The sequence below is a fragment of the Humulus lupulus genome, chromosome 9, assembly GCF_963169125.1.
Source record: "Humulus lupulus chromosome 9, drHumLupu1.1, whole genome shotgun sequence".
Lineage (NCBI taxonomy): Eukaryota > Viridiplantae > Streptophyta > Magnoliopsida > Rosales > Cannabaceae > Humulus > Humulus lupulus.
The window spans coordinates 74,763,839-74,835,927 of record NC_084801.1 but is presented as its reverse complement, the minus strand read 5'-3'; positions in this window follow the sequence as shown (position 1 = coordinate 74,835,927).

Below are 72,089 nucleotides of genomic sequence, written 5' to 3'. Positions count from 1 at the left end.
CCATGCGCCTCGCGCCCGCGCGCATCAGGGGCCTCGCGCCCGCGCGCCCATGCGCCTCGCGCCCGCGCGCCCATGCGCCTCGCGCCCGCGCGCCCATGCGCCTCGCGCCCCGCGCGCACCTGGGGCCTCGCGCCCCGCGCACACCAAGGGCCTCGCGCCCGCGCGCCCATGCGCCTCGCGCCCGCGCGCCCATGCGCCTCGCGCCCGCGCATGCGCCTCGCGCCCCGCGCGCACCAGGGGCCTCGCGCCCCGCGCGCCCATGCGCCTCGCGCCCCACGCGCACCAGGGGCCTCGCGCCCCGCGCGCCCATGCACCTCGCGCCACGCGCGCACCAGGGGCCTCGCGCCCCGCGCGCACCAGGGGCTCGCAATGAGGTATGGCCTTGCCCATGGCCTCTCCCATGGCCTCGCCCGTGGCCTCTCCCATGGCCTCGCCCATGGCCTCGCCCATGGCCTCGCCCATGGCCTCGCCCATGGCCTCGCCCATGGCCTTGGAGGTGAGAATACTCACAAAGGGCAAGGTACATGCATGAATATGGAATGTGCCTACAAACCTAAAGAAGTCAGAGTACGGATATAGTACCCCTTACCAGACAAGTAGTGGGAATGCCAGGAGTGGATATGCAAGAATAGGAGTTATGGTCCGTACGTCTATGGCCATGGGTCAGACCCGACACCACTACCTCCTGCGCCACTACGCCTGCCACCACGCATTAGACATGGGTACCGACAAGTAGTGGAGACATCCTCCTGACACCTGCTTCTGTACGGGGTGTACGACCACAACCTCTGAAGCCACTCCCCTGACACAGTACGTATGTACCACTTGGTCCCCTGGACCACTATGTATCTAAGGCCATTAGAGCCTACTATAAAAGGAACCCTAAGACCACCTGAAAGGTTGTTGGAAAATTCATTGTAAGGAGAGGCTATTGAGAAATATACCAGGATTTGCTCCATCATTTATCTGTGTCTACTTTTTCTTAAAGTTTATTCTTAGTTCTTACAAAAACCTCACTCGACTTACCTTTGAGTTTTCCGATCTAATTTCGTTGACGAGATTTCACCGTCAACAACTCCAATGTTAGTTAGAGTCGACCAAACCGAAAAAATCGAACAGCCATAACCCATTCCTCAAAACTACCCCAGTCGTGGCGGCCAAGTAGGCCAAACATGTACACGCTGCTCCATGCCCTCCAACTCATGCTTGGCCGGACTTTCCTTTGCCCTTACCTGCACCATAGAGCAGTCCTGAGCCAAGGCCCAAGAAGAAAACTCAATACACATAGCATATAAAACCTCATTCTAGTAAATGCATAACTAAAATAGATACAACATGCTATTCACATAGCAGCCTTAGCCTATCCAGGTGCATTACCAGACACCAGGTTCATAGTCTTCACCGACCGAGTGAGTATAACACCCTAGATGGCCATGCTATGACGGCCTACATTCAACATGCTTATTGTCGTTCGGCCTCCTAATTGCTCGAGTATTCCTATAAATCCCCAACTAATCCCGGCATACCCAAATATCCGCTAAATAACTACCTGTTACTTGGTAACCCCAAACACGTACAACGTTTCCAAAATACCCCTACGCTCACCCCGAGTAGGGTATTTGACCCCGTTGTGACTATTCTGCCAATCTGCCCCCCTAGCACCGCCTCAGACCACACATCTCAAATATATCTCCACAATATTGTGGTCTCAGTCATATCACAAACATAACACACATATATACATGTACCTTCAACGGGTCAAAAATTACAAATATGTCCATATTAACACGAACGGGAACACATGCATAATTCACCTAAACATGCATATCTAGTCATAAAATAATATAATTTGAGTAATCACGTATTGATACACATATATCACAATTAATCACGTAATAATACAATTAAACCAATTACTGCCCTTCCAGAACGCTAATCAAGGCACCAGGCCTTATTAGTAAATTTGGGACGTTACAACTATCCCCTCCTTATAGAAAGTTCGCCCTCGAAATTTACTTGAATAGTTTGGGATGTCGATCCTACATATCAGACTCAAGCTCCCAAGTTGCATCCTCCACTTTGTTGTTCCTCCACAACACCTTTACTAAGGCAATGGTCTTGTTCCGTAAGATTTTGTCCTTTGGTCTAGGATCTGAACCAGTTTCTCCTCATAGGACAAATCTTGATCCAACTCCAAATTTTTATAACTCAGCACATGTGTAGAATTTGATACATACTTCTAAAGCATAGACACATGAAATACGTTGTGGACCCTTGCTAAGGCTAGAGGCATGGCTAATCTGTATGCCACCTCTCCAACTCGTTCTAGAATCTCAAAGGGGCCAACAAATTTAGGACTTAACTTGCCTTTCACTCTGAATCGTTTCCCTCCTCTTAAAGGAGAAACTCAGAGAAACACATGATCATCGAATTGAAACTCTACACTCCCAGATTTCAAGTCTGAGTAACTCTTCTGTCTATTGTGGGAGGCAAGAAACCGAGCTCTAATCTTCTGAATTGACTCGTTAGTCCTCTAAATGGCCTCAAGACCTAAGTACTTCCTCTCACTCGTCTCATCCCAATGAATGGGTGATCTGCACTTCCTCCCATATAACATTTCATATGGAGCCACTCTGATAGTCCTCTAATAATTGTTATTATAAGAAAACTCGATCAAAGGGAGATATTTACTCCAAGAGTCCCAAAAATCCAGCACGCAGGCCCACAATATATCCTCTGGTATATGAATCGTCCTCTCAAACTGTCCATTCGTCTGAGGATGATAAGCTGTACCAAATCTCAACTGTTGGCCCATAGCCTTCTGCAAGCCCTCCATAAACCTAGAGGTGAAGGTGGGGTCCCTGTAGGACACTATCGACCTCGTATCCCCATGGAGTCGTACAATCTCCTCTACATACAACTCAACATACTGCTCCACCATATAAGTTGTTCTTACAGGCAAAAACAATCATCTTGCATGCATGGCACAATCCCTAGACTGTGTCTTGCGTGTTGCACTATTTCCTTCACAGAATATTTCATTTTTCTTATTTTCTTTTATTTATTTAAATAAATCTTTCCCACAAATTATGGTATTATCTTTTTAAGGAAAAGATCACAAACATATTTCAAAAATAAATTTTTTAATTCAAAATTCAAATTGATGATCATCATTATCATCATCTTTCAAAAATCAATAATTCAAAACTATTTTGACATACCATTTTTTATTTTCTCCCACTCAAATAAAATAATTCTTTTCAAATTTTAATTAATTAATTAATATATATATATTTAGAAATTCTATATTTAAATAAAAAAAAATATTTTCAAAAATTTAATAATTATTTCCAAATTAAATGTTCAACCTCAATTATTATATAATTGTATATTTGACCCGAAGAATAAAATTCTTCTCAAATTTTCAAATTATAGTTTTACTCTAGTACCAACTCTTACATTGATATGGTGTTGATAGAGCCACCCTGGTGACCTATGGACCTATTATATCAAGCTCCAATAAATATTAGATTATTAATCAAAGTTCTTTGATTAAATAATCATATTTATTAATCTCATAATTTCTCCACTATAAATATAGACATATATTTACATAGTACTCTATTAAATAATAAAGTTTCCATTGATGTAATCATTACATACAACGTTAATCCTCTATTAATGGTTCACAATTATAAGGGAATAAAATTATCGTTTTACCATTTTAACTACATCTAGTTCCTATTGTACCATTAACTTTATTAGTAAAGGATGTGTCACAACAAGTTCGCAACGTGAGCGCTCATAACCTTTTCAGTTCTAAAAGTCAACCCAATAGAGAACCATTATTCAATCTATAAGAAGGTATAGATTCCATATCTTTTAAAATGTGTCCCCAACCATACATATCATTGAATCCCTAAAATAATTATTCTTAGCCTAATCATTCTAACAAACCTTAAAGCATAAATCAAGATCATCGTTTGATGAGTTTTATTAATTCTACAAAATAATGTTTAAATAAGTATTAACAAGTCACACCTAGTCCAGTTCAATATATTACTATATATAAAGTACATTCACTAAAGTGTCCTTCTACACTAGTGACCTAGATCTAGGTCACTGGTATTCATAATACTAGTGAACCGTGCTAGCAGTAATTAATCTAAAGATTCCATAACTTTATTTTACTGCGAAATGTTTTAAATTCATTATCTCAATCTCGATCCTCTCATACCAATATGAGATAAGGACCACATAGATGAACTTTGGAATTTTCTAATATTTACTTAATATTATCAACATAATATCGGACATAGTCAATATATTCACAATAATTTAATTCAATTATATATTTCATTTAAAACATTTGTCAACTACAATTGCTTTAAGTGCATTATTCCAAACACTTTTATGGTTGGTGTATATTTCGCACTTCTCTCCATATAGGTAGTGCCTTTATACCTTCAGTGCCAATACCACTGCTACCATTTTCAGATCATGGGTGGGATACATCTGTTCATACTCCTTCAACTGCCTAGATGCATAGGCTATCACCTTCTCAGCTTGCATCAATACACAACCCAAACCCTACATCGAAGCATAGCAATAGACTATAAAATTTTTCTTGTCTGATGGAAGACTCAGTATTGAAGCGGTGATCAGCCACCACTTCAACTCCTTGAAACTGTTCTCACATCTATTTGTCCAGGCATACTTAGTATTCTTATGCGTCAACTTAGTCAACGGTGTGACTATTCTAGACAATCCCTCAACAAACCACCGGTAGTACCCTGCTAACCCAGGAAGATTCTAACCTCTGGTACACTACTCTGTTGGAAAAACAATCAGAGTGCGGAGAGAAATGGCATGGTGGGCCCAATTTATAAACAACAAAAGTTTTTCCTCCTCACATATAAACAGTTTATATGTTCAAGAATACATATAGGAAATATTAATATGTGTACACCCTAAATATCTGCGCACTATTGGCGAGCTGGAAAAGGGCCTAATTCAATCCGCCACGTGTAAATCATCCACCCGGAGCTGTTGTTACGGGCTTCCGTCTGTCCAGCCCGAGCTGATTAGAGAGTTAGCAGTTTACTCGAAGGCAATGGGTCAGCGGTATAGATATCATTAGCTAGCGCTACATCAAGCTCATGATGCGGTAGAGATCTGGCACCCGAATCCTTGTGAAGACAACCACGCAATATAAATTTGCATATATAAGACATCGCGTGTCTATTCCATTCCTGAATTCTCGAACACGCAGTATAAATGTGCGTATTCAGACATCCCACGCCTGGTTTGGGCCATGCGGCCCATTATCCCTCCTTACCTATTGATTAGACCACACTTCACTGTCAGGTTTTAGGAATTAATCATCAGTGTCATAGAGATGACGTGGAGGGTAAAGAGATCACGGGATGGCCTCATTGCCAACCCAGGTATCCTCTTCATATAAATGCCAAGGCCCTGGGCATTACAAGGGGTTGGCATATTTTTTGTAAAGAAGTACTCTGTAAGGATTAACCAAGAGATATCAATAATATCGACTAGTGGACTAGAGGGATTTTTATCCTTCTAACCACCTAAAAGGAAAGGAGTGATCACCTTCCCATGTTATTAATTTCTCAAGTCTAGAATTAAGCTATTTTCATATTACGGTTCACTAATCAGCACTAATCCATCCTATTTATTCGTATAATTATCTGTCGGCGAAGAATCGCGTCAACAGTTTGGTGCTTTCATTGAGAGGATTTAGATTGGTGCTATCGCAAAATCCCGATCATGGTAGTTCGAGACATGGTAACGAGGTGGATCAACATGATGGGCAGGAAGCCCACCATGTTGCCATATCCGATGAGCAAAACCCCGAGATCTAGCAGCAACAGGGAAAGCAGCTGATGGGCTAGGACGACACCGGGTGTTCGGCGCCTCGACCGCCAAATCCGAACCCGGATTTCCTGACGGCAGTAGAGATGGAAAACATACAGTTGAGGAGTCAGCTATCCAGAGAAAGCAAGCAAATCGAAGAAGTCTTGGCCCGGTTACCCCCTTTTACAACCCACGCTAACGTCGGAAAAAGGCGAAGTGTGACTCACAAGTCCTACCAGGATAACCGGTCCAGGCCCACCTGATCAGTCAAAACCTCCACTCTGAGTTCTACACCCACGTCACATCACCCTGAAATTGTGTTTGAGGAGTTTCCTAGGGCCAATCAGCAATTCAACCGATCAGTTCGAACCTCGACTCCTAGCTCGATTCCACCATCGAGCGTTCCCAGAAGGGCTCGTGGCAGCTCGCGTAATAGATACAGGGAAGGCTTGCGAAGACAGCTTGCTCCAGCCAGCCCTCCCGTGCCACGATCAGACCACCGAGCACAGGATGACGGAGATGGCAGGGTAGAACGGTCGCGAGCTAGCTTGATCCACAAGGACGGGACTAGGATCGTGTCACCAGTTAGGCGTCCCCCATCGCCGATAAGATACCCATCTCCTCCCCATCCAATTCGAGACATTCCGACACACGGGAGCAACAGAAGAAATCCTCCTCACACCGGTCCTTCCCATCGCAACCGAGCGCGCGGTGAGGTCCCGGATCCTCACCCCCAGCAGCAGGCTCCAAGCTTTTCTAATGAGAGTTACTGGACTGGGAGCCACTGAAGTGGCAGATCCGGTGGAGACCTGCGTAATCGCTTGAGTTCGACGCAAAGCCCTCGGGCCACCTCGAGGGCCGAACTTCGAGATCGCCTCAACTCGCAGAGGGGGGATCTGGCTAGAAATGGAAGTCATGCTCACCAAGGGGATGGTCTTTCCGAAGTACGTGACAGTGGGAATGTCCCACCTAACCAAGCTCAAGCTTGGAGGGACAATAACCCACCTAACGCGTACAATGGAACAAGAGTTGTTGAACAACCCTAGAACAACTAAGGGATTATGGACCAAACCCTAGAGCGTTTAGCTCAGATGGAGAAGCTGATGAAGAATCTCTTATCAGAAAAGGAGAAAGACAAGTATGACTCGGGGGATGAACTCGAGCTTTTCACCCCCAACATAGCAGCCACAACCTACCCGTCGGGTTTCCGGATGCCCCACCTGTCAAAGTTTGTTGGAGACGGAGACCCGTCAGATCATTTGGGTATGTTCAACACCCTGATGATGGCCCATAGCATCGGCCTTGAGCTAAGTTGTTTGATATTCCCTTCCATCTTGACTGGACCAACTAGGCAATGGTTCAAGAAGTGTAAAAAACAGTCTATCAGCTCGTGGAAGAATTTTTTGCTGACTTCAAGAGGGCATTCCGAGCTTCTCAGGCTGCCCGCATCAAAGCTGACACCCTGACGAACGTGAAGCAACATCTCGGGGAACCTTTGAAAGCTTACCTGAGCAGGTTCGCAAATGTCGCTGCTCGAGCCAGGGACGTAGACGATAGTTTGAAGGTTATGGCCTTGAGGACTGGAATCCTCGTTGGAGGCGGGCTATGGAAAGAGATACAGAGAAAAGGTGTTGGCATTGTGGATGAATTTCTAAACAAGGCCCAGGAATGGATAAACTTTGAAGAGGCACGAGCGTCGGTCACTGGAACCAGCCAAGCCCTTGACCAGCCCATTGGAGTGGAAACGGATGTCGTAAAAACGACTCAAATCGTTGCATAGAATAACCAAGGGGCGGAGGCAAGAGAAAGGGGATCAGCGAGGGTGGCCAGCGCGGTCCAAAGAAGAACAAGCCCATGGAAAAATTTAAGCCAGTCTAAGCGGCTTATACCAAGCTCACAAACAATAGGGAACACATTTTCCTAGCAAACTCTACCCGCCTCCCCTGGAAAAAGTCAGAGCCTTTGAACCACCAGAAGGCCAAGAGGGACCCTTCCAAGTTCTGTCGATTCCACAATGACATTGGCCACAACACTGATGATTGTAGGCATTTGAAGGATGAGATCGAGACACTCATCAGAGCCGGACCTTTGGCTCAATATGCGCGGAATAGAGTTCCTACTAGTCAGCCAGCCCCGGAAGCTCCGGTAAATCAACCCGGGCCCCGGATAAATCAGGATATACCTCCTCCTGTGATAAGGGGAGAGATATCCACAATCTCCGGAGGCCCCCACTTGGCCGGCACGAGCAGAGGTGCCCAGAAGAGATATGTCAATGAGTTGAAGGCTCATAACATAGTGGAATTCGTCCCGGAGCAGCATCTACCCAAACAGCAACGACTGGAGAGGAAACTAATCATTTTTACCGAGGAGGATGCTAGTCACGTCCAGTTCCCCCATAACGATCCTCTGGTCATAACTGCCCAAATCGCTAACTGGAGAGTTAGGAGGATACTGATCGATAATGGGAGTTCGGTGAACATATTGTTCCAGTCTACGCTGGAGAAGATGGGGTTATCTGTCACCGAGTTGAAGGTTGCCTCCATGATGCAGTATGGATTTTTCGGAGAAGGGTCGGCAGCGATAGGGACAATCAAGCTAGTAATTACTTAGGAGAGGGGCCCGGGACTGCCTCTAAACTCCTCGAATTCGTGGTCATCGATTGTCCTGCTGCCTATAACGCTATTCTGGGCCGACCTATGTTGATAGCATTTGAGGCCACAACCTCCATCCGCCATCTCGCAATCAAATTTCCCTCCTCCACGGGGATATGCACAGTCCGAGGTGATCAGCTCGCTATCAGGGAATGCTATAGCATTTCCATGAAGGGAAAGTCATGACCATTCAGGGCGGGAATGAGGAATCTCAGGAAGTAGGACCTATTCCTGAGATAGAAAAACCTCAGGACGCCAATGGGGAGGGAATCACCTTGAATGATGACATCGACCCCAGGATAGGTGAAGATAGATCCGAGCTCCAAGCCATCGAAGAGCTCGAGGAGGTGAACATCGACCCACAAGACCCCTCGAAGGTGGTGAAGCTCAGAAAAAACCTGTGCAGTAAAAGGATGGCGGAGTTGCTGAGATTTGTACAAGAGAATCTAGATGTGTTTGCTTGGTCTCATGAGTACATGATAGGGATCAGCCCAAGTGTCATCATGCACACCCTCAACTTGGACAAGAACGTGCCTGCGAAGTCCCAGAAACAAAGGCAACTGGGCAAAACCCGAGCTGAGGCCCTAGAGGAGGAAGTAGCTCGGCTCTTAAAGTGTGGCTTCATTCGCGAGGCAAAGTATCCAATCTGGGTCGCCAATCCTGTTTTGGTCCCGAAGCCCAACGGGAAGTGGTGGACCTGCATCAAATTTTTTGATCTGAATAAAGCCTGCCAAAAAGACTACTTCCCCTTGCCAAGGATTGATTAATTGGTAGACGCCACGACGGGGCATGAGCTCACGTCCTTTATGGATGCATACGAGAGCTATAACCAGATTGCCATGAACCCGCCGGACCAGGAACACACTAGCTTCATGACCCCAACTAACGTTTATTGTTACAAGGTCATGGCCTTCGGGCTAAAAAATGCAGGAGATACATACCAGAGTTTGGTCAACAGGATGTTTGCTAATCAGATTGGGAAAAACATGGAAGTGTATGTTGACGACATGTTGGTCAAGTCAAAAACTGCCGATGACCATGTACCTGATCTGAAGGAATGTTTTAAGATTTTAAGGCAGTACGGCATGAGGCTAAATCCTCGAAAGTGTACCTTCGGGGTTGCGTCAGGAAAATTCCTGGGTTCCATAGTCAACACCAGAGGAATAGAGGCAAACCCCGATAAAATCAGGTTGCTACTCGAGATGCCATCACCCCGGTCGCGAAAAGACATCTAAAGTCTAACAGGAAGGGTGGCAGCCCTTAATCGGTTCATTTCCAAATCAAACGATAAGTGTTTGCCATTCTATAACCTTCTTTGGGGAAATAAAGAATTTGAGTGGACCGAAGAATGCAAGCGTGCCTTCCTCGACCTAAAAGCACATTTAGCCGAGTCGCCCGTGTTGTCTAAGCCAACAGCGCGAGAGCCTCTTTTTCTTTACCTGGCTGTCACAGAAGATGCGGCTAGCGCTGTACTGGTCCGGGAAGATGACCGGTCTCAAAAGCCAGTCTATTACATTAGCAAGAGGCTTCTCGAAGCTGAATCTCGATACCCGTTGATGGAAAAAATGGCGTTCTTCCTTATTACGGCCTCCAGAAAGCTCAGGCCATATTTCCAATCCCATTCAATCCACGTCATAACCGATCAACCTTTAAGACAGGTTTTGCAGAAACCTAAGGCATCGGGGCGTCTTTTGAAATGGGCTATCGAGCTCAGCCAGTTTGAGATACTGTACGTGCCGCGAACTACAATCAAAAGCCAAGCTTTGGCTAATTTTGTGCAGAGTGCACGGGATTCCGAGAAGAACCAGTGGAAGAACCGGTGCGAGCCTCATGGAAAGTCTTTGTAGACGGCTCGTCTAACGAGAATGGATCCGGAGCTGGAATCGTCTTGATATCCCCAGAGGGACATCGTTTCCACTCCGCGTTGCGATTCAGATTCCAAACATCCAACAACGAAGCCGAATATGAAGCTTTATTGGCTGGGCTAAGGGTGGCCTAGGAGCTGAAGGCCAGCTCCATCCAGTGCTACAGCGATTCCCAGCTCATGGAAAACCAGGTATCACGAGAATACCAAGTGCGAGGAATCAAGAAGGCTGCCTACCTGGCCAAGGTAAAGGAGTTGTCCGTATTGGAGAACAACCTAGTTGAACTGATACCTCGGAAGCAGAATGCCAATCCTGACGCCCTAGCAAAGCTCGCCACCTCCAGGGAGGCCGAAACTTTGGACCTGGTACTGGTAGAATTCTTGGAAAGGCCAAGCATAGAGGAAGTCGGGAAGGAGGTCGAAATGATCGACACCAGGCTGACCTGGATGACTCCCATAATCGAGTACCTCACAACAGGAAAGTTACCTGGAGAGCGAAACGATGCAAGGTGGGTACTTTACCAAGCTCCGAGGTACACAATGATAGACGGAATGTTGTACCGGCATGGTTTCTCTTTACCTCTTCTGCGGTGTGTTCTGCCAGGCGAAGCACAAACCATTCTACAGGAGGTGCATGAGGGATTTTGTGGAGATCACGTTGGGGGGCAAAACCTGGCCTTGAAGGTATTGAGGCAAGGATATTATTGGCCCACTCTATCGAAGGACTCGATCTCTTATGTCAAAAAGTGCGACAGGTGCCAATGATTCGCCACAGTCGCCCGAGCCCCTCCAGTCGAGCTAAAGATGATCTCGTCCCCGTGGCCATTCGTGGTCTGGGGGATTGATTTAGTTGGTGCCCTTCCCACGGGAAAAGGAGGATTTTTCTATGCGGTGGCGGCTATTGACTACTTCACAAAATGGGTAGAAGCAGAGCCCCTGGCGACGATTACATCAAAGAGGGTCCTCGACTTTGTGATCAAGAATATTGTCTGCCGATTTGGGCTACCAAAGAAGATCGTGTCGGATAACAGAACCCAGTTCGATAGCGATCTCTTCACCGAATTTTGCGAGAGGCACGACATTGTTAAAAGCTTTTCCTCCGTGGTCTACCCCTAGGCTAATGGACAGGTCGAGGCTGTGAACAAGACACTAAAAGCGATCCTTAAGAAGAGGTTGGATGAAGCCAAGGGAGTTTGGCCTGAACAGCTCCCCCAGGTGCTGTGGGCATATCGGACCTCACACTGAACTTCAACGGGTCACACTTCTTTATCCATGGCTTGTGGGAGCGAGGTCGTCCTTCCTATCGAAACAAAGATAGCCTCGCATAGAGTCCAGGCATTTGACCAAGACCAGAACAAATTGCTCTGCGGGTCCCTCGACCTAATTGATGAAAAATGAGAAGCTTCACTGCTGCAGCTCGCACATTATCAACAAAAGATCACTCGTTATTTCAACTCAAAGGTCAATAGACGCATCTTTAACTTAGGTGACCTGGTGCTCCGAAGAGTCTTCTTAGCTGGTAAGGATCCCAAGGACGGAGTGTTGGGGCCAAACTAGGAAGGACCCTACCAAATAATAGAGGTTATTAAGGAAGGGACCTTTCAACTAGCTCAGCCTAATGGAGAAGCAGTCCCACGGACTTGGAACGCTATACACCTAAAGAAATATTATTAGTAATACTTTTGTAAGGCTTAGTTATGAAAGCCGCCTTGTTTTATTAAAATATGAGAACTACTTTTGTATATCGTTGTATGTTATTGTGTGCTGATAGTGTTAGAAGAGCGTTTTCCAAGTAACCAAGAAAGATCTCTCTCTGTTTACTTAGGGGGCATATGTCCTAGATACCAACCTGGATGTCCTGGACACCAACCAGGTCCTAAAAACTTAGAAGTTGGTTTAAATTGACTAACTGGTTGTAACGCCCTGGATAGCCAAGACCGCTACACTGTGTGTTTATAAAGTGCTGGACTTGCTAATCAAGTCTCAAAAGTTATGTTCTCACTACTAAACATTGTTTATGTACATGGGATCCCGAAAATGACAGTGTAAAAGCCATTTACAAAAGTTACAAAGTTTAAGTACATTAACTGGCCATACTAAGGCAAAGACGAGCAGTTAGGTAATCTCCGTCCTGACACACTCCTCGACCATGGTGAACGAACGGCTGGCTATGTACATTTCACCTCGGAGCTCTCCACCTCAGGCCTGGTCCAGCTTGCTCTTGCCTTTACCTGCACCACATAGCACCCGTGAGCCAAGGCCCAGCAAGAAAACACAACAACAATAGAGCATGCACATCTAGCTGTCAAGTCAATTACACATATGGCATCTCATAAACTCAAGCATATCAATAGTCAAGTATTTCATATACTAAGCATCTCAGCTCATAATACACAATGCACAGACGATAACCAGGGCTAGCGCTCACAGGCTGCTCCCTCTGTTATCCTATTGTTTCTGGCTCCCAGTGGCCAATTCGCGCCCCGTGCGCTAAATTCATGAACGGTACTCTTAGACCGCTTATACGTGTCCCTTAGCATAATACCAACGATGAAACAATACAACTCTCGGGAGCACTTAGTCCCATTCACAACCATACATTCGGGTGCAGTTTTCTTACCTTTAGCTTTTATATGAGTTAGTTGCGGGCGATACTCCGTGAGCGCGATCCGATCCTCGAGCCCTAGCTTAGCACCTAGTAACAACCATGAAGAAAGATACCATCAACAACCTTAAATGAGCTTCCAAGCCAAGTTCTAGTACTCGGAACATTGAACTTCACCAAATATGGTAAAAGACTCAACCCCGAGCACCCTAGGTTAAATTCCCAAGCCTAAAATCTCAAAATCCCAGAATCCCTTAAGCGCCGCGGCATAGGCCACCCATGCCGCGGCATGGCCCCCAAACAGAGCCAACCAAGACACAAAAACAGGTAAGGGCCGCGGCATTGCTTGGACCATGCCGCGGCCCGCCCTTCTTCCTCAGCATGCAACACCCCTTGAAGGGCCGCGGCTCTCCAAGAACCATGCCGCGGCCCGACCCTTCGAACCCAGAAAAAAACTCCATTTTCAACCTCCAAACCTCACCTAAAGCTATCCCAAAGCACCCAAACCAAAACCAATTAACTCCCAACCTTTTTAACATGATCTAAGCAACATAATTCCCCAGAAAACACAGCCCAACACACTTCAATCTCTTCCTTCCAACTTCTGAAATCCAAACCCAAAGAACTTAAAACCAGCTATGTTAACCCCCAAATTCAACCATCAAACTATAATTTAGACCTTACCTCAGTTGTAGAATCGATTCTCCAAGAGTCCCCTGACCTATCTTCAATGTCCCTAGCCTCAATTTCCACCTTGAATGTCAAAACCATAACCATTTAAAACTCAGTCATTTCTTTAAGTTCCTAACCCCAAAAACGAAAATTCAAAACTTACCTTAACTCTATCTCAGACCTTGATCAGTTCCTGAGCTAATCCTCCAGATTACTTCCTTCAATTCCCAAAGACACAGCTCAATCCCAGCAGTTCCCTCTCAAACTCAGTAGTTTTTCCTTTGTTTTTCTGTGTTTTTCCTTCCTTTGGTTCCCTTTGAGCGTGTAAGTGAGCTGAGAGAGGTATACTTAGTCGGTTTGTGTTTTCTTCTAAAGACTTCCTTAAGTCTAACTTATCCATTAAGTTAATCCCAAGGCTCGGGGTACCGGAACCGTCCCCGAGGCCAAAATGGTAAAATCCCCCAATATTCCCGCCTAGACATCCTAAACTCAAATATATCTCGAATTATTTATTTTCATCACCCAATAGTCTAAATCACTATCTGACACCTAAAATACCCCTGACTTGCCCAAAATCAATTATAATACCCCGTTGTGCCTTTTCCCGCTATCTAGCCCTAGGATCGCCTCGAGTCGCCGGCTGCAGATTTATCCACATCATAATGTGGTTCTCGCATATATCTCAAACATTTATATCACATCATCATATAATATAATCAATTATCATGTAAGCTTCATTAAACATATAATTACTCAATAAATCACCATTATTCCAGTAATGCCCTCCTGGCACACTAATCAAGGCCCTTAAGCCTTATTAGTGAATTTGGGTCGTTACACTGGTGTTTTTCTTAAAAAGTGTGAGGTGTCAATAAAACCAACACGAACTAAGTTTTTAAAATCAATGTCCTGGATACAACCAGTTCCTAAAAACTTAGAAGTTAGTTAAATTGACTAACCAGTGTTTTTCCTAAAGAGCACGAGGTGTCAATAAAAAATTAACGTAAACTAAGTTTTTAAAATCAATGTCCTGGATACAACCAGGTCCTAAAAACATAGAAGTTAGTTAAATTGACTAACCAGTGTTTTTCATAAAGAGCACGAGGTGTCAATAAAAAATTAACACGAACTAAGTTTTTAAAATCAATGTCATGGATACAAGCAGGTCCTAAAAACATAGAAGTTAGTTAAATTGACTAACCAGTGTTTTTCCTAAAGAGCACGAGGTGTCAATAAAAAATTAACACGAACTAAGTTTTTAAAATCATTGTCCTAGATACAACCAGGTCCTAAAACTTAGAAGTTTATTCAAATTGGTTAATCGATGTTTTTTTTTTAAAAGCACGAGATATCAATAAAAAATTAACGCGAACAAAGTTTTTCAAATCAATGTCCTGGATACAAACAGGTCCCGAAACTTAGAAGTTAGTTAAAATTGACTGGCAGTGCTTTGTGGTTTCGAAGAAATAGTCAATAAACTAACACAAACTAAGTTTTTACCAAACACGCTGAAAATAAATAACAACAATAATAATAAAAATTGATTAAAATGAAATTTAGAGAAACCAATTGTCTCGAGGAGGAAAAACCTCATGATAAAAGATTACAAGTAAATAAAAAGAACAAAAGTCCTAGGCACCCTCAGGTCGCTCCGATGAAGTCACCCCTTCGGTCTCTTGCTTGCTAGCAATGGAAGTCTCCCCAGTCTCAGAAGGCGGCTCCTGTTGAAGGCAGGCCTTGAACTTCTCGAGAAATGGCTCCCACACCTCAGGCGCCAGGAAGGAGAAGTCGCCATCCTGGTTGAAGGCCCAGCAGTGATAGAGCATGGCCTCCATGGAGGAGCTGGAAGACGCCCTCTCTACCATAGTGGTGGCCTCGGCCTCCAACTGCTTAGCCTTGGCCTCGTCGAGCTTGGCCTTTGCAGCAGCCAAGGCGACCTATGCAGCCTCGGCCTCCAATTGCTTAGCCCTGACTGCATCTAGTTCGGCCTTCGCAGCGACCAAGGCGACCTACGCAGCCTTTTCATTTTCTTTGACAGCCGTTAGGGCAGCCATGGCATTTTTCTCTTGCTGTTGGGCAGACGCGAGAGCGGCCTAAGCAGTCTGGAACTCGACCTTGATCTCGTCAAACCTGGCCGTGGACCGAGCTATCCTACGGTGTAGAGCCAAAGCCACCTGCAAAGGCATAGATAATAAGGCATGTACTAGAGAGAAAGCAAAGACAGTTAACTAAGAAAACTTACCGTGAGGGTCATCCCCAGTGAAGACTCCATGACATTCTTGGGACTCCTCGTCTTGATCTCCCACAAGTCCCTCGGGGTGGCATTGTAATAATGCTTCACCGTATAGCTCGTGGTCTTGTAGACCGTCCCTCGGAAGGGCTCGAGGAGTTTCTCCAGAGCCTGAGTGTTAACCGGTATGTGCACAGTGGGAGTGGGAGCTGGAGGGATTCCAGGTAGTCCCTCTTGCTCCCGAGTAGGGACCGGAGGTCGCGGAGGAGGTGGAGGCATGTTCTCTGCGGCTGCAAGGACCTGGCCCCTACCCTTAGCGGGAGACTTGGAGGTGGTCCTTGGAGGAGTTTTCTTGGCCAGTCGGGGTTTCTTGACCAGTGGCCCAGACGATCTGGAAAGAGGATTCCCCCCCTGGAAGATGGACCGCAGGACGTTGTCTCCAGGCTGTGCCATCTCTTCACCTGAAACAAAAAGAAGGGAGCGTTAGTATGCATGTAAGGTTACTTGATTACAAGAAAAATCTAAAGGTGTATTGAAAAGGTCCTACCCTCCGAGCTAGAGGAGAAATATATTGCCACGATCTCCAGCCTCGGACCTTCTATGGGGGAGTCTAAGTTTATAACTTCTCGAATAGAGGGGGCTCTGGGTCCGGATCCGCCTCAGGACTGGACTCTTCTACATACTGCCTAAGCCTCGAAGCGACTACACCCTCCAGAAGGGAGGGCCACGACCTAAGGTTGGTCCCGTTCTCCTCAAAAAAGGCCGACCTAAAAGCCAGGGTGTTGTCTACTACTACAGTGCCCCTAGGGCGGCCCATGTCATGGCGTAGCACTAGTTGATCTACACACTGGAGTAGGGTTATGCTAAGGTCTTGGCCATCTTGATGACGATGTACGAGCTGGCTTGGGTTAAACCTAGCACGCCTTAGGTCTGCGGCAGCCCTATCTAAGTCCCTAAACAGGTATGGGTTACCTTGGCCGGAGGGGCCGGCTGCTGCCCCGGACTGGATCCGATCCGCGTCAAGGCCCTGGGCAACCTCGAGAGCCTGAAGAATAATTCCAAATTAATTATTCAACCTCAATTATCGTATAATTGTATATTTGACCCGAAGAATAAAATTCTTCTCAAATTTTCAAATTACAGTTTTACCCTTGTATCAACTCTTACATTGATATGGTGTTGATAGAGCCACCCTGGGGACCTATGGACCTATAATATCAAACTCCAATAAATATTAGATTATTAATCAAAACTCTTTGATAAATAATCATATTTATTAATCTCATGATTACTCCACTATAAATATGAGATTGAACTCTTGATAATTATAGACATATATTTACAGAGTACTTTATTAAAGAATAAATTGTCCATTGATATAATCATTACATACAACATTAATCCTCTATTAATGGTTAATAATAAAAGGTAATAAACTTACCGTTTTACCCTTTTTCTATATCTAGTTCCTAGTGTACCATTGACTTTACTAGTGAAGGTTGTGTCACAATAAGTTTGCGACGTGAGCATTCATAACCTTTTTCAGTTCCAAAAGTCAACCTAATAGGGAACCATTATTTAATCTATAAGAAGCTATAGATTCCATATCTTTTAAACTATGTCCCCAGCTATATATATCATTGAGTCCCCAAAACAATTGTTCTTTGCTTCATCATTCTGATAAACCTTAACGCTTGAATCAAATGATCAAATGACATATATAGGAGTCCATAGTAACCTCAGGATTAAGATCATCGTGTATATGAATATAGTTTGATGTGCTTGATTAGTACTACGAAAAGGTGTTTAAACAAGTATTAACAAATCACATCTGGTCTAGTTCTATATATCACTATATAAAAAGTACACTCACTAAAGTGTCCTACTACACTAGTGACCCAGTTCTAGGTCACTTGCATTCATAATACTAGTGAATAGTACTAGTAGTAATTAATCTAAAGATTCCATAACTTCATTGTACTGCAAACTTTTTTAAGTTCATTATCTCAATCTCGATCCTCTCGTACCAATATGAGATTAAGACCACATAGATGAACTTTGGAATATTATGATATTTACTTAACATTATAAACATATCATCGGACATAGTCTATATATATAATAATTCAATTCAATAATTTATTTCATTTAAAACACTTGTCAACTACTATTGCTTTAAGGGCATTATTCCCAACATGCTCGACCTCGCCCAATCTCTCAATGCCTCTATGTTGGTCGGGTCCACCAGAATCCCCTCCTTACTGACAATGTGGCCCAGAAATCTTACTTGGGGTAACCAGAACTAACATTTATTGAACTTAGCATATAGCCTATGCTTCCTTAGTTGTTGTAGTACCAAACGAAGATGCTGCACGTTTTCTGTCTCTGATTGGGAGTACACTTGTATATCATCGATGTATACAATCACAAACTTATTTATGTAATCCCTAAATACCCTATTCATAAAATCCATGAAGGATGTTGGGGCATTGGTTAACCCACAGGACATGACCAAGAATTCATTGTGCACATAACTCGTACGGAACGCGGTCTTGGGTATGTCCTCTTCCTTAATCCTTAACTAATGGTAGCCATACCGAAGGTCAATCTTAGAGAACATCGTCTTCCCTTGTAGCTGGTCAAACAACTCTTCGGTCCTAGACAGTGGATACTTATTCTTAATAGTCAACTTATTAAGCTCTCAGTAATCAATGCACATTCTTAAGGACCCATCCTTCTTCTTGACGAACAGCATTGGAGCACCCCATGGTGAAAACCTGGGTCTAATGAATCCTAGATCCAGTAATTCCTAAAACTGAATCTTCAGTTCCTTTAACTCAGTTGGCACCATTCTGTAAGGTGTCCTTGATACTGGTTATGGTCCTGGTGCCAATTCTTTAACAAATTTGATCTCTCGGTATGGCGACAATCCTGGTAGGTTCGCTGGAAATACATTAGGAAACTCACCCACCAACCTAGTCTCACCTGGTCCAACTGAAACGACCATAGAGGTATCCACTATGTTCACTAGGAATCACATGCAACTCTATTGCAATAGGTCTCTAGCCTTCAATACAGAGATCATAGGCACTCGGGGTCCACTCACTGTCCCCACAAATACGAAGAGCTCCTCTCCTTCAGGCACAAAGTTCGTTATCCTACACTTGCAGTCTATCGCCCCCTACTTTGATAACCAATCAATCCCTAGAATCATATCAAACTCATCCATTACCATCTCAATCAGATCCACCGACAACTCCCTGCTGTATATCTCTATTGGTAACGCTCTAACCCATCTTCTAGAGACTACCAGCCCCACAGTTGGCAACAATGTCCTAAATCCTCTATCATACAAATCACAAGGTTGACATAAATGGTCTATCACCCTAGCATATACAAATGAATGAGTAGCTTCTGAATCAATCAATGTAGTAAATAAAGAACCAACACTAGAAATTTGACATGTCACGACCGAGGGACTAGCCACAGCCTCGGTCTGGGTCAAAGTGAACACTTTGGCTGGAGTGAGGCTGTCACTCCTCTTTGGTTCTTCTTTTCTGGCTTATGGGCAGTCCTTCCTCAAGTGACTGACGCTACCACGGATGAAGCATTCTCTAACTCTACACTCCCCCAGATGTCATCGCTTGCACCGTGGATACTCTGGGAAGCTTTTGCAGTTCTCTCCCCCGCCCTGACGGCCACCGAAGGCACCCCATGCCCTCTTATCTAGACCAGAAGGAACAAAAAAATATGGGCCCTTTCTCTTCTATTCACTGGGCCACTACCTCGGCCAAAACCAGTGAAGGGAGGCATCGTCCTCCAAGCATCGCGCCTTGCAGTGCCTTCTTTCCATATCTGTTCTTCAACCCCCTCAATTGTAAGGGCTTTTCCAATACTTGAGCATAAGTGGTAGTCCTCGATTCTAGTATTATCTGAACATCATGGGTTATCATCATATTTAATTGCCATACAAACTGATCTCTCCTTGCCATGTCAGTAGGCACCAAATCTGGTGCGAACTTAGCCAATCGGTCAAACTTCAAGGCGTACTTTGTGACGGTCATCCTATTCTAGGTAAGATTGGTAAACTCATCCACCTTTGCAACTCGAACTGCAACACTGTAGTATTTCTCATTAAATACATCCATGAATTCATCCCAAGTCATAGTAGTCACATCTCTCTTCTGAGATACAACTTCCCACCAGATGCGGCCATCTTCCCTCAACATATAACTGGCACAAGCCACCCTCTCGTTCCCTTCCACTCTCATGAAATCTAGGACAGAAGAAGTCATGTTCATCCACTACTCTAATCGCAATGGGTCTGGACCGCCGTCAAAGGTGGGAGGGTGCTGCTTTCTAAATCTTTCATACAAATGTTCCCACCTATTGTCCATCACAAGCTGGGTCGGCACTGGTGCCACAGCCTATGGGACCTATAGTCAACCATCCTGTGGAGGAGCCTACTGCCTTAGCTCTTGGAGTTCATCTCCAATTCTTTGAAGTCTAGCTTGCATTTTTGCAACCATTTGTTGCTAGTTCTGTGGGGCAGGTGGAGGGTTTTGACCCTAGTTGTTATCTTTGGTCATATTTCTATGGAATCTAGTTGATCGCTTAGGCATAACTTCAATATGCTTGCAATCAATGGCGTCGCACATCAAGCACGATAATAATATCCAAAAAAACCACATCCTAGGTCGACCAATCAAACACAAACAACAACCAACACAATGAACACACAACATAATCATGTAATAGTCAAAGGGCCCATGCCCTTCCATCATATATATATTCATTATGCTCTATCTACATTAATCAGCCAAATTGGGCAATTCGTTTAAACAATTAACCATATAATTCACTCAATACTAACCAACCCTGAGTCGAGCTTGTCTTTGCCAGTGAGCGTACATGTTCGATCAATCTCCTGGAACCACAAACCTTGGCAAGTTCTGATACCAAGTTGTAACGCCCTACTACCCTAGATTCATTACCATGTGATTTTAAAATGTGCCATTAGCTCGATAATCGAGGTTTTTTCCCAAAAGTGTGATTAAATTAAAATAAAGACACAATTATTGAAACTCTAATAAAAAAGGTTTGGACATTCATTAAAATTATAAAAGTGTTACATAGAGATCCCCAAAACATTTTTTAAAACATAATTACAACTCCAAAGTTAGTTACAGTCGACCTAGGAGACAAAATCGAATAGCCATAATCCATTCCTCAAAATTACCCCAGCCGTGGCGACCAGGTAGGCCAAACATGTACACGCCACCCCATGCCCTCAAACTCATGCTTGCTAGGCCTTTCCTTTGCCCTTACTTGCACCATAGAGCACCTGTAATCTAAGTCCCAACAAGAAAACTCCACACACATAGCATATAACAAATCATTCTAGTAAATGCATAACTAAAACAAATAGAACAGACTATTCACATAGCAGCCTAAGTAGATCCAGGTGCATTACTAGGCACCAAGTTCACAGTCTTTACCAGGGGTGAGTACATCACCCTAGATGGCCATGCCATGGCGTCCAACATTAAACATGCTTATTGTCATTCGACCTGCATTCAGTATGCTATGGTTGTTCCCAACCTTTTTTTATCCCGGCCTTCGTCGATCCCGCCCCTCGCCAATTCCGACCTTTGTCGAGCTCGACCTTCCACGATTAGTCACAAACACATAAACATGACATAACAATTATAGACATTAAAATACAATACGAAACATAGATAATCAGGCCATGCCCTAATCTACAGGCGCAACCAATATTTTTACCTGAGTCCTGAGTTGACCATAGAGTGTGATCCCGAGCATAATCCCCAAAATCAGAGCCTTAGCTGAAAACCTAGTCACAACATAGTAATAATAAATATCCATCCAACCCAAAGAAAAATAAAAACTTTGGTTTACTGTACTAGCCTCCAGGACCTCGAATTCTACTAAACCATGTAGTAGAATCCCTCCTGAGCCATTAAGATTGAGTTCCCGAGTTTAAAACCCTAATCTTGCCAAAAACCTCTATTTGCGCTGCGGCGCCCTCAATCAGTGTCGCGACCTTCTACAAGTCAGACAACCCAACCCTCAATTTCTCTAGACATTCGTCACGGTGCTAAGGCGATTCAGTGCTAAAGAACAGCGTCGCGGAGCAACCCCGCAAACCCAAAATTTCCTGCAATTTCAGAAATCGCAAATCCTTCCCAATCCACCCCAAACTCGATTCCTAACCCAATTCAACCACAGAATTACACTAACAACTCAAATTAGCAATAACTAACAACCCATAGCTTCAAAAACACAACAATCACAACTTAATGTCCTAAAAACTAAGACCTATGCTAATACATATAACCCAGCCAAATACTTGAATAAAAACAAGATTTATGCTTACCTCAACAACGATTTTGACTCCTTGAATTGAACTTCAATTACCCCCAAACTCCAGCCTTCAATCACAGCCTCAAACCTCTGAAATCACTGCCCTTTTTTCCTTCAATTTTCCAAAACCCCAAACCGAAGAGAGAGAGAGAGAGAGAGAGAGAGAGAGAAAGAGAAAACGTGGGAGAGAGAGAGATGTGAGCTGAGAGACTAAGTTACTTTTCTTAGTTCTAGACTCATAAGGTATAAGTCTATCCTTTGCTTCAAAATGACCAAAATGCCCCTTAGATCAATTTTATTCCATTAATATCACTAAGGGCAAAGGGAAAGCAAACCAACCATGAGGTGCTTCGGAGCGGCACGTACATGTTTGGTCTATTCGGCCGTCACGGTCAAGATATTTTGAGGGACTCAATATAGAAGTCCAAATTTTGTTGCTTAGGTCTATTGTATTGTGAACTGTCCTTGTAATTATGTTCTAAACTTTGTTTTTTGGATCTCGTGTAAGCACTTTTACAATCTTAATGATAGTTTAAACCTTTTTGTCCAAAAATTTTAATTAGTGGATTTCTATTCTAATTTAATTACAGTTTCGAGTCTAAACAACTCGATTAGCGGGTTAAGCAGGACTTTAAATACACAGTGTGACGGCTCTAGGGTATTAGGGTATTACAATAAATGCCTATACCGAAAGTCATCTTTTACATGTTGATTTTTGTGAAATCGTTATTGTTTTTACTCCTCTTCGTGCCTAAACAATATCACCATGTATTTAACCAATCACAACAGTCCCCCACTTGGTTAAATACATCCTCAATTCTCTAGCCAAATGAAGTTAGTGCATAAAGTAAAGTGCCTTTTGGGTTTGAACTTTACCTTAGTGAAAACACCACAAAGCTTAAATCAAAATGCTAAGGTATTCTTAAAAGATTGAACCCAACATTCCTAGTGATAAAAATCTATAATGTCTCACACACCTCTATCTGATTTCTTAGTATTTCCCATTGTTTGCGATCAACACTTTTAACGGCCTTGTGCTTGATCCATTCATGAACTATCCGGAGAGAAATCTATATAATCTCTCACACCTCTATCTGATTACTTAATATTCCCCACTGTTCTCGCTCAACACTTTTAATGGCCTTGTGTTTGATCCCTTCATAAACTATTCGGAGAGAAAAATCTTACTCTCTCGAGAGGCGGCACCACCTCTAGGTTCACATAGGTGAAATTCATACAACATCTTTGCTACCTTTAGAGATGTTTGTTGCTTTTCAACTTAATTTCATTAAAAGCCTAAGGCTTAACCATCATAACCGATAACAACAACCCTTAACTCACCCTTGATGGGACCTTTAAGATGTTAATGTTGAAATTATTCCCTTATCAAATGACTTGTTCTTACCCATTGAACTCTACGCTGGATGTAAACGAGTTTTGAGTTGGGTTGTCGTCATTGGTGAATCTATTTGTGAAGGAGTTTTAGTCTCATCCTTCTATTTGTAGAACTAATCAAATCTCTCCCACAAGGTTTGGTAAATGGATCCGCTAAGTTCTCACATGAATTCAAATATGAAATTGATATGATACTCTTATCAATCAATTCTCCCACATAGTCATGTCTTATAATTTTATGTCTAGACTTCCCATTGTAAAATTTGTTGTATGCACTTAGCGAGTGCAGTCGCCGTTCACCCAAATGGTGAGACCGCCACTTGCAGAGGTGCGATCCCCAGTCGCCAGTCACTTGAGGCTGTAAGATTTTCCCACCACCAATCCTCAAGAAAACCCAATGACCCAATCGGAACCCATAGCCGATTCAAAGCACTACCCATGCAAAGCACCAATTCTACCATACCCCTCTACGTCGAACTTATGGGACCCAAAAATGCAATTTTGGCAAAGGCAATCACAAATCAACCTTTTCCAACAAATACTAACCCTAATTATTTGGATCTAGCAATAAATGTGGAGATTTCCAAAGAAAATATCTAGGGCTCATGAATTTAATGACATTTAAGCAAAAACCATGCAATGTGTAAAATTAATGGACAAGAGAAAAGGGGTAGAAAGCTTACCAATACAAGATGAAACTTGGAGAGATGGACTTTGTCGCCCTCTAGGATGTTATATGAGCAATCGACCTTGTAGTCTCCTCAAGTGCGCTTTTAAAGTTTCAAAACCACTACTCCTTCAGTCAAAGGGCGTTGTGCGAGGAGGGGAAGGAGGGGAATTTGATGTCTCATTTCTTCTGTTAGTGTAATGCCATGGATAGCCAAGATCGTTACACTGTATACTTATAAAGGTGCAAGACCTGCTAATCAAGTCATTAACTCAAAACGTGTCACTAAACATGTAAGAGCAAGGGTTAAAAAGGTTTTGGTCTCAAAAGACTCATTTCATATATTTAAACTGTAGTAAACATGGGATTCCATAAGAAAACAAAGTTAAATTAAGTTTACAAACTCCCAAAAGTACAAGAGTATTCACTAGCCATACTAAGGCAAAATAAACAGTACGTCCTAGCTTAGACCTCAACCGTGGCGGCCGAGCACCTGGCTATGTACATTCTGCTCACTGAGCTCTCCAGTCAAGCCTGATCCAATTTACCCTTGCCTTTACCTGCACCACGTAACACCCGTGAGCCAAGGCCCAGCAAGAAAACATCTTAAACAACTCGATCAATGAAAACAGACAACTAACTCATTATGCATGTATTCCCATCAGATAATCCCCAACAGATATTCAGCGTATATAATCAGATTCAAGATACATTCTATCACATATAAGACACATATCACATAATATTCAGGGCCGACGACTTAGGCCGCATCCGCTGTTTAACTCACTGACTCCGGCTCGCTTAAATCGAGCTCAGTGCATAATAAGCTGTCCTCGGCTACCAGTGGCCGAGCCGCGCCCTGTGCGCTAGTGAAACCCTTAGCACCCTTAGGCCGTTGGTTCACTAAAAGGCTTGCATGGCATAATACCATCGTTTCAAGCATTTACAATAGGGAGCCCTTAGTCTTGTGACATATACTCAACCAGGTGCAGTGTTCTTACCTTTAGTCTGTGCGGTTATTGAATTACGAACAACACCTCTCAAGCACGATCGGTTCCCGAGCCTAAGCCTTTATCACCTAGTCACAACCAAAGTGTAGGGTTCCATTAATACTTTGATATAGGTTTCATGTTATAAAACTAACTACCGAGAATCCAAATTCCACCAAGCACGGGGGTGAAACAAATCCCGAGCACACTAGACCACTTCCCCGTGCCTAAAACCCTCAAAGATTCATGTGTGAAACCAAGGGCTGCGGCCCCTGAAGCCTAGCCGCGGCCCTTCCCCAAAACAAAACCAACACCACCCCTGAAGGAGGACATGCGCCGCGGCCCTTGCTTTGGGCGCCGCGGGGCTTGCCTTTGGCCGAGCCTCCTTGGCTTCTTTGCATGCTAGGGCCGCAACACTGTAGAATAGAGCCGCGACCCTCCCCTTCAAACCCAGAATTTACACCATTTCAAAGTTCAAAACCTCAGCCACAACCACCCTTAAGCTCCCTACTTCAACACCCAACAAATCCAACACCTTTAACATGACTTAAACAACTTAATTCCACAGAAAAACTCAACCCAACACACACTAATCTTCCCTTTTCAATTTCTGAAACTCAAGAGCTATAAACATTCAAACCAGCCATTCAAACCCAATTTAAAACCTCTAAACCATGAGTAGAAACTTACCTCTTATGTTGAATCACCTCACCAAGCCAAAGCCAAGCTAAATCCCCAAGTTTCCTCCTTAATTCTGCCTTAAGACATCAAAACCACGTTTGCTTCAATACTTGACCAAAACCCAGCTAGAACTCAGAATTCAACCACAGAAAAGAAGATTAGATGCTTACCTTAATCCCTGCTTTAGTTCTTGATTTACTCCTGGGCTAAACCTCCAAATCCTCACCACAAATCTCAGAAATTTCAGCTTGTTTCCCCTTAAGTTTCCTGTGTTTTTTCCCTTCCCTTTGTTTTCCTTGAGAGTGAGAGAGAGCTGAGGTAAAGTTTTAGTCGGTTTGCATTTTTTCTAAAGGCTTCCTTATGTCTGTCTCACTCATTAAGTTAATCCCGAGGCTCGGGGTGCCGGAACCGTCCCCGAGGCCAAAATGGTAAAATCCCCCAATATTCCCGCCTAGACATCCTAACCTCAAATATATCTCCATATATTTATTTTCATGACCCGATAGTCCAAATCGCTACCTGCTATCTAAAAAATACCCCCGATTTATCCAAAGTCATATCTTAAGTCCCGTTGTGTCTTTTCCCGCTATCTGACCCTAGAATCGTCTCGAGTCGTGCTCTACGAACCTGTCCACATAATAATGTGGTTCTCACATATATCATATATTTATTTCATATCACATTAACACATAATATCTTCAATTATCATATAAACATTACTAAACTTATAATTACTCATTTACATCACAATTATTCCATTAATGCCCTCTTGGCACACTAATCATGGCCCTTAAGCCTTATTAGCGATTTTGGGTCATTACAACTATCCCCTCCTTCTGAGAATTTCGTCCTCGAAATTTACCTGAATAACTCGGGATACTGATCCCACATCGCCGTCTCTAACTCCCAGGTCGCTTCTTCGACCTTGCTATTCCTCCATAACACTTTCACTAATGGAATCGTCTTATTCCGCAGAACTTTGTCCTTCCGGTCTAAAATCTGAACTGGTCTCTCCTCATAGGACAAGTCCGTCTGCAGCTCTAAGTCCTCATACTTCAACACATGTGTTGTATCAGAAATATACTTTCTCAACATAGAGACATGGAACACGTTATGAACTCCTGATAGTGACGGTGGCAAGGCCAGCCTATAAGCCACCTGCCCGATCCTCTCTAGAATCTCAAAGGGTCCAACAAACCAAGGGCTCAGCTTGCCCTTCACTCCAAATCTCCTCACACCCCTAAACGGTGAAACTCACAGAAACACGTGGTCCCCAACCTGGAACTCCACGTTCCTACGCTTAGGATCAGCGTAGCTTTTCTATCTACTCTGCGAGCCAAGCATCCTAGCTCGAATCTTTTCAATGGTCTCATTAGTATTCTAAACCATATCTGGCCCCAAATATCTTCTCTCACCCATATCATCCCAGTGAATAGGCGATCTACACTTCCTTCCATATAACACTTCATAAGGAGCCACTCCAATCGTGGACTGATAACTGTTGTTATATGAAAACACAATCAATGGAAGGTACTTACTCCACGAACCCTCAAAGTCAATCACACATGCCCTAAGCATGTCCTCCGATACATGAATCGTCCTCTCAGACTGTCCATCAGTCTGAGGATGAAAAGTTGTGCAAAACTTCAACTGAGTCCCCATGGCTCTCTGCAGAGCTCCCCAGAACTTAGAGGTAAAGATAGGGTCTCGATCAGATACAATAGACTTTGGAACCTCATGGAGACGAACTATCTCCATCACATACAGTTCTGCATACTGTTCCACGATATAAGTTGACCTCACTGATAGAAAATGAGCTGACTTAGTGTATCTATCCACTATCACCCACACCGAGTCATGAAGTCCAACTGTCCTGGGTAATCCTCCCACTTCCACTCTGGGATACACAAAGGCTGAAGCAACCCCGCTGGTCGCTGATGCTTAGCCTTAACTTGCTGATATGTCAAACATCTAGATTGTAACGCCCTACTTCCTTAGAGCCGTTACTTAGTGAGTTTTAAGACAAAACAGTGTGCAAAGATCTCGCTAACCGAGGTTTTGAAACGAAAGTGTGACTAATTAAAAGTTAAGGCTGTAATCTTAGAAAAATGCGTTGTTTCAATAAAACTCCTAATATTAAACATTGGGATCCCAAAATAAGGTTTGAAAACTATTTACATCTTAAAAATGAGTTCACAGTTGATAAATCATAAAAATCATAGATTATTACAGCCATTTTCAAATAAACCCCCAACCAAAGCAGTCGGGCAGGCCAAACATGTACGCATCGCTTCACGCTCTCCGTACTCATGGTTGGTTGACTCAGTCATTGCCCTACCTGCAACACAGAGCACCCGTGAGCCGAAGCCCAGCAAGAAAACTCATGCAGAACATAACATATGCAATGTATACAGTTTACCATAACAGATAATCCACAATAAACAAGTCAATCATTAGACTAAGCAAACACGGCCAAGCCGCCCCAGAGCCTTACCGAAGCCTGGGGTATCGGTTCTCACCGCGAGGATAACTCATGTATCCGTTGGGTCCCACCCTGAATATATCATAACACATGTATCCACCGGGCCCCGCCCTGATTATAGCATCCCATGTGCTAGGTGTTACTTTCGGCCCACGGCCGCCCCGGCTTACGCCGTACTCGGCCCACGGCCGCCCCGGCCTACGCCGTACTCGGCCCACGGCCGTTCATTTCATCATAATCACACATATAGTACATTCGAAATAATCATTCACACACATCATGATTCATTTAAGTTTAAACATTTGCACATAATACAATCTGGGGCCATGCCCTAACCTCGGGTGTTATAGTTTTCTTACCTGCATTCTGAGCCTCCTGATGCACCAAAGCCGCGAGCACGGTCCTCTAGCACGAGCCTCTCATAGAACCTAGTTACAACACACAAGAAACATCCCTCATTACTAATCAACCCAAAACCACTTCCCGGGACCAATCCCACACTCCCGGGACCTCTAAAACCTTAAAACAACACCCCGGAGACATCCCCCGAACCCCCGGAGCAAAGGCCTAAAATTGCCTAAAAATGATGCCCTGAAATTTGCCTTGTGCCGCGGCACCACATCCTTGTGCCGCGGCACCCAACAGCCAGAGGCTCCCTCGCCGCGGCACGAAAAACCTGTGTCGCGGCACGCCTTCGCAGACCCAGAATTCTGGGTTTTCTCCTGCATTTTCTCCGAGCTAAAACCTTCCCAATTCATACCAAACCAATATCCAAACCCCAAAATCAAATCCAAACTTCATATGACCCATCTAGCAACCCATAAACATCATCAAAGCAATCAAACACACAATCAAATCCCCAAAATCCACGTCCTTGATTTCAATTTCAGAAAATTAAAAACTCAAAGTTCAAACTTAAACCATGCTCAAATCTCTTAACCCATAACATAATCAAGCCTTAAATGTGTATAAATTCCTTACCTCAAGTAGAGAATCCCATCCCAAGCTCCCTTGATTCATCTCCTAAGTCTCCAAATTTCAGCTCCTTCACTTCTCTTCTTCTTCTTCTTCTTCTTCTCATTGCCCTAACTTTCCTTCTCTTTGGTTTTTTTCTTCTCTTTAGTTTTTATCAAAACCAATCAATGCCAAGCCCCAAACCGTGTACCCCCTATAACCCAGCTGCCATAAATCAATTTCCCAGCCAAATGACCATTTTACCCCTCCTTGCCTATCCTTTCCCAACTAAACCTCAAGGGCACTTAAGTCCTTTTACTTCTATTTCATTTCTACCATTTTCTACCTAGAACTTGTTACTCTCAGCAGTAACTAATGGTTATCCAGGTTACTAAATCTCCAATAACCATTACCCGCTAAATCTCAACTTAACCATAAAATTCCCGAGGTACCCCTAGGCTCCTCCCGAGCCGGGTATAGAAATCCCGTTGTGACTCTTAAGTTAAATTGCTCTCTAGGACCGTCTCGGCACGTGCATCACAAAATAACACCACACTCACGTGGTTCAAATCACGGAATACAATTATCACAAATATGCCCTCGGCGGGCTAAAATTACCATTATGCCCTTCAAACACAATCAGAGCCTACATGCATACTAATACACCTATACATGCGTCTCAGATTAATAAATAGTCAAATAACATGCTTTAAATCATAACCATGCATTTAACTCATAGAATCACACATAATTCCCATCGTGCCCTCCTGGCACGCTAATCAAGGCCCTTAAGCCTTATTAGCGAATTTGGGTCGTTACAACTATCCCCTCCTCATAAAAATTTCGTCCTCGAAATTTACCCAAACACATCAGTCAGCAACCCGCAATCTGACCATAATCTCCAAGGTCCATCGCCTTACTTTAGTTCCCACCAACGCTCTTTCAGGAGAACAATCTTGGCTCGCAAGATCTCACCTAATAGCCATACTCTCGATAGCCCCTCTTTAACACCGCAACCCTGCCGAAGCCCAGGGTCTACCTAGATTACAATGACCAATTCATTGTCTTATTCCTGATTCCATAGATACTCAAACGTCATCACCTCTACTAGGTGGGATCGGCTTGTAGGCCCCGCTGGCCTAACACCTAGTACAACTTCGAAATTTTATGTTGAATCAAGGGTCAGAACTCTCCCTTCTTTCTTTGAACGCCTCACAGATCCTGGTCTGTTAAACGCGGAGACGCAGCTCTTTATTCTTCCAAATAGGCTGACACTCCTGCCTTAAGAAGTTCAACGACCTACTTGTCTTTCTCTCTGAACTAAAGCCAAACTGTAGTATTCACTATCCTTCACCTCTTATCAAGCCCTATGTCGCGTTACATCAACAAGACACCAGCAACTGCCATCACGACTTACTTCCCAGGGATTACACTTCCCTTAATACCTCAAGTCTTCGCCTACTCAGCGCTTAATTCTTAAGATCTTTGATAAACTTTCAGACAACCCTTCCACTTGCAATCAACTGATAATTCCAGGTTCCCACTATGTTCTTTTCGTTCTTTAAATCCATTCCAACAATTTAAAATATCATAGGGCCTCAATTCAATGCCATCGACATTCTATCACGAAACCAGTTCACTTGCCCCAACAACATTAACTCAAACAACCGAGTTAAAACTTTTCATGTCCAAACACCTTACTTAAGGTCTATTGTGGTCTATCCCCACGATGCACCACCACATCTCCTAACCCTTCAGGGTCCAAAGGAAATCACTAGGTACTGTCACCCGCTCAACCCTCCCGGTACGACGTACCCTAGGAGGTGGAATGATGTCCATTCAGAATCCTCATTCAAAACCATATCCCACCTGGATCCTTCACCCGATCCTGGTATCCCACTGTACCACCATGACAGGGTCCTTCCCTGTTTCAACTCAAGTCAACACTTCGGATTCCATAGCTCAGTGACTTTCACCAGCTAACCCTTACCTATTAACATTATGCCGCTCTCATTCGTTGCTTTGTCCACCCCATTACAATCTATGGCGCTCTTCCCCGACTGACACACGCCTCACAGCTAGGAGTTCCGCCTTCAATTATATCTCCCCTCGCTCAATCGAGGATTTCAAACACTGATCGTCCGTCTGTTACTTTTCACCACATCTGGGTCTCAGCGCTAACCTTCTTACTAATACCCAACACTCAAGTATCTTATGCCATACACAACAGTCGACTTAACGTTCCAAGTGTATCAACCATGATCCATTCTGTCGCCTCCCGCAAGGTTCAATCCATCCTCGCGTCAATTTATTCCTGGGCGTGCCCAACTCGTGATGCACTCCCACATTTTCATAACCCTACCATAGATCAGGTCCTTTATGAAATCACTCTTTACTTAACCAAAACACACGCAAATTCCATCATTACCCGATACTAAACAACCTTACCTTATCTTCTGAATTTCTTTCTGATTTGACACCACTCAGTCCGTCTAACCTCGAGTTTTACTGATCTCCTCATCTCTGATGTAGTTGTCTCCAGAGGTGCTTGTGCAATGGATGACGCGCTTACCAGTCTTGTTATGCTTTCTATTCTTCAGACGTTCTTCATTAGCTTCTTTGTGGCTTCAGATCAAATCTTATCGTACCTGTCCTTTCTCCTTGTAGCTCTAATCTGAGTATTCCTGACGACGCTCAAGCTAACAATCCGTAGAACCTTACCTGAGACTCTGCCTTCTGGGTACAAACGTCTTTCGCATAGTCACTTGCTCACCATTTCCGTCTGGGAGTAATCCACATGTACTGCTCGTGAACTTGAAGGGAACTTGCCTGAATCATTCTTGTATCCTCTACTTAAAGAACTTACCTGTGCTGCCGTAGCTTGAACCAAATCTAGAATCTTTGTTACCAACTCCTCGCACTTTACTCAGTTCAAAACAAAATTCCTGAAATGTCTCTTTCCTTGGTTTCCAACTGGAAATTAACAGGTCATAGATCAACTCTTGGAGACATCGTCCTACCTTGTATCCAACATCGTACTTTTCGTCCTACCCCGACGATGCTAACAATCCCCGTAGTATAACACAGTGGCTACACCAGGCTCAAATTCCTTCGATTGTTTCAATAGGCTTTCTGTCGGCCAAAACCGTCTTTTACAACATTCCTTAAACCAATCCTATCTGTAGTCTGACCTTGAAGTATTACCTAAATCTTTCTGTGCATAACCATATAGCTTTCCCACTGGTCAGCTCTGTCTCCTTCACGTACTCCAGATGATATCCACAACAATCCATCTGCCAGAGCTTCTAATTCCTTCTCAATAAGCATTACTGTCCTTAGCCTCTCAAATGGCACCATTGAGGCAACCTCTCTATGTCCATCACCCTCTCGGAGCATTCACAACACCGAGTCCTTCCAGTTCGTTATATGTCCAAAGCATAAACCATTCTGTTAAATACTCATCCTCGAGGAATCGGCCTCGAACTACGAATATAGCGAGGCATTCAAGTTCTCCGTTCCCTCACCACGGGAATTCCATTCTATCATACTGAGTCATCCCATGCAGACGTCATGCCCTCGCCTGACCTCCTCTCAGGTGGCATCCTCTCCCTCACGCATACCAATAACCTCCCTGGTTCCTATCGCCATCTTGGTAACTAGCTTCTCACTCATGTTTCTTTCCAAACTCAAATTAGGTGCCCAAGCACTGTCTGGGGTCCTACCTCAAAATTGAGAATCCGACCTTGCTGCGTTCTATCAACACAAGCACCATCTTATCAATCAGACATTTCCCCCTTTCTGGCAAACCAGAAGCCATAGAACTATCCGGGGTTCCTTTAACTCGATTATCACGAATCTAACTTTACTAATTCCATCCAAAGAAGCACTGCCATAGCGACTCTAGCACTCATGCTCCAGACATCAACCATCAGTTCCTCGAACCACATGGCCCTCTCCGCCATCCACATGCAGACGATAAGTCCTTACATCGAAGCGGCCCAAATACCTTAGACTAAACCAGATCTCATATCCTTAAATGGGTCGCCACCAATTCCAGATACATCCATCAGTATAACTTCCTGAAATGGACTACTCGCTTTACCAAACCCATTGAATTACGCTGTTGTTACCCTAACGGTCCGAACCGAACTTATAAGCCCACCAGTCTCCATGGTTCTAATCATGTCTTTAAAATCTCTTCTAACCATTCATCAACTAGGTTCTTTCCAACCCAATAAGCTAGTACCTCAGCCCGAGTGTCACTTCCAGGCAACTCTCTGCCTCAACATTTAACACAACCCTCTAATCAGGATCTCTCATCCTCTTAACCAAGGGTGGAATTAACTCCGCTCGTCTATTGATAAGTCCCTTGCCAACTCGAACTCTCCTCAAAACCCGAGGATAACACCCCCTTAAACCACTCATATAATACTTTTATCTGTCCATACCTCACAGTAAACCAACACTGGTCACCTTTACTGTTAAAGCTTATAAATCAGCTCTTTCCCCGGAGAAATCCGCTGTTCTTCTATCCCATCTCAACTAACAAAATCCACAGCCTACTCACACACTAGTGACTCACTGCTGCTGCTTTCAGGGATAACTGGAGATCTCAACTCCAACTTATAACTAGAATCCCCTTTCAACACAATATCCGGTCCACAAAACCCTTCTAGGAACAATCAACACGAGTTCATCCGTCAAAACCGACCAAACTCCTGAACTCAGAGGTTCATACCCTGAACCAATCCACAACTAGATCCGAACATCTACAGGTATAATGCACACACAAGCATATACTAGGTCAAATCCACAATGATATACATTTAGCTACCAGATTCAATCATCACTAAGTATATCCATACTCATCATGCTTCATACAAGCCAATATACAGATATAACATATGAATTTCATCCAGAAAATTAATCGCATATACACAAAACGCGAACCAATATGCCAATATTCATCCATATACATCATAATGTCATTCAGCATGCATTAATCTCAACATGCAATAGTCAAGGGCCAGGCCCTATTAGTATCTCATGCATATGTTATTTCATCTATCATGCTCCATATAAGTAAACAGGCAAACAGAGCATTCAAACATATGTTCAGCATATCAATCAATCATACCAACCAACCCTGAGTCGAGCTTGTCACTGACAGCGAGCGTACATGTTCGGTCGATCTCCAGAACAAATAAACCTTGGCTCGCTCTGATACCAAGTTGTAACGCCCTACTTCCTTAGAGCCGTTACTTAGTGAGTTTTAAGACAAAACAGTGTGCAAAGATCTCGCTAACCGAGGTTTTGAAACGAAAGTGTGACTAATTAAAAGTTAAGGCTGTAATCTTAGAAAAATGCGTTGTTTCAATAAAACTCCTAATATTAAACATTGGGATCCCAAAATAAGGTTTGAAAACTATTTACATCTTAAAAATGAGTTCACAGTTGATAAATCATAAAAATCATAGATTATTACAGCCATTTTCAAATAAACCCCCAACCAAAGCAGTCGGGCAGGCCAAACATGTACGCGTCGCTTCACGCTCTCCGTACTCATAGTTGGTTGACTAAGTCATTGCCCTACCTGCAACACAGAGCACCCGTGAGCCGAAGCCCAGCAAGAAAACTCATGCAGAACATAACATATGCAATGTATACAGTTTACCATAACAGATAATCCACAATAAACAAGTCAATCATTAGACTAAGCAAACACGGCCAAGCCGCCCCAGAGCCTTACCGAAGCCTGGGGTATCGGTTCTCACCGCGAGGATAACTCATGTATCCCTTGGGTCCCACCCTGAATATAGCATAACACATGTATCCACCGGGCCCCGCCCTGATTATAGCATCCCATGTGCTAGGTGTTACTTTCGGCCCACGGCCGCCTCGGCTTACGCCGTACTCGACCCACTGCCACCCCGGCCTACGCCGTACTCGGCCCACGGCCGTTCATTTCATCATAATCACGCATATAGTACATTCGAAATAATCATTCACACACATCATGATTCATTTAAGTTTAAACATTTGCACATAATACAATCTGGGGCCATGCCCTAACCTCGGGTGTTATAGTTTTCTTACCTGCATTCCGAGCCTCCTGATGCACCAAAGCCGCGAGCACGGTCCTCTAGCACGAGCCTCTCAAAGAACCTAGTCACAACACACAAGAAACATCCCTCATTACTAATCAACCCAAAACCACTTCCCGGGACCAATCCCACACTCCCGGGGCCTCTAAAACCTTAAAACAACACCACGGAGACATCCCCCGAACCCCCGGAGCAAAGGCCTAAAATTGCCTAAAAATGATGCCCTGAAATTTGCCTTGTGCCGCGGCACCCAACAGCCAGAGGCTCCCTCGCCGCGGCACGAAAAACCTGTGTCGCGGCACGCCTTCGCAGACCCAGAATTCTGGGTTTTCTCCTGCGTTTTCTCCGAGCTAAAACCTTCCCAATTCATACCAAACCAATACCCAAACCCCAAAATCAAATCCAAACTTCATATGACCCATCTAGCAACCCATAAACATCGTCAAAGCAATCAAACACACAATCAAATCCCCAAAATCCACATCCTTGATTTCAATTTCAGAAAATTAAAAACTCAAAGTTCAAACTTAAACCATGCTCAAATCTCTTAACCCATAACATAATCAAGCTTTAAATGTGTATAAATTCCTTACCTCAAGTAGAGAATCCCATCCCAAGCTCCCTTGATTCAACTCCTAAGTCTCCAAATTTCAGCTCCTTCACTTCTCTTCTTCTTCTTCTTCTTCTTCTCATTGCCCTAACTTTCCTTCTCTTTGGTTTTTTTCTTCTCTTTAGTTTTTATCAAAACCAATCAATGCCAAGCCCCAAACCGTGTACCCCCTATAACCTAGCTGCCATAAATCAATTTCCCAGCCAAATGACCATTTTACCCCTCCTTGCCTATCCTTTCCCAACTAAACCTCAAGGGCACTTAAGTCCTTTTACTTCTATTTCATTTCTACCATTTTCTACCTAGAACTTGTTACTCTCAGCAGTAACTAATGGTTACCCAGGTTACTAAATCTCCAATAACCATTACCCGCTAAATCTCAACTTAACCATAAAATTCCCGAGGTACCCCTAGGCTCCTCCCGAGCCGGGTATAGAAATCCCGTTGTGACTCTTAAGTTAAATTGCTCTCTAGGACCGTCTCGGCACGTGCATCACAAAATAACACCACACTCACGTGGTTCAAATCACGGAATACAATTATCACAAATATGCCCTCGGCGGGCTAAAATTACAATTATGCCCTTCAAACACAATCAGAGCCTACATGCATACTAATACACCTATACATGCGTCTCAGATAAATAAATAGTCAAATAACATGCTTTAAATCATAACCATGCATTTAACTCATAGAATCACACATAATTCCCATCGTGCCCTCCTAGCACGCTAATCAAGGCCCTTAAGCCTTATTAGCGAATTTGGGTCGTTACATAGATACATACTCTAGTACATCCTTCTTCATCCCAGGCCACCAGTACAATGTCTATAGATCCTGATACATTTTCGTGGTACCCGGATGAAGTGAGTATGGCATAGTGTGAGACTCATCCAATATCTCACGCCTAATTCCCTCATCCCCCGGAACACATATCCATCCTTGATATCGAAGCAAACCTGTCTCAGAAACAGAATAATCCTTAGCTGTCCCTGCCAAGGCATGCTGCCTACTTTCCTGCAACTACACATCTACTAACTGACCCTCCTGGATCCGCTCCAACAAGGTCGACTGTAAAGTGATATTGGCTAACTAGCCCACCAGCAGTTCTATCCTTGCCCTGACCATCTCATCAGCCAATTCTCTCGAGATCTGAGTAGGACTATACAACTGTCCTGGGCCCCTCCAGCTCAATACATCTGCCACCACATTGGCTTTCCTAGGGTGATAAAGGATATCACAATCATAATCCTTAACCAACTCCAACCAACGTCTCTGTCTCATATTCAGATCTTTCTGGGTGAAGAAATACTTCAGACTCTTATGGTCGGTGTATGTCTCACATTTCTTTCCATACAGATAATGACGCCATACCTTCAATGAAAACACCATTGCCGCTAACTCCAAGTCATGAGTCGGATACCTCTGTTCATACTCTTTCAGCTGTCGAGAAGCATAGGCTATAACCTTCTCATTCTGCATCAACACACAGCCTAAGCCCAACCTCGATGCATCACAGTAAACCATGAACTTCCCTTCCTTCGAAGGAAGACTCAACACAGGCGCAGAAATAAGCCGTCGCTTCAACTCCTGAAAGTCGTTCTCACACTTCTCTGACCAGATAAACTTCTGATTCTTTCTTGTCAACTCTGTCATCGGTGAAGAAATCTTCGAGAACCCCTCTACAAACCGCCTGTAGTAACCAGCCAACCCAAGGAAACTCTGCACTTCCGAGGCATTCCTCGGCCTCGGCCAATCCCTAACTGCTTCTACCTTGGACGGATCCACCTTAATCCCTTTTGCCCCAACTATATGTCCAAGAAAAGTCACCTCTAGTAGCCAGAACTCACACTTCTTAAACTTGGCGTACAACTGATGCTCCCTTAACCTCTGTAAAACTTGTTGGAGATGCTGCTCATGCTCTACCTCTGAACTGGAGTATACCAAGATGTTGTCGATGAAGACAATGACAAACTGATCCAAAAAGTCCTTGAACACCCTGTTCATCAGATCCATAAAAGCTACTGGGGCATTGGTCAGACCAAAAGACATGACCAAGAACTCATAATGCCCATATCGTGTCCGGAAGGCCGTCTTCGGTATATCCTCATCCTTGATCCTCAACTGGTGATAACCAGATCGAAGATCAATCTTTGAGAACACCATCTTACCTTGCAACTGATCGAACAAGTCATCAATCCTTGGTAGAGGGTACTTATTCTTAATAGTTAATGTGTTCAATTCTCTATAGTCGATGCACATCCTCAAAGTCCCATCTTTCTTCTTAACATACAGTACTGGTGCACCCCATGGAGAGTAGCTAGGCCTGTTAAACCTTAAATCCAAGAGTTCTTGCAGCTGTATCTTCAACTCTTTCAGTTTTGTTGGTGCCATCCTGTATGGTTTCCTTGATACTGGTTCTGTCCCTGGTGCCAACTCAATCTCAAACTGTATCTCCCTTCGTAGTGGCAACCCTGGTAGATCCTCAGGGAAGACATCCAAAATCTCACACACCAATCTAGTCTCTCTCGGCCCTGCCGGCATAACTCTAGCAGTATCCACTACACTAGCCAGAAAACCTATGCATCCCCCCTGTAGCAAGTCCCTGGCTCTCAATGCTGAGATCATAGGTATGCGGGGTCCAGACACCACACCCACAAAGACAAAAGGGTCCTCGCCCTCAGGCTCAAAAGTCACCATTTTCTTCTTGCAGTCAATTGTAGCCCCATATCTGGCCAACTAGTCCATCCCTAAGATCATATCAAAATCCTCCAAATCTAACTCAATCAGATCCACCGAGAGTTCCCTACTATCCACCATCACTGGTAGTGCCCTAATCCATCTCCTAGAGACTACCAGTTCCCCTGTAGGCAACAAAGTCCCAAACTGTGCGGTTCGATACTCACTAGATCTACACAGTCTATCAATCACTTTACTAGAAATAAAAGAATGTGTAGCACCAGAATCAATCAATACCGTAAAAGGAAAGCCAGCACTAGAAAGCTGACCTATCACTACTGAGGGACTAGCCTCAGCGTCTGCCTAAGTCAAGGTGAATACTCGAGCTGGAGTCAAGCTATCCACCTTTCCCGCTTCACCTTTCTTCACCATTGGGAAGTCTATCCTGAGATGCCCCATTGCCCCACACAAGAAACATGCCTTGGCCCGACACTCACCCAGATGGCGTCTTCTACACCTCGGGCACTCTAGATAGGTCTGCCATGCCTCACTGCCACCCTGACGGCCTCCCTGACCATCCTGACCCCTCCTATCAGGACCAGGAGCGACTGAAGTGTCCGGAGTCTTCCTCTTGAAGTCACTGGGGCCTCCGCCCCTACCTGCCACTGAGTAAGGAGGCACCACCCTGCGACCCTCACGCCTCATTGCGCTCTCCTTCCATACCTTGTTCTCCACTTCCTCAGCATTAAGAGCCCTCTCAATGGCCTGGGCATAAGTTATTCCCCCAGGTACCGTTGTGATTCTGACATCCCGAGCTATCATAGCATTAAGCCCCCTGATAAAACGATCTTGCCTAGCAGCATCAGTAGGCACAAGATCTGGTGCAAACTTCGCAAGTCTATCAAATTTTAGGGCATACTCAGTAACAGTCATATTTCCATGTACCAAACTCACAAACTCATTGACCTTTGCTGCCCTAACAACAACATTGTAGTACTTCTGGTCAAACAAATCCTTGAAACCTTCCCAAGTCAAAGTGGCAACATCTCTGGTCTGCAATGCCATTTCCCACCAAATGCGGGCATCCTCCCTTAACATATAAGTGGCAGAAGCCACCCTATCCTGTCCCTTAATTCTCATGAAATCCAGAATTATTGTAATCATGGTTAGCCACTGCTCGGCTTTCAACGGATCCGGTCCTCCCTCAAAGATTGGGGGTTGCTGCTTCCTGAACCACTCATATAACGATTCCCACTTGTTAACAACCTCCCCAGGCTGCACAGCTGGTATCACTGTAGGTGGTAAAGTAGGGGCAGCACTCCCTGATGGAGCCTGCTGTTGCAGAATACGAATCTGCTCGTCTTGACTCTATAATCAAGCCTGCATCTCAGCCTTTAACTACGGCCAGTTCACAGGGACTGGCGGGGGAGTCTGGCCCTGGTCATCACCCCTGGTCCCGGACCTAGTGCCGGCTAGTCGTGAAGATTTTCTTGGACGCATAACTATCCAAGTCAATCTACAAATAATGACTCGGCGGTCAGACTACGATGACAGGGTAAAAGCTTCTCCAAAACTCATCAATAGAACATAACCAACCACAATTAGCCAACACATATAAGCATCCATACACCATATACAATTAATCATCCATATACTCATTTACATGCACGGCAATGTTAATAAACATGCCTCAATATTTTCACACAGCAGTCAAGGGCCAAGCCCTATCAGTATATCATGCTTCCTAGTAATTCAATGAATAACAACATGCATAGCTCATCTCAGGCACATAAGCACATACGCACACATATACACATTACCAAACCCTGACTTGAGCTTGTCTCCAGCAGCGAATGTACATGTCCAGGCTGTCTTCATGAACCCTTAAACCTAGGATGCTCTGATACCAAGTTGTAACGCCCTGGATACCCAAGATTGTTACGCTGTATACTTATAAAGGTGCAAGACCCGCTAATTAAGTCATTATCTCAAAACGTGTCACTAAACATGTAAGAGCTAGGGTTAAAATGGTTTTGGTCTCAAAAGACTCATTTCATATATTTAAATTGTAGTAAACATGGGATCCCATAAGAAAACAAAGTTAAATTAAGTTTACAAACTCCCAAAAGTACAAGAGTATTCACTAGCCATACTAAGGCAAAACAAACAGTCTTTAAGTTTCACGTCCTAGCTTAGACCTCAACCGTGGCGGCCGAGCACCTGGCTATGTACATTCCGCTCGCTGAGCTCTCCAGTCAAGGCTGGTCCAATTTGCCCTTGCCTTTATCTGCACCACGTAGCACCCGTGAGCCAAGGCCCAGCAAGAATACATCTTAAACAACTCAATCAATGAAAACAGACAATTAACTCATTATGCATATATTCCCATCAGATAATCCCCAACAGATATTCAGCATATATAATCAGCTTCAAGATACATTCTATCACATATAACACTCATATCACATAATATTTAAGGCCGACGACTTAGGCCGCACCCTCTATTTAACCCACTGACTCCGGCCCGCTTAAACCAAGCTTAGTGCATAATAAGCTATCTTCGGCTACCAGTGGCCGAGTCGCGCCCTATGCGCTAGTGAAACCCTTGGCACCCTTAGGCTGTTGGTTCACTAAAAGGCTTGCATGGCATAATACCATCATTTCAAGCATTTACAATAGGGATCCCTTAGTCCCGTCACATATACTCAACCAGGTGCAGTTTTCTTACCTTTAGTCTGTGCGGTTATTGAATTACGAGCAACGCCTCTTAAGCACGATCTGTTCCCGAGCCTAAGCCTTTATCACCTAGTCACAACCAAAGTATAGGGTTCCATTAATACTTTGATATAGGTTTCAGGTTATAAAACTAACTCCCGAGAATCCAAATTCCACCAAGCACGGTGGTGAAACCAATCCCGAGCACACTAGACCACTTCCCCATGCCTAAAACCCTCAAAGATTCATGTGTGAAACCAAGGGCTGCGGCCCCTGAAGCCTAGCCACGGCCCTTCCCCAAAACAGAACCAACACCACCCCTGAAGGAGGACACGCGCCGCGGCCCTTGCTTTGGGCACCGCGGCGCTTGCCTTTGGCCGAGCCTCCTTGGCTTTTTTGCATGCTAGGGCCGCAACGCTCTAGAACAGAGTCGTGACCCTCCCCTTCGAACCCATAATTTACACCATTTCAAAGTTCAAAACCTCAGCCACAACCACCCTTAAGCTCCCTACTTCAACACCCAACAAATCCAACACCTTTAACATGACTTAAACAACTTAATTCCACAGAAAACTCAACCCAACACACACTAATCTTCCCTTTTCAATTTCTGAAACTCAAGAGCTATAAACATTCAAACTAGCCATTCAAACCCAATTTAAAACCTCTAAACCATGAGTTGAAACTTACCTCTTATGTTGAATCACCTCACCAAGCCAAGGCCAAGCTAAATCCCCAAGTTTCCTCCTTAATTCTGCCTTAAGACATCAAAACCATGTTTGCTTCAATACTTGACCAAAACCAAGCTAGAACTCAGAATTCAACCACAGAAAAGAAGATTAGATGCTTACCATAATCCCTGTTTTAGTTCTTGATTTACTCCTGAGCTAAACCTCCAAATCCTCACCACAAATCTTAGAAATTTCAGCTTGTTTCCCCTTAATTTTCTCGTGTTTTTTCCCTTCCCTTTGTTTTCGTTGAGGGTGAGAGAGAGATGAGGTAAAGTTTTAGTCGGTTTGCATTTTTTCTAAAGGCTTCCTTATGTCTATCTCACTCATTAAGTTAATCCCGAGGCTCGGGGTGCCGGAACCGTCCCCGAGGCCAAAATGGTAAAATCCCCCAATATTCCCGCCTAGACATCCTAACCTCAAATATATCTCCATATATTTATTTTCATGACCCGATAGTCCAAATCGCTACCCGCTATCTAAAAAATACCCCCGACTTATCCAAAGTCATATCTTAAGTCCCGTTGTGACTTTTCCCGCTTTCTGACCCTAGAATCGTCTCGAGTCGTGCTCTGCGAACCTGTCCACATAATAATGTGGTTCTCACATATATCATATATTTATTTTATATCACATTAACAAATAATATCTTCAATTATCATATAAACATTACTAAACTTGTAATTACTCATTTAAATCACAATTATTCCACTAATACCCTCTTGGCACACTAATCAAGGCCCTTAAGCCTTATTAGCGATTTTGGGTCGTTACAGTTAGGTCACGGTGTGAATGAGGCCAAGAGACTCCCCCTCACCACAACATAAAAAGGGCGCACCTAAATGGCTCCATTAGCTCAAGAATCCCAGATTTGGACAGCCCAAACGTAGCATAGTAATGGAGAGGAGTGAGCGGACAGCACCTCACTTATTCAAGTCAGTCTTACGCCGATGTGAATCCTTACTTGGGGGGAAAATGTTATACCCAATTTTGGTATAGCCACATGGAGGCCCACGTAGCTGATGACATTTGAAAACAAGTGGTGAAGTGGAGAGAAATCGCAAACATCGTCGCTCACCAAGATAGTGACCCTCATCTCTCCCTCGACACTTAGGAAAAAGTGGACTTCATCAACAAGAGTCTACTTCTCCAATTGCACAAGCTAATCATCCCTAACCTGTCTAGGCCTTATCACCATTGACACCAGGCCATCGCCAATCACAAGGATTAGGGGCTCCTTGTCAGTCCCCCATCGACAACGGCCTTAGCCAGATTTCGTTGGCCCTCACTGCTCGCTGGTGGCCCTTGCCACCCGAGCCTTCCTCAGCACTAGAATGTGCACATAACCTCTTCATGTAAAGGACACGATGGATTGCCATTTTTTAGAGACAAAAACCTGGCCTTCATCCGAGTGTCTCCTAAATTAGTTGTATCAGGAAACAACTTGGCAACGTCAGCTCTTCCCATATCTGCGGCTATAAATACTGTAAATTGAAATGTAAGAGGGGTTGGGACATCAAGTCAATAACTGTTCTTCATCTAGAGAGCTCCCGCTCTCCATTTGTAATGCCCTACTTCCTAAGAGTCATTACTAAGTGAGTTTAAAACGTGCATTTAACTATCTAATCGAGGTTTTAAGGTAAAAGTGTGAATAAACCATAAACAGAGTCATAAACTTTGAAAATAATTCTATTTACTGAAAATCATAAAACGTTTAACATTTGGGATCCCAAAATACTATTTAGAAATGTTTACAACTAAGAAACAGAAACAGAGTCGGCTAAACGACAAAATCTAGGTTCAGTGCAATCATCTCCCAAAATACCCCTGGCCGTGGCAGCCAGGCAGGCCAAACATGTACGGTCCGCTTCACGCTCTCCGTACTCATGGTTGGTCGACTTTCCCCTTGCCTTTACCTCCACCACAGAGCATCCGTGAGCTGAAGCCCAGCAAGAAAACCCTCACAAGCAGATAACATATGCATATCGAACACTTAGCATATAAACAGGCCATCAATAGGCTATAAAAATACGGCCATGCCGTCCCAGGCGCTTTAACAGGCGCTGGGTTCGTGGTATGCACCGTAAGGATATCCCATGTATCCTTTAGGGTCTTGCCCTGGCAACTCACACTCCACGTGCTAAACGCTGCTCCCGGCCCCTTACCGCACTCGGCCTTGCACTCCATGTGCTTAACACCATTCTCGACCCCTTGCCATTCCCGTCCTTGCCGACCTTGGCCAGCGCCGTTCCTTGCTCTTGCCAAACATTCACACAAATGCATACATAGCATAATAAAGCAAATACAAAACATGAATAAAATCAATCAAAGGGCTATGCCCTTCAACACAATCATATAGGGCCATGCCCTGCATACAAGCTCTATGGGAACAACAGTTTTCTTACCTGTGTCCCGAGCTTCCCAAGCATCGCGATCATGAGCACAATCCTCTAACCCGTGCCTTGAAGAAATCCTTGTCACAACACATGAACCATAATCAACCATCACGTCCTAATCCATTAAATAGTTTCGAGTCATAATTCTAATCTCTGGGACCTTGGTTCCTACCAAACTGGGTAGTAGGAACCTTCCCGAGCCTTAACGTTCAAGTTTCTGAGCTAAAAACCCTCATTTTTCAAAACATCCACATTTGGGTCACGGCTCAGCCTCCCTTAAGCGTCGCGGCGCGCCCCTAGACAGAGGCAAAATTGCCTCACATCTGCCACCCTAGGGCCGCGGCGCCCAAACCTTGCACTGTGGCACCTGGGAAATTCCCTTGAAGGCCACTAGCCTAAAAACGCAAGCAGGCCGCGGCGCGAGCCCGAAACCCATAATTCCCATGCAATTTTCACTAGCTAACTCCCCTGGAAATCATCCCAAATGCACCCCAACAACTGAATTGAGTCCCATAATCATCCTAATACACTTTAAGCAGCACATAAGCCTAGAAAAACCAACAAAAGTCCTACTATAACTCAAGTTCAATTATCTAAACTTTAACCCCTCAAACTTCAGCAAAACAGAGGAAAAATTAAACAGAATTCAAGCTTAAATCCTTACCTCATGATTGGTTTCGACCCTCAACTGGTTATAAACTGCTCCAAGCTTTGATTTCCCAAACTCTCAGCTTAAATTCGGAGCTTTCACCTCCAAAATTCCCAAAAGCCTTCCAAGCCTCAAAAGAGTGAGAGAACCGAATTGAGAGAAACTAAGAGAGCTATCTGATTTTTGCTTCTCCCTTTTTCCTCCAGAATGTGCCTAGAGACTAAGGATAACCCCAGCTACCTAACATAAGTCTAACCTTTAACCAAAAATGACCAAAATAACCCTTTACTTAACCTTGATCCTTAAGCCACCCCAAGGGCATTTCAGTCATTTGCCATACCCTGCTAAGTCCCCGAATAGTCTAATAAATCCATATTAATCCCGACATATCCCAACCATTACTTAATTGCTACACGCTATTAAATAATTCACGAATACTTTATAATATCCCCAAAATACCCCTAAGCTCCTCCCGAGCTGGGTATTTGACCCCATTTGACTTTCTAACTAAATTGGTCCCTAGGACTGTCTCAGTTCGTGCATCACGAATATATCACGAATATATCACGAATATATCACATATATTGCATTTATGCCCTCAACGGGCTAAAATTACAAACATGCCCTTAATAACCAGACGGGGCCCACATGCATATTTAATTCACCTAAACATGCATTTCTAATCACATACCCATCAAATTCGCATATAATAATATTAAATCACTTATTGCCCTCCAGGCACACTAATCAAGGCCCTAAACCTTATTAGCAAATTTGGGACGCTACACCATTGCTGTAACTGTCTCGAAAACATAATCAAACTCAGTGTAACTTTTCTTGTTGGTTTAAAGTAAATCATAAATGCTACTAACTAAAGTGGATGTAGGTCGTCTTTTTTAGGCTGAACCACTATAAACCTGCGTCTCTTCAATTTATTACAACATTTATTTCTTTGTCTTTGGTTCATTATTCACATCAAAGATCCACTTTACACACAAATCAACTCTTCATTTACCACTCCGTGTAAGTTGACGAAAAAACTGGTCAACACCGCAGTTACCATCTACGATAAAGTTAACGGCAGGTATTAATGATGCAAGTAAAAGTTAAACTTGGATACTTTTTCCGCCAAAAGAAACTTGGGTACTCAAGTGCAAATTTAGATAATTTGGGTACTTCCGCCGCAAATATTCTATTTGTTGACGCGGTTCTTCGGCAACAGGTAATTAAGAGAAGAAGAGAAAGAGATTAGTACTTAAAAGTAGAACCGCCGCAGATATGAAATCTTTGTGAGAAGAACTAGGTGACCCTAAACACGTTTTTTAAGTGGTTCGAAGGTTAAAATCCTTCTACTCCACTAGTCAATATTATTGATCTTTTCTGGGTAATTGGTTTACAAAATATATAGTTCTTACAAGACTATTTCTTCCAACCCCTATCAATTCCCAGGGTCTCCATATTTATAGGAGAAGGCACCTGGAAATTGGTAGGGAGGTCATCCCGTGACCTTACCATTTGTCATATCAAGTCTGTGATATTCATGATTACTTCCTAAACCTGACACACAAGTGTGGTCTAATCAGTATGGAAGGAGATAATGGGCCGCACGGCCCAACCCATCCGTGGGTGTCTGAATACGCACGTTCCTGCGGCGTGTCCGAGAAGTCAGGGGGATATCGGACACGTGATGGCAGGATTATGCACGTTTATCTTGCGTGTTGACCTCCCATGGGGTAAGAGCTTCCTGAGAAGCTCGCTACCGGAGCAATCCATAACCCGAGCTGATCCTTCAGTGGTCGTCGGATGTTGTTCCCAGCTCCTGGAACAACAAGATGGAGCAGGAAACTCCATCCCCTCGAGCTAGAAAGGGCCCGTCCTGAAGATAAAGCCTCTGGCCTGTGGGAGCCTCGGGCTAAATCATGTTTAGTCCGAGGATCGTCCTGCTAAACAGCCCGTGGGAAATCCAGGGCGTACATCTGCCCCCCAAGCTCCTGCTCGTGGTCCATGACGTCAGACATGGGAGACCACAGTTGGAGCTTTTAGACTTCTCCCACAACCCTTCGCATTCCATGCTTTTCGCATGCGTCTGATACGTGGAACGCCGTGGGTGGCGACGGTACATTCTACGAGAACCGCATTAAATGGCCTAGCCTACTGTCCAGCCGTCGTTTCACATTTCGAGTGGAGGGTCTCCCAGGAGCCTTTTACACGTGATCCCCCCTTGTATAAAAAGGGGGTGGTCATCCCACGCACGGACCACCTTACCACTCAGAACCTCTCAAATTTCCTTCTTTTCTCTCTGACCTTCCGAAGAGCAAAACCCTCATTTCCATTGCTCTCATCTTCTCCGTTCACGAAGCTTAAGCGTGCGAGTTCCTTCAAGGCCTTGGAGACTACCGTGCCAACGAAGCCCCTACCCGCGCAGCAACCTCGCTCACCATCCAACCCTATACTGTAAGTCTTCTGTCCCCATTTATTTTTGAAAGCATGCCACTGTAGCCTAGGTAAAAAATTTTACTGTAGCCACATGCAGAGGTTTTCTGGGATCTGTTGAGGGCATAGGCGCGTGTTCCTTGGAACGCGTGGCACCACTCTCCACGGGCTGGGCTTACCCCAGATCGTGTACTTAATGCTTGCCTCACTCTCCTGCTTGGGTCGCCTTTTCTAAAGTGTTTTCTTTTGCTCGATAGGCGACCAGATGGCTCCAAAGAGAAATCTGCCACAGAAGAATGTGGGAAGTTTGGCTTCCCAGAAGGATAAAGGAAAGGCGGTGGTGACCAGCTCGCCAATTCCTCACTTTGGACCGGCGGTGGAGAAGCAGGCCGAGGTGGCTCCTGACGCGTTTTTCGAGGCGGAGAGAATCGTCTCGAAGATAACCAGCCAGGCAAAGATCACCAAAATCTTCCTTAACCACAACATTCCTCTGGGGAAGACCTCCGTGATCGCCCGACCTGCTGCGGATGGGGAGAGGAGCTGCACGCCGCTCGACGAGTCGTTCGCGGCCTGGAGCGGGGAACACTTCAAGGCAGGGGCCTTCCTCCCCCTGGATCAGTATTTTGCTGATTTTCTGAACTATGTGGGGTTGGCCCCATTTCAGCTCCCCCCCAATTCCTACCGTCTGCTGGCGGGACTGAGGTATTTGTTCCAAAAGCATGAGTGGGAGGTCCCCACTCCTGCTGATATCTTGTATTTCTTCTGCCTCAAAGCCAGCCCGGACCAGCGGGGGCGAGGCGACGGGTTCTATTACTTAACCCGCTTCCCTAACACAGCAGCAGTGATCGAGCTGCCGAGCCATCCAAACGACTTCAAAGACCAGTTTTTTATGTCTACTGGGTTCCGAAACTGCGATCATCATTATTTCAACCGCCCTCGTAAGTAATCCTCCATTTAGCTCGCCTTTTAACGGTTATCTTATTTTAGCCCGTCCCTTATTCCAATTCTGATTTCGACCAACCTTTCAGCCATCTACTCGAGGACCGAAAAGTCCGTGACCCTCGGGGGTCAATACGACACACTGGCGAACCTGCCTCCCAGTGAGAAAGACTACCGCGTGCTCGTGACGGACGAGACGATGGTATTCTGCAAGCTGATTTTCCCAAATCAGACTTTGAATTTGAAAAGGCCCCGGGGGCCTCCCCCAGCCCGCGACAACAGGCCGACCGTCGCGGAGGAGGTCGCAGATGACGAAGGCGAGGAAGAAGGTGAGGAAGTTCCTCTGGTGAGGAACAGGAAGCGGAGCTTGGAGGTCGCCCAAGGGATGATCGAGGAGAGGGCCCAATCCGGAGCAGCCACGGGTCCTTCCGGTCAAGGTAACTTTTACTTATTTAAGAACGTAGATAGGGCCACTGCAGACCCCCGGCTGGTTAGGTTCAACCCTAGGCAGCTCGTCCATCGTCACCCAAGGAATCCGGACCTGGACACGCTTCTGCTCCACTGCATTGACCAGCTCGTGCTGGACAACCAAGAGAGTCGGCCCAAGGGTACCGTAGTAGTAGATAATACCCTAGCCTTTAGGTCGGCCATTTTTGAGGAGTACGGGACCAATTTACGCACGTGGCCTGCGCTCCAGAGGGGCGTCTACGCTCCGGGGATTAGGCAGTACGTAGAAGAGTCCAGCCCCGATTCAGAACCGGACCTAGAACCTTCGCCAGTTCGTGAGATAATCGTCCTAGGCTCTTCCAGCTCGGGGGGTAGGGCTCCCTTAGTATTTTCTTTCTTATTGCCTTTATTTCTGTATGATTGCTGATAACCGTGTTTTTTGCTCTTTGGCAGAAGAGATGTCTCAGCCCGGGAATAGTCTGCGGGGCGTTGTGTTTGGTGGGAATCCCCCAGCGGGGCCGAGGTTAAAGAGGCTTCGCGAGTCCAAGAGCTCGACCGGGGTCTCCACCAAATCCCCAGCTACGGAGAAGGGGAGAGATCCGTCATCCCAGGTCGCGGGGGCGAACCTCCCTGTCGCCAGGACAGGACTCATGCATCCGCCACCCCAACGATCTCCACTGGCCGCCCAGGACGGGGTAATAGAGGTCGGGAATCTGGCCGCGGTAGCCCCGGACGTGCATATCCCGGTCGACCCCCGGGCTCTGGAGAAGATGCCCGAAGCATTCCGGGGTACGGTGTACGAGTCGGCCAGCTACGCCGTCAGCCACTATTACAATATCAGGGAGAAGGAGCTCCGGGCCATCGAAACAACGAGCCCGATCCGAGTTATAGAGTCCGCTATGGACATGACTTTAACGGTAAAGTGCCCCCTTCTTTTAAGGCTTTGACACTCACACGCCGCCTTTCTCCTTCCATTTTGCTAATTTATCACTCTTTTCTTGCAGGGCATGGCTGCCGCCTATAGAGGCATCGTTAGGACCAAGGCCCAGCTCGAGGGTTTGGAAGCAGATCGCCAGACTGCCCTCCAGGAGTCTCAGGAGGCGAGAGACGCCTTGGCGGCCTCAAAAGCCGAGCTAGAGAAGGTCCGCTCGGAGAACCAAGAGCTTAAACGCTCCCTGGCCGCATCGCGGGCAGACCTTGAGGTGGCGAAGGCCGAAGTCCAGACCTCCCAGACCGCCCTGAAAGACGAGCGGGTCGTGTCGGAGCAGTCCTTACAGGACCTATTCTATCACTACTGGTCCCACAATCCGGACGCGGACTTCTCCTTCATGCCGCCGGACCTCTGGGCATTCCTGTTGCCGCGGCTTCAAGCCCGCCTGAATAAGGAGGCTCCTCCATCGGAGATTGGAGAGGCCTCTGCCGCGGCGGAGCAGGGTGAGACCGCGACCTCCAAAGGGCCAGCTGATGGGGCTTAGGATGCTTCTTGTTTTCGTATTTTGAACTCTTTTTTTTTATCGTAATTCTCTTTTTTATGTGAGGCGTTTCCGCCTCGAGACAATTTGCTCAACCAGTTTTACATATATATTTTCATGTATTTGGTCATAATTTATCTCTTTATTTTTATGAACGTAGTTCGAGCTAACTTTATCCGTATCCCGGGCTCTTTAAATAAGATCCGCGTTCAACAATTTTCTAGTTCACTCCTAAGTTTTCTGACCTGGTTAAGACCAGGAGCTTATTTTGAAAAAACTCAGATCGCGTCAACTTTTATCCGTATCCCGGGATCTTTAAAGAAGAACCTCGGTCAACAAATTTTAGCTAACTTCTAAGTTTTATGACCTGGTTAAGACCAGGAACTTATTTTGAAAAAACTTAGTTCGTGTCAACTTTTATCCGTATCCCGGGCTCTTTAAAGAAGAACCTCGGTCAACAAATTTTAGCTAACTTCTAAGTTTTATGACCTGGTTAAGACCAGGAACTTATTTTGAAAAAACTTAGTTCGTGTCAACTTTTATCCGTATCCCGGGCTCTTTAAAGAAGAACCTCGGTCAACAAATTTTAGCTAACTTCTAAGTTTTATGACCTGGTTAAGACCAGGAACTTATTTTGAAAAAACTTAGTTCGTGTCAACTTTTATCCGTATCCCGGGCTCTTTAAAGAAGAACCTCGGTCAACAAATTTTAGCTAACTTCTAAGTTTTATGACCTGGTTAAGACCAGGAACTTATTTTGAAAAAACTTAGTTCGTGTCAACTTTTATCCGTATCCCGGGCTCTTTAAAGAAGAACCTCGGTCAACAAATTTTAGCTAACTTCTAAGTTTTATGACCTGGTTAAGACCAGGAGCTTATTTTGAAAAAACTTAGTTCGTGTCAACTTTTATCCGTATCCCGGGCTCTTTAAAGAAGAACCTCGGTCAACAAATTTTAGCTAACTTCTAAGTTTTATGACCTGGTTAAGACCAGGATAGGACTTAGTTTGTGATAACTCTTATCCATAGATAAAAATTAACACCTAAGTCGTTAAGGAGACCTGGATATATCCGGGTACCATATGCCCCCCAAGTAACTGGGAAAGGGTCTTTCGTTGTTACTTTAAAATTACCCTTGCAAATAACGAGAAACATTTGATTTTTATTTATACATCGGAGGTGACCTTCTAGGTCTTACACATGTTTATTGATAATATTTCTTTAGGTGGATTGCATTCCAAGTCCGCGGGACCGCCCCTCCACCAAGTCGAGCTAATTTATACGTCCCTTCTTTGATGACTTCGATGACCTGGTATGGTCCTTCCCAGCTTGGTCCCAGAACCCCATCTTTGGGATCTTTCCCGGCCAGGAAAACTCTCCTCAAGACCAAATCGCCGACGCTAAAGGCACGTCTTTTGACCTTAGCGTTAAAGTAGCGAGTGATTTTCTGTTGATAATGGGCGAGCTGGAGTTGTGAATCCTCTCGCCTCTCATCCATCAAGTCTAAGGAGTGGCATAGGAGCTCGTGGTTCTTGTTCTGTTCGTAGGACCGGACCCTGTGCGATAGGACCTTTACCTCCACAGGGAGGACCGCTTCACTTCCAAAGGTTAGGGAGAAAGGAGTGTGACCCGTGGGAGTCCGATGTGAGGTCCTATAGGCCCACAGAACTTGGGGGAGCTGTTCTGGCCAGATCCCCTTTGCCTCATCTAGCCTCTTCTTGAGGCTTGCCTTCAGAGTTTTATTGACAGCTTCGACCTGGCCGTTCGCCTGGGGATAGGCCACGGATGAGAAACTTTTCACAATTCCGTTCTTTTCGCAAAATTCGGTGAACAGGTCGCTGTCAAATTGAGTGCCATTGTCGGAAACGATCTTTTTGGGTAGGCCGAAGCGACAAACGATGCTTTTAACCACAAAGTCTAGCACCTTTTTCGATGTTATTGTCGCCAACGGCTCTGCTTCGGCCCACTTTGTGAAGTAGTCAATGGCTACCACGGCGTAACGGACCCCTCCCTTTCCGGTGGGCAGGGCGCCTATTAGATCTATGCCCCAAATGGCGAAGGGCCAGGGAGACGATATCATTTTTAGCTCGGTCGGGGGTGCTCGTGCAACCGCGGCGAACCGCTGACATTTGTCGCACTTTTTTACGTATGAGATCGAGTCTTTGGACAGAGTCGGCCAGTAAAAACCCTGCCGAAGGATCTTCAAGGCCAGGCTTTGCCCCCCAGTGTGATCTCCGCAGAATCCGTCATGAACTTCCTGCAGGATGGCCTTCGCCTCACTTGGAAGAACACACCGGAGGAGAGGTAATGAATGCCCACGTCGGTACAACACCCCCTTGACTAGCGTATATCTCGGAGCTTGATAAAGGACTCGCCGTACGTCGTTTCGCCCTTCGGGTAACTTGCCCTCGACGAGGTACTCAACAATGGGAGTCATCCAGGTCGGCCTGATGTCAATCATCTCAATATCCGCTCGATCTCCGTCTATGCTTGGTTTGTCCAAGAACTCAATTGGCACCAACCCCAGGGTTTCTGCCTCCCCCGAGGTGGCAAGCTTGGCGAGAGCATCTGCATTGGCGTTCTGCTCCCGAGGTATCTGCTCGATCGACCCTTGCCCAAACGTAGATAATTCGGATTTTACCTTAGCCAAATAAGAGGCCATCTTGGGACCCCGCGCCTGATACTCGCCTAAGACCTGATTCACCACGAGCTGGGAGTCGCTGAAGCACTGGACAGAGCTTGCCTTTAGCTCGCTAGCTATCCTAAGTCCGGCTAACAAGGCCTCGTACTCTGCCTCGTTGTTGGACGCCTTGAACCCGAATCTCAGCGCCGAATGGAATCTATGTCCTTCTGGGGATATCAGAATAATTCCGGCCCCGGAGCCGTTCTCGTTAGATGAGCCATCAACGAAGATCCTCCACGATGAGCCTGAGGATGTGAGCTGCTGTGAATCTTCTGATGGGATCTCACGGAATCCCGCGCATTCTGCCACGAAGTCGGCCAAGGCTTGACTTTTTATGGTAGTTCGGGGAGTATAGAAAATCTCGAACTGACTGAGTTCGACCGCCCACTTTAGCAAGCGTCCCGAGGCTTCAGGCTTTTGCAAAACCTGCCTTAGAGGCTGATCGGTCATGACGTGTACAGAGTGGGACTGGAAGTATGGCCTGAGTTTTCGCGAGGCCGTGATTAGGCAGAACGCCAGCTTTTCCATCAACGGGTACCTTGACTCAGCTCCGAGGAGTCTCTTGCTGATGTAATAAACCGGTTTCTGAGCCCGGTCCTCTTCTCGCACCAGAACGGCACTAGCTGCGTCCTCAGTCACGGCCATGTAGAGGAAAAGAGGTTCTCCTACCCTGGGCTTTGATAGCACAGGTGGCTCAGCCAGGTGCGTTTTTAGGTCGAGGAATGCGCCCTCGCACTCTACTGTCCATTCGAACTTCTTGTTTCCGCGGAGCAGGTTGTAGAAAGGCAGGCACTTGTCGGTCGATTTGGAAATGAACCGGTTCAGTGCCGCCACCCTTCCTGTGAGTCCTTGGACATCTTTCCGCGACCTGGGGGATGGAAGCTCGAGCAGTGACCTGATCTTGTCAGGATTTGCCTCGATTCCTCGGGTATTGACTATGAAACCCAAGAACTTCCCCGATGCGACACCGAAAGTGCATTTCTGAGGATTGAGCCTCATGCCATATTCTCGCAGTATGTTAAAACATTCTTCCAGGTCGGCAACGTGGTTGGTGGCAGTCTTTGACTTGACAAGCATATCATCGACGTACACTTCCATGTTCTTCCCGATCTGATCCGCGAACATTCTATTTACCAGCCTTTGGTAGGTAGCTCCGGCGTTCTTTAGACCGAACGACATGACCTTATAGCAATAGACATTAGTCGGGGTCATGAAGCTGGTGTGATCCTGGTCTGCTGGATTCATCGCGATCTGATTGTAGCCCGAGTACGCGTCCATGAAGGACATGAGCTCGTGCCCCGCCGTGGCATCCACCAGTTGATCGATCCTCGGCAACGGAAAGCAATCCTTGGGGCAGGCTTTATTCAGGTCGGAAAAATCAATACAGGTCCGCCACTTACCATTGGGCTTTGGAACTAACACGGGATTGGCAACCCAAATGGGAAATCTGGCTTCGCGGATAAAGCCACATTTCTTGAGCCGGGCCACTTCTTCTTCAAGGGCCTCGGCTCGGGTTGTCCCTAAACGCCTCTGCTTTTGAGACTTTGCAGGGACACTTTTGTCTAGGTGGAGCGTGTGCATGATTACGCTCGGACTGATCCCTATCATGTCCTCGTGCGACCATGCGAATACGTCTAGGTTCTTTTTCAGAAACGCGGTCAGATCCGCCTTTCTTCTATCGCAGAGGTTCTTTCCGAGCTTCACCGTCCGTGAAGGGTTTTGTTCATCGATGCCTACCTCCTCGAGATCTTCAATAGCTTGGAGCTCGGACCTGTCCTCGCCTACTCGTGGGTCAATGTCCTCGCTTAAGGCGAGCTTTTCGTCTTCGGAAACCCGAGGTTTTTCAATCTCAGGGGCCGCCTTGGGTCCCTGCGATTCCTCTTCATCCTGAATGGCCATCGCCACCTGCCCGGGTTTAGATTTTCCCTTCATGGAAATGCTGTAGCATTCCCTGGCAGCGAGCTGATCGCCCTTGATAGTGCAGACCCCTGTCGAAGTAGGGAACTTCATGGCGAGGTTCCGGACGGATGTGATGGCTTCGAAAGCAACGAACGTTGGTCGGCCCAAAATTGCATTGTAGGCAGCGGAGCAGTCAATGACTACGAATTCGAGCAGTTTGGACACTGTTCGGGACTCGTCGCCTAGGGTGATCACCAGCTCGATCGTTCCTATCGCTGCTGACCCTTCGCCTGAAAAACCATATAGCATCATCGAGGTTGCCTTTAGCTCGGAGACGGTCAGACCCATTTTTTCTAAGGTTGAACGGAATAGGAGATTCACCGAGCTCCCATTGTCCACTAACACCCTCCTTACTCTCCGGTTGGCGAGCTGGACTGCTACGACCAAGGGATCGTTATGAGGGAATTGGACATGGCCCGCGTCCTCCTCCGTGAAAGTGACTGGTTGTTTCTCTAACCTTTGTTGTTTTGATTGACGCTATTCCGGGACGAACTCCCCTCCATTGTGGGCCTTCAACTCATTTATGTACCTCTTCTGGGCGCCTCTGCTCGTGCCAGCCATGTGTGGCCCTCCAGAGATGGTGGAAATCTCTCCCTCGACCACGGGGGGAGGGACGTCCTGATCTACTCGAGGTCCAGGTTGACTGGCTGGGATCTCCGGAGCGGGTCGACCTGTGGGGACCCTGTTCCGCGAGTATTGCGCCAACGGACCTGCTCGGATGAGAGTCTCGATTTCATCTTTGAGGTGCCTGCAGTCGTCGGTATTGTGCCCGACGTCGTTATGAAAACGGCAGAATTTGGAAGCGTCTCTCTTTCCCTTAGGGTGCTTTATTGGCTCCGGTCTTTTCCAGGGGACTTGCGTAGCATTGGCCAGGAAAATATTCTCTCTGGTTTGGGTGAGCTCGGTATACGCTGTGAACACGGGCTTGAATTTATCCACGGACTTATTCTTCTTTTGACCGTGCTGGACGTTTTCACCATTTCCTTTTCTTTTGCCGCCACCGGGCTGGTTGCTCTGCGTGACGTCGGGAGTCGCTACTACGATCTCTGTTCCCGCCCCAGCGGGCTTCTCGAGGACCTGGCTGGTCCCCGCGGCTTCAGCTTCAGCTTCCTCCAAGTTTATCCATTCTTGGGCTCTGTTAAGGAATTCACTAACTGAGCTGACCCCCCTCCTTTGAATATCCTTCCACAGATCTCCGCCTACTAGGATCCCGGTCCTCATAGCCATGAGTTTGGAGCTGTCGTCGGCATCTCTGGCTCGAGCAGCGACATTTGCAAATCTGCTCAAGTAGGCTTTTAGCGTTTCTCCAGGTTGCTGTCTCACGTTAGCTAGGGAGTCGGCCTGGACCCTGGCGGCCTGAGAGGCGCGGAATGCCCTCTTGAAGTCAGCCGAAAAGGTCTTCCAGGAGCTGATTGACTGCCTTTTACTTTGTTTGAACCACTGCCTGGCAGGTCCAGTTAGGGTGGAAGGAAAGATCAAGCAACGAAGCTCTGGCCCGATGTTATGAGCCATCATTAGGGTGTTGAACATCCCTAAGTGGTCAGATGGGTCTCCATCCCCGTTGAACTTTGACAAGTGAGGCATACGAAAGCCAGAAGGGTATGCCGTTGCTGCTATGTTGGGGGCGAAGAGCTCCATCTCATCCCCTGAATCATATTCGTCTTTTTCTTTCTCTGACAGGAGCTTCTTCATCAGCTCCTCCATTTGAGTTAAGCGCTCTAAGGTTTTGTCCTGAGATCCTGGGTTATTCCGGGGCTGTTCAACAGCTCCGGACCCGTTGTACATATTAGGCGGGTTATTGCCCCTCCTATCTGGAGAAAGGTCATTTGGGGCATTCCCGCCATTACGTACTTCGGATCGGACCCCAACTGAGCGGGCCTGGCTACCATCCCTAACTCGATCCTCTCTGTGAGAGTTGAGGCGATCTCGAAGGTCGCCTCCCTGGGTATTATGGTGACTTTGTGCTGAACTTAGTCGCTGTCGCAGGTCTCCTCCCGAAAGATCACTCCGTGCACTACCGGTCCTGTGACTCCTGCTGGACAGGCTCGATGTGCGTCTTTGGCGGCTCCGACCTGATCCTTCCCCCGGCACCCTGCTGCGCCGGGAAGGCCCGGCCGATGGCGGGTCTCTCCTACTATTTATGTAGGCCGGGATGTCTCGGATGGTTTGAGGAGACGGATATCTGATGGGAGAGGGAGGATGTCTGGCCGGAGAGGCGATCCTAGTGCCGTCTGGACAGACTAAATTTGGTGGGGGCCTCTCGGCCCTGCCAGCTTGATGGTTTCGCGCTGGGCGATCTGGACGAGGAACTGGACGCTCTTCGGGGACGGGCTGACGTCTCCGGATCTCCTCGGCCCTTCTTTGGGAATTTCCCCTATCTCTTCTGGGTGTCCTCGAGGAAGGCTGAGAGCTAGGGGTTGATGTCCTAACCGAACGGCTGTACTGCTGCGGTTCGGTCTGAGGCATTTCCCTGAAGTTCGCCTCTTGATGGCGTGATGAAGGGGTGGAGTTGGCTACAGGGAGTCTACCCGAACGGCTATACCTGGATCGATTACTCTGGCGAGACTTAGGAGCCTCGCCTTGCCTCTCTCCAACGTTACCGTTGGTTGTGAGAGGGGGTAGTCGACTCAGAATATCCTGGATTTGCTGACCAGCTGCTGCTAGCTGGCTCCTCAGTTGAGCATTCTCCATCTCCACCGCAGTATAATAACCTGGATTCGGATTAGGCGGCCGGGGCGTCGAACTACCAGTATCGTCTTGGCCGGCCGGCTGCTTTCCTGGCCTTTGCTGGACTTCAGGAACTTGCTCCTCGGGGAGGGCAACATGGCGGGCCTCCTGCCCATCATGCTGTTCTGTCTCGTTGCCATGTTTGGATCGAGTGGTCACCATAGTTGTATGTTTGTGGTAGTACTAATTAGATTCGCTCTCAATGAAAGCACCAAACTGTTGACGCGGTTCTTCGGCAACAGGTAATTAAGAGAAGAAGAGAAAGAGATTAGTACTTAAAAGTAGAACCGCCGCAGATATGAAATCGTTGTGAGAAGAACTAGGTGACCCTAAACACGTTTTTTAAGTGGTTCGAAGGTTAAAATCCTTCTACTCCACTAGTCAATATTATTGATCTTTTCTGGGTAATTGGTTTACAAAATATATAGTTCTTACAAGACTATTTCTTCCAACCCCTATCAATTCCCAGGGTCTCCATATTTATAGGAGAAGGCACCTGGAAATTGGTAGGGAGGTCATCCCGTGACCTTACCATTTGTCATATCAAGTCTGTGATATTCATGATTACTTCCTAAACCTGACACACAAGTGTGGTCTAATCAGTATGGAAGGAGATAATGGGCCGCACGGCCCAACCCATCCGTGGGTGTCTGAATACGCACGTTCCTGCGGCGTGTCCGAGAAGTCAGGGGGATATCAGACACGTGATGGCAGGATTATGCACGTTTATCTTGCGTGTTGACCTCCCATGGGGTCAGAGCTTCCTGAGAAGCTCGCTACCGGAGCAATCCATAACCCGAGCTGATCCTTCAGTGGTCGTCGGATGTTGTTCCCAGCTCCTGGAACAACAAGATGGAGCAGGAAACTCCATCCCCTCGAGCTAGAAAGGGCCCGTCCTGAAGATAAAGCCTCTGGCCTGTGGAAGCCTCGGGCTAAATCATGTTTAGTCCGAGGATCGTCCTGCTAAACAGCCCGTGGGAAATCCAGGGCGTACACTATTTTTATCAACTTTTATTATAAACTTTTAAATTCACAATTTCAAATAAAATAAGAAACCATCAAAATCAAAAGAAATATGTTCAAAACTTTTGTTTATCTTATTTAAAAAAAACTTAAATTTTAATTTTATTTATCCTAAAAAATTGATAAAAAGTTATTCATTTTTCCCAATTTTATAAAACAAAGTTAAAATTTTTGACATATTGATTTTTATTATAAAATATTAATTTAATAAAATCAAAATAAAAAATTCATTTTTATCATATCTTTTAAAATATATATAAATATATTTTAACATTTTTCTTTTGATTTTATTGGTTTGTTATTTTGTTTGAAATTGTGAATTTGTAATAAAAGTTAACAAAAAAATAATATTTGCAGCAAAAGTACACAATTTTATTTATTTATATATTTTTGCAGTAAAAGTACTCAAGTTCAATTTTTACTTGCATTGTTAGTACTCGTAGTTAAGTTTGTCGTTAAATAGTAACAGTAGATGCTAATAGTGCAAGTAAAAATTGAACTTAGGTACTCTTGCCATACAAAAAATAACTTTGGTACTTAAGTGCAATATTTTGTATAACTAGGAAATTTTCACTCCAAATATCTCAAAATTATTTTGTAATTATTATATGCAAAATTGTTTGCATGTAATTTTTTTTCTAAATATTCTTTACAAAAAAATCTGTCACCAGGAAAAATAAAATGCACTACTTTAATATTTATTTGTCAGCATGTGCCCACACGCCTCAATATTTTTTGTAAATTTTTTAGTATTTTATTGATTTTTTTAATTAATGGTATTTTTGTAAATTTTCTTATTCATTTTAAATAATATGATTTTATAATTTATTCCATTTTGAATGTTTTCAAATATGCTTACAATGAACCAAGATATCACTAAAAAGCCTATAGGCTACAAAGGCCTACAGGCTACAAAGGTCAAATATGGGCAAACACAAGGCAAACATAGCTTGCATCTTCCATGCCACAAGCCCATGCACACATTGATCAAACCAACTTTTCCATCTGGCATAAGCTTTAATGCTAGGCCAATATACATCAAGCATGCCACCATGTGTAGGTTAGTTCCCAAGCCTTCGCTTTCCTCACGCGCCCCCAACTACTGCCCTATTTCACATGCACTAGCAAGTAGGGCTTGCTATTTTTGAGATTGGGCCAACCAAACAGGCCACCCAAACTCGGATATGGGCTGACCAGGCCGAACAAGTGCAGGTCGAAGCCCATTCGGCCCTTGAAGATGCAACCCAAATGTAATTGAGCCGGCCACAACCAAATGTATTCTTAAACCAATCTACCAAACCCGGACCAACTACCCAGCATAATGAATATATCACATAACAACATATTACATACATATATGCCTTCTCTTATCTACGGCTGCACTGAACCTACGTTTCAAGTCTCCACTCCAGAACAGACCAGAGGCGAAGCTCACGTCGGAGAAGATCACACGGCGGCACCTCGACTGCTCCACTCCATCCTCGGCGAAGCTCCAAGAGAAGATCACGTCGGCTCCACTCCAGGCGGCACCTCGACTGCTCACGCTCCACTCCATCCTCGGCGTAGCTCACGCCTGACCTGAGGTATATATATATTGTGTATTATCTAAATATATATAAGTATATATATATAACTGACGAATATGTATATATATATTATCTGAATATATATATTCTCTGAAATGAATATATATATATTTATTAGTATATATATAAAACTAACATATAATATATATAGTATAGACAGACTCAGTGACAGTAAGTATTATATATATATATATGTAATTTGTATTAATTTTTTTATTTGGTCAAACTAACTAAAAATTCTTGTTATATTCTGTCATGTGATTTTGTTTATTAAAATTGTTAATTGTATTTTATATTATTGCTAAACTTTGTTATTTTTATACACTAGGAGGATCTGATTGGTACTGTCAAAGCCTAAAGAAAGAGGAGAAATATTGTTGTCAAAGTATTAAATCTCAAGGAATAGATAGGTATATTTTTTCTATAATTATTTGATTAATAGTGTTTTGCTTTTGATGATGATTCAAAAACATATTGGTTGCTGAAATTGTTTGCTAAAAAAGTAAGTTAATGCTGAAATATGTGATTATTTGTGCATATTTGTCATATTTATAAAAAAAATTATTTGTTAAGTGCTGAAATAAGTGTTAAATATTATGATATTTGCTCAAAATCATACAATACAAGTGCAGAAATATTTTGATATTTGCTGAAATAAATTAGTGATGAAATAAGTTATTGTTTTTACTATGTGTAATGTAGGAGTAATGGACAAGTTTCTTAGCCCAACTTCCACCCAACTAGGTAAAGTGCATGATGTCGTAGATACCACCCCAAACATGACCCCAAAACATACTCCAAGCACAACTCCAAACACTACTCCGATTGATTTTAAGTCACCAAAAAAAGAAGTCGAATGTGAACAACCCACAACTAGGAAAAGGCCTACTAGGAACTCTATAGTTTGGGATCACTTTACAAAAGTGAAGGATGGGAATCCAAACAATCCTAGATGCACTTGTAACTATTGTGGAAAAGACTATGCTTGTTATAGTATGAGAGTTACAATAAGTAGTTTGTGAGTACATTTGAACAATCAATGTATGAAGTATCCTTATAGGGTGGCTGATAAAAAACAAAAATTGCTTAGCTTTCAAAGTGGTAATGATTGTGGGGGAAATTTGTTGGCGGTGACCTTTAATAAGGAGAGATGTCAGAAAGCCTTAGCTAAGTTTGTGGTCAAGGATGAGCAAGCCTTTAGTATTGTAGAGGGCAAAGGCTTTAAAGAGTTTGTTCAGGAATTGAAACCAAAATTTGTTATCCTTAGTTGAAGGACTATGACTAGGGATATATATCAATTATTTTGTGATGAGAGGGTTAAATTAAAGGAAGATTTAACTAAAGATGGCCAAAGGGTATGCTTAACCATTGATTGTTAGACCTCTTCCACCCAAATGTCTTATATGTGTCTCACTGCACGTTATGTTGACAGTAATTGGCATTTGCAAAAAAGAATTATAATTTTTTTATGAAATTTCCAATCACAAAGGACAGACAATCGATAAGGTGATTGAGGCTTGTTTGATGGGTTGGGGAATATAAAAGGTTTTTGCTGTGACTGTTGATAATGCATCAGCTAATGATGTGGCTGTTGGTTTCGTCAAGAGGAGGGTGAATGCATGGAATGGGTCTGTTCTTGACGGCGAGTTCATGCATTTGAGGTGCGGTGCATACATAGTCAATCTAATTGTGAATGAGGGGTTTAAATACATGCATGATTCAATCGCTGCCATTCGCAATTGTGTAAGATACATTCGGTCATCTCTTGCAAGGTTGCTAAAATTCAGCATATATGCTTTACCTGTATGCATGAAGCACTATGTTAAACCCATGCCCTGAAATATTATATCCTCAGCAACTGTGTGCTTATTAGTACTGGGAATTGCTGGAACATACTTATAAGTATGATTGATTATGAACTATTATGTGATACATGTTGAGTGCTAAATGCTATAAAAATGTATATGCCTGTATATTTGTATGACTGTGGAATGTGATAATTGTCTACTTGTTCTTGGACCGTAATGTGGCAAGAGGCTTAGTTATTACTACCTGACTGGCCGTATTGATCATTATTTCAGCAAGGTATCAGTGGTAGAAATATGAATCCAGGGCAGACAGACACTTCAGCTGGCCAAAGTGATCAGGGCCAAAATAATAATAATAGCTAGGGTAAGGAAAATGACCAGTCACAGATTCCATAGCCAGCTCCTGTAAACTGGCAGCAGATAGTCAGTGATCTGCAGGCTACTATATTAAAACAAGGGGAAGAGCTTTGTCTCTTGAAACAACAACAAGGGCCTACAGTGGCCAGTGGATCAGAGGCACCTCCTATGTCGGTGCCTGCAGCTGGGCAGCTACCTGAGGTTGGAAATAAATGGGAGCCTCTTTATGAAAGGTTTAGGAAGCAACAGCCTCCAGTATTTGAGGGCAGTGCAGATCCTGCCAAGGATGAACAATGGATGAGCATGATTACCACTATCCTTGACTTTATGAGGGTATCTGGTAATGAGAGGGTGGCCTGTGCTACTTATATGTTTCGGGAGGATGCCCGGATTTGGTGGGAAGTGATTACCCAGACCAAGAATGTTAATGCTTTGACTTGGGAAGAGTTTCAGACTCTATTTAATGAAAAATATTATAATGATGCTATTAGAGCGGCGAAGGCCGAGGAGTTTATTAGGCTACATCAGGGGAACTTATCAGTTACTGAGTATGCCTTGAAATTTGATCGTTTGGCAAAGTTTGCCAAGGAGCTGGTGCCCACTGATGGGACCAGGAGAGAGAGATTCTTGCAGGGGCTACAGCCTAGGTTAGCCCGAGATGTACGTATCACCACTGTGGCTGGGGTTACTACTTATGCACAGGTGATTGAGAAGGCACTCACAACTGAGAGTGTAGAGATCAAGATCTGGGGTGTAGGCCCCAGGGATCTGGGGTGTGCCATTTCTGTTTGTAAAGAAGAAGGATGGTTCTCTGAGAATGTGTATTGATTACAGGAAACTGAATAAGCTGACAATTAAGAATAAGTATCCTTTGCCAAGGATAGATGATCTGCAAGGCAAGAAGGTATTCTCAAAGATCAACCTTCGTTCTAGTTATCATCAGTTAAGGGTCAAGGAGGGAGATATACCTAAGACTGCTTTCCGTACCAGGTATGGGCATTATGAGTTTCTAGTTATGTCATTTGGATTGACTAATGCCCCTGCTGCTTTTATGGATCTGATGAATAGAGTGTTCAAGGATTATTTAGACCAGTTTGTGATCGTCTTCATTGATGACATTCTGGTATATTCTCAGTCAGAGTGAGTATCACTTGAGGTTGGTTCTACAGAGACTGAGAGAACACATACTGTTTGCTAAGTGCAAGAAATGTGAGTTCTAGTTATCTATGTTGTTGTTTTGATATTTTTTTTTTAATTTGTTCATTTTCATAAAAATTCAAAAAAAAAAAAACCAAAAATTTAAAAAAAAAAAATTGGTGATATTTTTCATTTTCAATGATAAAAATCTTGATTGAGTTTGAGTTTAGTTCTCTTAAAAATATGAATAATTCTTAACCTTTGTTTTTAATTATAGGGTCAATTTTGCTTGTAACAAAAAAAAATTACATTTTTCATAACAAGAACACTCTTATTTCCTATAACTTTAAGTGAAAAATAATTTTAATGAAAACCTATTTTCTAAAAGCAAAATTGACAATTTAATTAATTACATAAGCTTAACTTTTATTCATAATAATTTTTTAGAATTATTTTCATTGTGCAATTTTTGAGAAAATCCTTTTTATATCACCAATAAAAAAAAATGTGTATTTTAATTTTTCTTTTGCTTGAGGACTAGCAAAACTTTAAGTTTGGGGGTGTGATAACTCTACAAAATAGAGTTATTTTACCACTTTTTATGTGCTAATTGTTGCTTAGTTCTTGAGTTCTTAATTGATTTATTAAGTTTTTAAGTAATTTTGCATTTATTAGTCTTATTGTAATTTTATAGATTTTTATATGTTTTTATAGATAGTTTATTGTGTTGTTGTAATTGAATTATTTAAAATTAGTATTGTTAGTTTGAATGCTCAAAATATGATTTTATTGAAACTAAATGTTATGTAAATTAAATTTTAATTAATGTTTTCATGGGAATTATATGATATATTTTATTAGTGAAAATATTTAATTTTAATTTAGTTTATAATTTATTTTGCAGGGACTTTAATGCAGTTTTGTGGTTGAAAAGTAAGGAAAAGAAAGAAATAAAAAAATGGCAAAATTGAAAGAGAAGAATTACAAGTGTCAAGGCCCAATCCCTTATTCAGCTGCCACCATGGGCCGACTCTCCTCACCAGGCCCGTGCCTGGCCCAGCAAGTCTCAGCCCAATGAAGCTCCTCTTGCCATCACCTGCCGCCTGCCTCTCCCTCACAGCCATGCTCAATTCTCCAGCCGCCACCTGTCCCCAAATTCCCTCACCATTCGGCCATCACTTGCTCCAGCCGAAGCACCAAAATCCTCCCAGCATCACCATCCCTCATCAACCTGCCCATCTCCCAGCGTGAAGCCCAACGCCCAGTAGGCCCCAAAGCCCAGCCACCTGGCCTGTTGCTGCCTTATCCCCTGCCTGCCCAGCCGCTTGGTGCTGCCGTACACCATCCCCTTGAGCCCATCAACTTGCTCATTTGTCCCCTATGACAAAAATGCCAACTTTTTACCCTTTTGTCTACACATTTTCACCACAACATCATCATTACACCCTATAATTTACCTCTACATACCATATTTATTTTATTTAATTAATCTAATCAATTTAATTAATTTAAATTGATTATTTTAATAACTTCACTTTGGCTATATATATGGAGTTTCAAGACCATTTTAGGGTGCTTAATTTTTGGTTACTATCTTCCTTTCTCCCATTTTCTCTCTACCATCCTCTCTTCCATTTTGGGTTTTTCAAGAGCATTTTGCAAGTATGTATGTCATTTATTTTGTAATTTCTACTCTAGTTATGTGCTTCTAATCTTTTTCATTAAGATTATTAAGATCATGATGAAGCAACTTATAACTAGGTAATGTTTATGTCGTATGTTGATTTCCCTTGTAATGCAACAAGTTTATGGATTTTTCTTCTTCATATATGTCTTTCATCTTTAATATCTCATATTTTAGATTGTTTGATAATATGCACTTTGTTCTTCATTTTGCAAAAACATAATATTCTTTGTGTAAGATGTGTCATTGTAACGACCCAAAATAGCTGTTAAGGCTTAAGGGCCTTGATTAGCGTGCCAGGAGGGCATGATGGGATTTATGTGTGATTTTTATGAATTAAATGCATGGTTATGATTTAAAGCATGTTATATGAATATTTGTTTATATGAGATGCATGACTATGTATATTAGTATGCATGTAGGCCCGGATCGTGTTAGAAGGGCATAACTGTAATTTTGGCCATGATTAGGCATAACTGTATTGATATGTGATGATTGTTGAGACCACAGTGGTATGTGGGTGTATCTGTGATTGTGACACGACATGATCCCAGTGAGCGGGCTAGCGGAAAAGTCATGACGGGAATTTATACCCGGCTCGGGGCGAGCTTGGGGGTATGAACAGGAATTCAGAGAATAGATTGAGATTTATTTTGATGATGGGGGATACTTATTTGGTGGTTTATCAGGTGTTGGAATGTAGCGGGAAAATATTAGAGACACTTGAGGATTAGCAGGAATTGGGTAAAATGACTAAAATGGCCCTATTTGGACAAAAGGATTTAGAGTTAATAGGAAGGGTATTTTGGTCATTTGGCTTTTAAAGATAGGTTTTTATAAGGCTTTATAGAGAGTGAGAATGCTGAAAGAAAAGAAAAGAAAGAATAAGGAAAGAAAGAAAAGAGAGAAAACAGAGGGGTTTTCTCAAGGAACGGCTTGTGCATTCTTGCACCATTCTTCTCCGTTTTTCTTGGGGCAAAGCTCAGTGGAGAGCTAGGATAGGCTGAGCATCAAGAATCTTAAGGTTATACTTGAAGATTTGGCAAGGATTAGGAAGAACACATCAACTTTTGAGGTAAGTTTTTAGAGATTTCAGTTTAAGGGTTTTGATGGTTTGGACTGTGTTTTGAGCTGAGTTGATGGGAATTTTAGGGAATTTCTGGGAAAGCTTTGAGGATGAACAAGCTAAGGAGGTCTAGGGTTGAATCAAGGTCGAAATTTGCATCAATGGTAAGAATTCTAAGCCTTTAACTTTGTTGTTGATTGAATTTCTGGGTTTAGGGTTGTTCATGGTGAATTTTGAGATTTGGGTGGATTTTACTTGGGTTTTGAGTTTTTAGGAAGCTTGGGATGAGTGTGACGTATTTATAAGCTTGATTTTTGGTTTGGAAAAGGTTTGGACAAGTTTGGGGTTGAATTGGTTGAAGGAAATCGCAAGATGCGATTTTCGGGTTCTGCTGGGCTGCAACTAGCGCTACAGCGCTAGTCAGTGGGCGCTGTAGCGCTAGCCCCTGTTCTGGGGGGGTGTGTTCTGATTGTAGCGCTACAGCGCCCTCTTTGGAGCGCTGTAGCGCTGCACTATTCACAGAGGTGGATTTTTGGGTTTTTGATGAGGGACTTTGACCTAGGGTTCGGGGCTCGATTCCGCCACTTTGTTTTGGGGATTTAGGACTTCCCGGGGGCTCGGGATTGGTCCCGAGGCTAGGTATTCGGACTTGGGGTTCAGTGTTGACTTTGACCTATGTTTGTGCCTAGGTGTGCGCTAAGGCTCGGGTGGGATCGTGCTCAAGGAGTCAGGTGATCTAAGCTATTGAATCGACAGGTTAGAAAACTATAACACCCGTAGGATAGGGCATGGGCCCATAGTGTGATTGCGGGGCACGGCCCTATATTACATGTTGCATGATGAAATGATTGCCGGGCATGGCCCTATATTGCATTACATGTTAGGGTGCAGATTTAAGTATATTGGCATTTGTTTGAATGTTGCTTGATTTATGCTATATATGATTATAATGAAAGGAACGGCAAGGGCCGAGTGCGGCGTAGGCCGGGTACGGCCGTAGGGCCGAAAGTAACACTTAGCACATGGGATGCTTATAGTCAGGGCAGGGCCCGGTGGATACATGTGTTATCCTTACAGTGTGAACCAATACCCCAGGCTTCGGTAAGGCTTCTAGGGCGGCATGGCCGTGTTTGCTTAGTCTAATGGTTGACTTGTTTATCTATGGATTATCTGATATGATAAACTGTATAAATTGCATATGTTATGTTCTGCATGAGTTTTCTTGCTGGGCTTCGGCTCACGGGTGCTCTGTGTTGCAGGTAAGGGCAATGTCTGAGTCAACCAACCATGAGTACGGAGAGCGTGAAGCGACGCGTACATGTTTGGCCTGCCCGACTGCTTTGGTTGGGGGCTCATTTGAAAATGGCTGTAATAATCTATGATTTTTATAACTGATCAATTGTAAACTTATTTTAAGATGTAAATAGTTTTCAAACCTCATTTTGGGATCCCAAAGGTTAAATACTAGAAGTTTTATTGAAACAACACATTTTTCTAAGATTACAGCCTTAACTTTTAATTAGTCACAATTTTGTTTCAAAACCTCGGTTAGCGAGTTCATTGCACACTATTTTGTCTTAAAAACTCACTTAGTAATGGCTCTAAGGAAGTAGGGTGTTACAACTTGGTATCAGAGCGAGCCAAGGTTTATTGGTTCTGGAGATCGACCGAACATGTACGCTCGCTGTCAGTGACAAGCTCGACTCAGGGTTGGTTGGTATGATTGATTAACATGTCTGAATGTATGTTTGAATGCCTTGTTGCCTGCTTATCTTTATGGAGCATGAGGAATGAAATGACATATGCATGAGATGCTGTTGGGCTGGGCCCTTGATTATTGCATGTTGAGATTGATGCATGCTGAATAATACTATTATGCATATGGATGAGTATTGGCATAGTGGTTCGCATATTGAGTGTATGTGGGTAATTTTCTGAATTAAATTCACATGTTATATCTGTTTATTGGCTTGTATGAAGCATGTTGAGACCTGGATATAATTAGTGGTGATAAAATTTTGTAGCTAAATGTATATCATTGTGGATTTGACCTAGTATATTCTTGTGTGTGCATTATACCTGTGGATATTTGGATCTAGTTGTGGGTTGGTTCAGGGTATGAACCTCAGAGTTCAGGAGTTGGGTAAGTTTTGACAGGTGAACTCGAGTTGTTGGTTCCTAGAGGGTGTGGACCTGTTATTGGGTTGAAAGGGGGATTCTAGATAAGTTGGAGTTGAGATCCCCAGTTATCCCGAAAAGTAGCAGCAGGGGGTCACTAGGGTGAGTAAGCTGTGGAGTTTGTTAGTTGTATTGGGATAGATGAACAGCAGATTTTCTCTGGGGAAATAGCTGATTTAGATGTTTCAACAGTAAGGTTACCAGTGTGGGCTTACTGTGAGGTATGGACAGAAAAGGGTTTTAAATGAAAGGCTTAAAGGGTGTTATCCTCGGGTTTTGAGGAGAGTACAGGCTAACAAAGGAATTTATCAATAGATGGGCAGAGTTAATTCCACCCTTGGTTAAGAGGATGAGAGATCCTGATTAGAGGGTTGTATTAAAAGTCGAGGCAGGGAGATGCCTGGAAATGGTACTCGGTCTGAGGTACTGGCTTAATGGGTTGGGAAGAACCTAGATGATGAAGGGTTAGAAGAGATTTTAAAGACATGATTTGAACCATGGAAGACTGGTGGGCTTATAAGTTTGGTTTGGACTGTTGGGGGTAACAACAGTGTTAATTAATGGGTTTGGTGAATCAGGTAATTCATTTTGGGAATTTATACTGGCGGATGTATCCGGAATTGATGGCGACCCATTTAAGGATATGAGATCTGGAATAGTCTAAGGCATTTGGGCCGCCCTGAGGTAAGAGTTTATCGTCTGCATGTGGATGACGAAGAGGGCCATGTTGTTCGAGGAACTGATGGTTGAGGTATAGAGCATGAGTGCTAGAGTCGCAATGGCAGTGCTCCCTTTGATGGAGTTAGTAAAGATAGAATTGTGTTAATCAAGTTGAAAGAACCCCGAATAGTGTTGTGGCTTCTGGTTTTGCCAAGAAAGGGGAAAAGTCTGATTGATAAGATGGTACTTTTGTTGATAGGATGCAGTGAGGTCGAATTCTCGATTTTGAGGTAGAAGGACCCCAGACAGTGCTTGGGCACCTAATTTCAGATTGGAAAGAAGCCTGATCGAAAAGGTAGTTATCGAGATGGCGACAGGAACCAGGAGGTTATTTGGTATGCACATGAGGAAGAGGATGCCACTTGAGAGGAGGTCAGGTGAGGGCATGACTTCTACATAGAATGACTCGAGATGTCAGGATGGATTTCCCATGGAGAGGGAAAGGGGAACTGGAATGCGTCGATACATTCAAAGTTCGAGGCTGAGTCCTCAAGGATGAGTATTTAACTGAATGGTTTTTGCTTTGGTCATGTAACGAACTGAAAGAACTCGGGGTTGTGAATGCTCCGAGAGGGTGATGGACATAGAGAGGTTGCCTCAAAGGTGCCATTTGAGAGGCTGAGGGCAGTAATACCTATTGAGAAGGAATTAGGAACTCTGGCAGATGGATTGTAGAGGATATCATCTGGAGTATGTAAAGGAGACTGAGTGGGAACTGAGCTGACCAGTGGAAAAATTATGTGGGTATGAAAAGGAAGACTCAGGAGTATTTCAAGGTTAGACTACAGATAGGATTGGTATAAAGAATGTTGTAAAAGCTGGTTTTGGCTGATAGAAAGCTTAGTGAAGCAATCGAAGGAATTGACCCTGGCGTAGCCAGTGTGTTACACTGCGGGGATTGTTAGCATTGTCGGGTTAGGACGAAAAGTACGATGTTGGATACAAGATGGGACGATGTCTCCAAGAGTTGATCTAGGACCTGGTTATTACCAGTTGGAAACCAAGGATAAAGACATTTCGTGAATTGTTTAGTTTGCACCGGGTAGGGTGTGAGGAGCTGGTAACAAAGATTCTGGAATGGTTCAAGCTACAGTAGCACAGGTAAGTTCTTTAGGCAGAGAATGCATGAACGGTATGGACAATTCCCCTTCAAGCTCACGAGCAGTGCGTGTGGATTACTCCCAGACGGAAATGGTGAGCAAATGATTATGCTAAAGACGTTTGTACCCAGAAGGCAGAGTCACAGGTAAGGTTCTACGGAAAATCAGTTTGGGTTTCATTAGGAGTACTCAGAGTAGAGCTACAAGAAGAAAGGACAGGTAAGGAGAATTGATCTGAAGTCACAAAGAAGCTAATGAAGAATGTTTGAAGAGTGGAAAGCATAACAAGACTGGTAAGCACGTCATCTATTGCACAAGCACCTCCGGAGGCAACTACATCAGAGAAGAGGAGAATAGTAAAACTCGAAGTTAGACGGACTGAGTGGTGTCAAATCAGATAGAAATTCAGAAGATAAGGTAAGATTGTTTAGTATCTGGTAATGCTGGAATATGCGTATGTTTTGGTTAAGTAAAGAGTGATTGCATAAAGGACCTGATCGATGGTAAGGTTATGGAAATGGGGTAGTGTACCACGATTTGGGCACGCCCAGGAATAATTGACGCGAGGATGGATTGAGCCTTGCGGGAGGCGACTGAATGGATCATGGTTAATACACTTGGAACGTTAAGTCGACTGTGGTGCAGGGCATAAGGTACTTAAGTCTTGGGTATTAGTAAGAAATGTTAACGTTGAGACACAGATGTGGTGAAAAGTAACAGACGGATGATCAGTGTTTGAAATCCTCGATTGAGCGAGGGGAGATATATTGGAGGCGGAACTCCTAACTGAGAGGCGTGTGTCAGTCAAGGAATAACGCGATAGACTATAATGGAGTGGACAAGGCAACGACTGAGTTTGGCATAACGCTAGTAGGTTTGAGTAGCTGGTGAGTGTCACTGAGCTATGGAATCCGAAGTGTCGGCTTTGGTTGAAGCAGGGAAGGACCCTGCTAAGGTGGTACAAGTTAGGATACCAGGAATGGATGAAGGATCCAATTAGATTCGGTTTATGAATGAGAATTCTGAATGGACATCATTCCACCTCCTAGGGTACGTCGTACCGGGAGGGTCGAGCTGGTGACAGAATCTAGTGTTTTCCCTTGGACCTTGAGGGGTTAGGTGATGTGGTAGTGTATCATGGGAATAGACCACTTTAGACCTTGAGTAAAGTGTTTGGACATGAAAAGTTTTAACTCAGTTGAGGGGGGTTAATGTTGTTGGGTCAAGTGAACTGGCTTCAGGATAGAACGTCAATGATACTGAATTGAGGCCCTATAGCATTTTAAATCTTGGAAAAGATCTAGAGAACGAAAAGAACAGAGTGGGAACCTGGGACTATCAGTTGATTGCAAGTGGAATGGCAGTCGGAAAGTTTATCAGATATCTTAAAGAATTGAGCGCTGAGTATGCGAAAACTTGAGATATTAAGGGAAGTGTAATC